This window comes from Neopelma chrysocephalum, unplaced genomic scaffold (genome assembly GCF_003984885.1).
Source record: "Neopelma chrysocephalum unplaced genomic scaffold, ASM398488v2 Primary Assembly neopelma1_65, whole genome shotgun sequence".
Classification (NCBI taxonomy): domain Eukaryota; kingdom Metazoa; phylum Chordata; class Aves; order Passeriformes; family Pipridae; genus Neopelma; species Neopelma chrysocephalum.
This window is the reverse complement of record NW_020897722.1, coordinates 5,579,833-5,651,071: the sequence shown is the minus strand read 5'-3', so window position 1 is coordinate 5,651,071 and position 71,239 is coordinate 5,579,833. Positions and strand designations below refer to the sequence as shown.

General features: G+C 48.9%; 1 protein-coding gene and 1 long non-coding RNA gene across 2 annotated transcripts; both read right to left on the bottom strand.

Annotated features, from left to right (window-relative positions):
• Window positions 1-41,688: 41,688 nt before the first annotated feature.
• On the bottom strand, window positions 41,689-65,873 carry MICALL2 (MICAL like 2). The gene is made up of 17 exons (XM_027683652.1): window positions 65,689-65,873; window positions 59,216-59,264; window positions 55,533-55,674; window positions 53,447-53,607; window positions 52,706-52,827; window positions 51,663-52,334; window positions 51,289-51,458; window positions 50,348-50,423; window positions 49,916-50,031; window positions 49,243-49,392; window positions 46,455-46,510; window positions 45,826-45,949; window positions 45,156-45,246; window positions 44,726-44,799; window positions 44,282-44,396; window positions 43,332-43,378; window positions 41,689-43,240 (listed from the first exon to the last, which is right to left on the bottom strand). The coding sequence occupies exons 1-17, from the start codon at window positions 65,829-65,831 to the stop codon at window positions 43,143-43,145; spliced, it is 2,406 nt and encodes an 801-aa protein (XP_027539453.1). The 5' UTR covers window positions 65,832-65,873; the 3' UTR covers window positions 41,689-43,142.
• Window positions 65,874-66,824: 951 nt separating this feature from the next.
• LOC113967770 lies at window positions 66,825-70,629 on the bottom strand. Its single transcript, XR_003534281.1, has 2 exons — window positions 69,581-70,629; window positions 66,825-67,388 (listed from the first exon to the last, which is right to left on the bottom strand). It is a non-coding gene; the product is annotated as an uncharacterized LOC113967770 (long non-coding RNA).
• Between the last annotated feature and the right edge of the window lie 610 nt (window positions 70,630-71,239).

The window sequence follows — 71,239 nt, the reverse complement described above, 5'->3', positions numbered from 1 at the left end:
CCTGCAAGGCTGTTTCATCCCTTTGAGTCCCACACAATCCTCTAGTCTTGTTGAATTATCACTTTTAACTTTCCCAGAGTGGTGCTGCTTGTGAGTCACCTTTAGTGCTGAAGGAGTAGCCTCCCCTAGCAAGAAGATTAAAATCCCATTACTTGTTATTCATGTGTTATTTAATGATATTTTTTCCATTATGTATTTATTTATTTTTAAGTTGCTTGCTTTGAATCTCGAGTTAGTGTTTTTAATATTAAGTCTAGTTTCAAGTTTGTTTTTCTAATTGGAATAAAATAAAAATAGAATGGAATTTTTTAGTGGTTATTTTTATATTTATTGAAGGAATGACAAAAGCAAACCCCAGTAACTTATGAACAAACCCCAATGCCAGTAGTGCAGCTGCACAAGAGCAACAAGGCAGCTCCTTTACTGTCAGGAACAGAGCAAATGATGTTAAAGGTAGCCCTGCAATGCAACAGAAAGCTCTAAATCTCCAACATGTTCCTCACAGAGGCCCCTTACCTCTGTTGTAATGATTTGGCATCCAAGTCGTGGCCATATGAACTCTGTCTTGAGGACAATCTGCTCTCCACATAGGTATCTCTCCATCCATGGGGAAGGTGGGATGAATGCATGTTCCACAAATTTTTGAGGATGACAGACTCCACTTTGGGGGAGGACATATCACCTTGGTGACTGGACAGCTCTTGAATGCCACAACCTCATCCAATAGGGATCTCACATCAGTGAGGAGATTCCTCTAAGACAACCATTTCAGGGCCTGGAAGGAACCTTGTGAGAAACAGGTCTTACTTGTGAGATGAAGAGCCAGATGGAAAAGGGATGTAAGGGAAATTAAGATGGAAGGAGAAGAGAGGAAAGAAGAAGGCTCCAGAAGGAAAATTAGTCATCAAGATAAGTAGCCATAAATATAGATCCAGGCAGAGCCAGAGAAGTGGAAGGGAATCAAATGGGAGATCAGAAAGGAAACTGCTGCAGAAAAGAGAAGGCATGGTCAGGAAATGAAGGGAAAGAGTGATAAGGAGGCAGTAGCGGGAGACATGAATAGGGTGGAAAGAGGCTTGGAGAGACAAAGGAAGCAAGGATGGGAGAGAGGGGAAGAACAAAACTAGCCCCAGAATGCGGTGCAGCGCTCCTCCTGCATCTTGGATGCTCTTAACAGGGGCCTGGAAGAATCTTCATTTATCAGGAATTCAATTAAGTGGAATAGTCGTTATTAATTTTATAGGAATTATTTGTACAGGAAAGCCTGGAGCGAGGAAAGGCCTCCCGGAGCCATTTCTCCTGTCAACGCCCCGGGTCAGGTAGGCACTGGCAGCGCAGTCTCACCAGTTGAGATATTAATGAGATGCCTCTAGGTGCAAATGATAGTTTAATAGGTGTTACTTAACAGGAGCGCCCCTCGCCTGCGCGCGCTGGCACGCGCGGCTCCCGACGAGGCTGCCTCCTTGTTAGAATAAGTAATTAGAATGTAGGAACACTCACTTTGACACTTTAATAAAGTGTCAGCCATCACCAATTTAGTATTTAATAAAAATAAAATTAAATATTTACCACATTTTTATAACATCGTATTTAAAATACATGTTCCTCAAATTTTGGGGGGGGATTTAAAGTGAGGTCCTTCCAGGACGCTGGTTCCCAAAGATGAGCTTCGTATTTTCTTCTTGGGTTTTGTTTTCCGTGCTGAGGAGGGACTTTGTTATGGACAACAAAATCCAGCAGCACACGGAGGGAAATGTTCTTATATAGGAGAAGGAGTTTCCTCCTCCATCTTCTGAGCCTCCCTGTGCTGCCTGGGGACTAAGGATGAATTATACAAACCTAGCCCAGACTGCCACTGCTGATGGCAGACAGCCACTGTCAAGGAGTGGGGGAAAACACAATTTTGTTCCTATTTCATTGGTAGAACAGCCTTCCAAACCAGTTGTTGGAAAGAAAACAGAAAAATATACTGAAAATGAAAACATGCTTTAAGCCTGGAAGGATTCTGAAAATTAAAACATCTTAAATGAGTTTATTCCCCTCCTGTCTCATCATCTCATATTTGCCCTTCCTCAAGGTGCCCACCTGGTCAAGGTGAACCAAACACTGATCTGCCTTGCTGGGACCTCAGGATGCAGATGACATCCTGGTGACAAAGCTGTATGGACTGATCCACAAGATGCTCAGTGGTCCAGCAAAACAATCTCTTCCCCATCTCTGTTAAAACTAAGAGCAAAAATTCAAGAGTCCAGCTGCCATGGCAGAGTAGAGTTTGGGGTGCAGTCAGCCCTGTGCACATGCACCCTGTCTGTGCCCACAGAGCTGAGATGTTCTGCCAAGCCAGGGCTATTTTGGAAAAAACAAAGGCAAGAGGAAGGAGCAGAAGGAGGTGCAGAAAGTCCCTCTAGTCGAAGTGCCTTGGCAACACGGAGCAGGGTGTGTCCCCAGATAGTTTCCTGCTAACAAGGGAAGACCAATGAGTCACTGCTGAAACCCTGGTAACAATTATTTAAATTGAAGCTGCAACCATCCTTCTCCTGGAGTGGGGAGAGTGGTGCTGGTCCCTCTCTTTTGGGGGGTCCCGGTGGGCTGCCTGAAGCTGTTTGCCCCCAGGATATTGCTCCTGGAGGGCTATGAGTGTTGTTGCACCCACCATAAAGTACCAGGAGACTTGTACAACATCACCAGCCACCTTGGGCCAAGGCCAAGTTCAGCTCCTTGGGTTTTTCTAGGCTGAAAAAGTTCTTTCCTGGCCACAATGCATATTTTACCCCAGGCACCAACAGGGCTTTTTTGGGGGAGAGGTGGCTGGGTGTCTCTTTCCTCTGCATTGGTTTGGTTGCATTTCCATCTCCTGAAGCCTCAGCTGTCACATCTGGATCCTCATTCAGATTAGGGCAACATCCACCATGAAAAAGCAGACTATATCCCCCAACACCAAGTGAAACCAACAGTACCTCCAAGTCACATGCAAACAGTTCTGCTAGGATTAAAAATGAAGATTATACTCCCCTGTAAACTATTTCCTGGCTGGTCTTGCCACAAAACATTCATGATGCACAGGCACACACATCATGCTCTGAGCATCCTCTGAACACAGTCCTGGGGCTGAGCACTGGGGTGGCTCAGGCAGCTGCAGGTCTCTGATTCTGGTGTCCAGCACAGCACCAGCCTCAGGCTTGCGAGTCATCAGCCAGAGTGGCTGGAGTGTCCAGGGGGGCTGGAGTGGGGTATGCACGGGGGCAAGTGGGGCTGGGAAAGCACCGGGGCCGCCTCACTCTGCTGGCGAGGTCAGGGATGGGACCTGGCGCGGGATCAGGCACGGTGCTCTGGAAAAGAGTGCCACGCTGTGTCTGTGCGGGGCCTCACAGCACGGCGCTCCACGGGGAGAACAGCCGCTGGCTCCAGCTGTCCTCTGTGCCTGCGGCTTCCACAGCACCCTCGGTAACCACTTCAGGAACAGCCGGGAGCACCATCCCACTGAGAAACAACCCGTGCTGCAGTCAAAGCAAGAGGAAATCCTTCTTTGCTGCCGGCAAGAGCGAGGCGGCCGGCAGCGATCCCTGCGGCTGTAGCAGAATTCCTGTGCTGCTGCCAGAGGAAAGAGAGGAGACAGAGAGCGGTTTTCCAGACAGCACTACGGGAAAGCCCTGCCAGAGGCAGCTGCTCATGGCAATAGGGCAGCAGAGAGACCTTTGCTTGCATCAAATGCTCTGCCATGAGCCCGGGGTATGGACCAACTGCTCCTGCCTCCAGTACCAAAAGAGAGTCTCCAAGAGAGCCAGAGAAAGACTGTGAGCAAGGGCAGGTAGTGACAAAACATGGGGAAATGGTTTCAAACTGACAGAGGGCAGATTTAGATTGCATATTGAGAATAAATTCTTCCCTGTGAGGGTGGTGAGGCCCTGGCACAGGTTGCCCAGATAAGCTGTGGCTGCCCCAACCCTGGAGGTGTTCAAGAACAGGTTGGATGTGGCTTGGAGCAATCTGGGGTAGTGGAAGGTGTCCCTAACCATAGCAGAGGAGTTGAAACTAGATGATGGTTAAGGTCCCTTCCAACCCAAGCCATTCTATGATTCTATGCCCTTAGGGACATCTGGTTGGGGATAACACACTTGGGCAGTGATTCTCTTGCTTCCTCCTCCTCCTCTGGATCATAGTGATGACTGCCTGCCTCTATCCAAATTAAGAAACAGTCTGTTAGGGACTCAGCAAACCCTGTGCCACCAGCAACATCTGCCCCCCCAGCAGCAGATGAGGCCACTCTGCTGCCCTGCCCTGCAGTGAAGTTCACTGAAAAGTTTGTCTGATATAGGAGAAGCAATCAGAGAACAACTTGGAGCTGAATCTGATCTTATACTCCACCAAAGGCTTCCTGTGAAGCCTCAGAGCAGGTAGCAACACCTAGAGCCTCTAAGGAAATGGGAGCTGCAAACAAGTCCTTACTGGAAACTCTCATTCCCCACTAGCGAAGTGAGACCCACAGCACTCCCATCTTGCAGGATTCAGCCAAAATATAACTCCCTGCACGATCTACAAGGTGTTACTCTGATGCAGAAACAAAGGGAGGTCTAAAGGAGCCCATTGTGATGGCAAGGGAGGGCAGGAAGGCTGTGGGTTCACACCAGCCACGGGCGGATGATGCAGAGCGCTCAGCTCCTGGCCCCACGCAGGGGAGAGGTGTTACCTCGGAGGGGAGCTCTGCGCCAAAACAGCTCAGCAGCTGCACACGCTCGATTCACAAACTAACACCACGTCATTTGTCACCAAGAAAAGCACCAGGTTCTTGAATGGGTAATGCTGGCAGCCTCTCATCAATGTTTTCACAGGCAAATTCATACACTGACCTCCTCGGTGAAACACACAGCAAATGCCTGGAGTCTGGTTTACATCTGCCATGGGATCCTGTTACATTCAGAACAACCCCTGTCAACGCTGAATCTGTAACAATCAATAAAGAGAGAGAGTTTGTTTGTTCATGTTTTGTTGGTTTGGGGTTTTTTTATGTTTTCTCATTCCTAATTGTGTTATTTTGCTACTCCAAGTTTTGCAAGTTTTGCGATATCCTCCCCCTCCCTTTCTTGTTTTCTTTTAGGACAAGCTGTCATCTTTTCACGTCTTTTCACCAGGCCATTGCAAATGTAAAACTGTAAATTGCAGAATTGTGCAAATAGCACTAATAGCATTTGCATAAAAATTGGTTGCAAAGAGCAATTAGCACTTCATTAATAATCAATGAAGGGCCAATTTACACATTGCCCAAAAGCAAATTGTAAATTCAATTTTGTCTATAATTGAGCATTTGGTGCTGGGCAACTATACAATGGTGCCAGAAGAGCCCGGGCGCATCAGTTTTGGAGTCAAATGTGCCGTGAGCTTGTGATCCCAAACGTGATCCCAAACGTTTCAGTGATCCCAAACGTGGCTCTTTCAGAGGCCACGCCAGCACCTCCTTCCCAATGAAAGGGAACTCCAGGAGGTACATTCATTTCAGAGAAAACACAAATGTCTGCGTGCTACCAGCCTTGCCCAGACACAACCCTAGTGCCAAGAACATGGGTACTGCTTACATGGCAGAGTCTTGGTCCTGTACAAACACATCTTTCAGCGGTGCTGGTATCCAACAAACCGGGGCAGCTTAACCACAGCAACAACTTTCCCAGCCCCAAATTCTTTGCTATCTCATCCTCCACTTAAAAGGCACAGCCAGCTCTGTTTCATGAGCAGAGGCTGACTCTAAACCACTTGACATCTGAAATTTTCTTATCACATTTAGCGTGGATCTCATGAATCTGGTGAAAAGCTAGACGATCATTTAGCAGGGGTTGGTCGTTTTATCTATTTTCCATAATAATTTGAATATTATTACAATGGCACCTTTCATCTGGGGATATACATGCACTTTACATATGTTACATTAATTTCACCGATGAGCTGGGGAAGCACTCTTTATCCCTATTGTGCACATGAGGAAATGGAAGCACAGAGATGATATACTGCTTGCCCAGTATCGTATAGGAAGTTTCTGACAGAGCCAGGAATAGAAATCCCATCTCCCATGTCTTATGCAGAAGAATATCTTTATGTTCCTGCCCAGTAACTGAGCCCTTAATCCAGACTAAGACACCCACACAGGACCCACTTTGCTGAGAGCAGCACAGACCCAGCAATGGCAGTGCACTGCTCTGGGAGGAGACCTGACTGACATGAAATTTCCCCCACAGTGAAGGTTGGAAGTGCCCTCTGCAAGGAGCAGCTTTGGGGACTCAAAGGGAGGGAAGCTGGCTCTGAGACTGGTCTCCATCTCAAGTGGATGTTATTAGTTGGTGTAAGCAGATGCTTGACATGGGATGCTCAAGACTTCTCAGTTTTCACCCAGCAACGTCCCTGCTCCCTTTTTCCTGCCTGTTCAATCCACCTTTACCAAGAGATTGAATTTACAATGGACTTGAACACATTTAAATCCATTTATTGCAAAATTACTTTTCAATAATTACATCACTGTGCTGACTGTGTTGCATAATGAAATTAGCATGAGAGATATTAGAAAGAATATAAAATTATAAGACATATTGAAATACCTCTTTCCCTGTCTGCCTTAGCACAGCCCATAGCTTAACTGGAAAACGAGCACTGCTCCTGGATGGGATTTAAATGCATCAAGTGTAATTTTATAATGTCTTTTATATAAATTAATTATAATGGTTATTGCTGCTTTACATTATTAGATTGAAATTTGCCTCCACTTCAGTGCATTAAAAGAAAGCTGCACCCATTTTGCTCTGCAAAGTTCTCATGTCAGGGAGCCATCCTCCCCATGTCAACTTGTCTGAAGTTAAAAGCTTTGGGCTCATGTTGGCCTGGCACTACCCACCGTGGGTCCCAAACCCACAACTAGACCCTCGGGGGCAGGTGCTGGGAGTCCTCACAGAGATCTTTGACTGGGATGGGACATAGCAACCCCTCCAAAACCTGCTTTTCTCCTTCATCTCTGAGCAGCAGTAGGAATGCTCAGACTGGTTTTAGCAATCCCACCCTAACTGTGTGTCTGAAAAGAACTGGGGGTGATAAAATCCATTGCAAAATCCATGCTATGACACAGGTGAGATGTTTAACTTGGAGCAAGTACAGCCCATTAGCTGACTGTGGGCTGTTGGGTGCTGCTGGGTGTTTGTGGGAGCAACTGCAGAAGAGCTGGGGCCGTCCTCATGCAAAGCTCTCCTCTGAAAAAGGAGTTGGGATGCTGTGCAGTGATCCTTTTGTTGTACCTCCACTTTCACATGCACAGTTGCTGTTTTTATCTTCTAGTTTCTGGGCTATTACATGACAAACCAGGAGAGGAAAGGAGGTGGTGAGCTATCGGGTAGTTAACTAACCACTTGCTACGCCGGACAAACCACAGTCGTGCAAAGCAAAATGAAGACACAGTGATATGCTTTTACTGCCGCTTAATCCTCAATAGAAGTCTACTAATATTCAATTTGTGACATTATTTGCACATTGAATTAATCCAGAAACTAAAGGGCTAATGAGTTATGGAAAGTAGCACATGGTTTAATTGCAACAACAAGGGCCTGCCGGCCTCCCTCCGGTCAGGAATGCCTGGGTAAAAATAAAATCCTGCATGCACTGATACACACCAGACGGGCAGGGAACAGCAAACTTAACAATGCCAACTATCTGAAAGACTGTTCTTTTAAATGCCCCAAGTTTTCCTTTTTTTCAGGCATGCTTCCAATGAAACACCACAACATTCATTGAGCATAACACAAAAAAAGTCAGGATGACTAGAGGAAAAAAAAAATTGCTTCCAGAATTGCTTCCATGAAGATAAACACATAATCCTTTAGGTTGGAAAAGATCATTGAATCCAGCTGTTAACCCAGCAATGCCAACTCCACAACTAAACCATTTCCTAAGTGCCACATCTTGCACAATTTCCTTACTGAAAGGCATCAGGTCTCCAAGGGAGATGTTGAAAACAAGAAAAGCCACTTGAAGAACTTAAAGAATGAAAAGGACAGTAGATATTTTCAGTGTATGAGGCCACCAGCCCTTGGCAAGAGCTGCTGCTTCATTCAGTGTGCTCAACCCTCAGCACAGCACTTACCCTGCAGCAGGGCCCCAGCCTTGGTCCATTCCCATACCAGTAAGAATTAGGACTTAAAACTCTAGCCACAAAAAGTAAACAGTACAAAACCTTCTCCCTCCTCAAGCCCTCTTCTCAACCTGCTTTGCAGGAAAGATCTCTCCAGTTTCAGACCTTTCTGGAGCACCTGAATGTCCCGGAGTGGTCCCAGCTTCCAGCCAGCAACACAGCACAGTCACATTCTATGCATACACCTGTTTTGGGGCCAAATGATCTGAAGGGAGGGGCTGCAATCAGTAATGAAGCTGATGGAAAATATGAGGAGGAAAAAGAGCAGGCTCCCTGCCTGGCTGGTTGCCATTTCAAAGGATTGAAAGCTCTTCCTAAAGCCTTTTACTGTGAAGAAAAGCCAGGAAGAGCATCTTCTACATGGTCTTGTAGGTCGTGTCTCCTCCTCAAATCCCTCTGTGGCAGAAACTCAAACATTTCTGTTACACTGATGGTGTGGAAAGCTGGCCCTCTCTAAGGTCTCCTCCAAATCTGATCTAGGGAGGAAAAACAAACATATAAAATGGCATATCCAGCAAACCCAGCCCAAACACCTCCTTTTCCCTGACTGAGCTCTGCTAATGGTCAACCCAAGCCAGCAGATCCTTCATTTCTTTCCCCACTGCTGCTTCCCCCAGCTCCTGAAACAAAAGCAAGATGGAGATGCCAGTGAAGAGGGTTAAAGCCCCTCATCTCAGATACAGCCAGGCCAGAAGCTCAGGAGTTTGCACCATTTAATAGAAAAAGTGAATAAATCTAAACAGCACTTAATTTATTGATGAAGTAAGAAAGACTGTTTAATGTGGAAAACATAAGCAAGATCAATAGCAGAGAGCACAAATAACTAAGGCTATTGACACATAAGTATTTTAAGCCTAATTGCAGGCATATGCACTTTCTAAGGGTATCTCACCTTCTAATAGCACCCTTGAGATTATGGGGTTAATTGATGCAGCTGTTTACTCCTGGTTCACGTGGTCCAGATTGGGATTCCCTGGAGGATGCTATTAAACTAAAGTGTTTAATGAAGTGCTAAAGACTGGAGTTTCTAATATTCTTCCCTTGAATGAAATTGAATAGGAATTTAAGCAAACTTCTCCTCCCCAGGTGGAAACTGCAGCTCAGAATTGGAATAAATCACTCTGTGCCCCTCACAGGGAGCCCTGTGATACAGGGGAGAAAGACTTGTTTGTCTTCATTTGTTAGACCAACACTGGAGATACTTTTGGGGTGGTTTTTTTTCCCAAATCACAGGTAGAAGAAGAAACCTACAAACAGGCTCCATTTTAGCACTGCTAAACAAGGAATCTGAGGAAGCCAATTCGATTCACTCTTGTGCTTTTCAGTGTGATACTGGCCTTCTCTCTTTTAGGGTGGGCTGAAAGGAGGATTTGATCTCCATTTGAGAAAAAGAACAGAAAACAGCACCAGTGGTGGTACCAGCCCAGGTGTTTCAGCTTGATGGCAGTGGGGCAAACCAAGACTCCCAGAAAAGAGGCTCTTAAAACCACTCTCCTCCATTTATGATTTGGCCCCAGTCTGGTTTGGTATCTTTGAAAACCAGGTAGATGCCTACACACGATGTGTGTTTCCAAGGCTGACAACCCTGGTGAGAGTGCAGAGCCTCCCCACGCCCATCCCACCATGCACAACACAGAGCTCAGCCACCTTTACCCTGCAGTGAGAAGCTCTGGGCCCTGTTCCACCTCCATCCACCACCACTGGCTTCTCCCAAGTGAGGTTTGAGCAAAGAAAGTAATGAAGGAGATTTCATCTCTGCAACCCCTCACCATCACCTAGATCCTACCTGGAGGCATCCTGGAGCCTCCTCTCCCAGGGTCCATCCCTCCTGCCTGTGACACCCCCCGGCCTCTCACTCTCAGCAAAGCTTTTAATTGCTGTGAGGCAAAAATTGCTTTCTCCATTTGGCTTTTCCAGCCTGAGAGGGCACATAGACAGTGAATCTGATGAGGACAGGGATGTCCCTGGAGCAGGGGGCACAGGGCTGGTCTGCCTGGGTTCAGTGAACAGGGCAGCGCATTGATCTCAGAGCCCTCAAGGTCCACCCATGGAGTCAGCTGCCATGCACAGACCCTTCAAAATCATTCTCTCCCTCCACAACAGCCTTTGTACTGCAACTTGAGATTTTCTTCTCCTTTAAAATCACTTAGTTTGAAGCCATTTTACAAAAGTCTTTCTGCAGGATAGCTATTCCCAGTGAAAATGCTCCTTCTACTGCCTCCATCCACATTGCATCTCCCTGGAGAGGGGCACGGGAACGGTGGGAAGGAAACATTATGTTTGTAGATATGTTATGTAGTTATGTTACTAACTCCACTGAAAATGCTTCCAGAAACAAGCATGCTGAGTGGAGCATTCAGTATGTGGTTGGAAGTGTGCTGAGTTAACTGGATTGGTGGTTTCAATATGTTTGCCCACAGACTCCAGAGGGAACCATCAGGAGTTGTGGAAGGTAACTGAGAGAAGCTGGTTTGCTGTCAGTCAGCACAAACTGTAAGTGTATGGAGGGGTCTGCACATGCACCATGAAAACCTGTGTGTTCTGTGACTTCAAAAAGGCTAAAACCATGGGTGAAGTTGGTTTTGGGCTGTTTCTACTGTTTCTATCCCACCTGTCTGAGGGAATGTAGAACAGAAAGAGGTTGTGTTTTCTGCAATTTGCAGAAAACTTGTGTCTTGCCTGGGGAAGGCCTTATTTGCCTCCTTGCTACCAACCCTTATTTGCCTCCTTGCTACCAACCCCCCCTTTGCTGGGTTTGCTCACAATTGCCCCCCTGCAGATGATTTCTCAGGCTTCAGTGGTGTCCCAGGCTCCCAGTTCAGTGTCACCTGTGAATGTCAAAAAGGGTGTTTTTACCTTCTTGCACTGCAAGAGTGGCAGGTGGGCTGCCCTGGGTGCCCCACAGCCACCTCTGCTCTGGGGCTCCTTTCCACTTACAAGACCAGCAGCTCCTGGTAAAGTCTTGCTGTGACTTTCTCCCAGTCCCGTGAGCCACAACGGCCCCTCCAAACCCATAGGGCATTTCCCTTTTGCTGCAACCACCGTGAAGGCAGGCTTAAGCTAAGCTGTTTTATTTCACAAATGCAGCTGGGCCACCATACAGCCAGATAGTGAGGCTCTGCTGATATGTGCAAATTCATTTAACCACTGTAATTTAATTGCTCGCAATTGTCCATCCATGGCCTGAACCCCACACTCTCTGCAGCACAGGGCACAGGGGGTCTCCCATCCCTGCAGCCTCCCCCCCATCCCTGGCAGAGCAGGACCCACGGTGGCAGGAGAGGCAATGCACAATCCTCAGCCCAATCGGGCCATCAAAGCCCCCAGCACTGGGAGAACAAAATAATTTGCAGTGTGGAAAAAAAATTGAAAAAAGCCAAAAGGCCGCAATGGAAAACCAGGGAGAGAGGAAAATTAACTAAGAAATATGCAGCCTTGATGTCGATTCACTAAAGAATATTTATTGTCCTCTCACGCGTCTTGCTTGCTCTCCTAACAAATATCATATTTTTGAAGGAACTGGTCTCCCTTTACCACTGCTGTCTCTCTCGTGCCCTTTCTCTGTCTCACCAGCTCTGTCTCTGCCTCTCTGATACCAACTCTGACAAACCGTGCGATTCTGATGGAAAATTCATTAGTCGTCCCTTTTTTTTTTTCTTCCCCATTTTCCCAGTCAGCTTCGCGCCTGATCTGTCAGCCTCTTCCATCCTGATTATCTGGAGACGCCAATTTCAAAGAGACATCTTAATAGTGATGTCAACGAATTAATTAGATGTGTTAATGAGCTAAAAGCAACCCAAATTAAATTAATGCAGTAATAAGCACAGACAGCAAAATTAGCTCCAATTTCTGTAAATGATTCTGAACTGTACACAACATCTCATCCTGCTAGAACATTACCATCCCCCAAAGCTAATCAAGAACTCCAGTGCAATTAACTGCTTAATTACAAAACACACACACAGCTCATAGATCCAGCAGCAGGAGGGGTGCGCTGGGCTGCAGAGCGAGCGGGGAAATTCTCTGCAACAAACCCTGCGCATTGGCCCTGCCAGAGAGGCTGTGCCCCCACCTAAAGCACCCCCCAGGCTCCCAAAATGGGGTGATCCAGAGCAAGGGCAGGCACAGGGGCAGGAGGAGGGTGGCCAGGTGTGCTCCCCAGGAGCACCCTACGTGCTGGATGCCACCACGGGAGCCCCAGCGTGGCCAGGGATGTTTGCCTGGCCATGGCCAGCGTGGTCCCACTGGTGACAGAGATGTGCCCATCGCCCCACGATGGTTATTGTGTTTATCAGACTGGGGGCTGCATGGAAAAGCCTAATTGTCCAGCTTTGCTCACCTCCCCTGGGATGAGCGGGAATCCACTAATAGCTTTGCAGAGCTGCTCAGGTATCTGATTAGCTCTAATTGCAGCTGGGAAGACAGAGGGAAGGAGCGGGATAGTGCTGTGGACAGAGGGAAGGGGTAGAGGATGGTGGAAATGGGGAGAAAGAAAGGGCTGGGGAGGATGGGTGGAAATCCCTGGGAGACAGTGGGGGCACGCACGCAGGAAAGAGAACGGAGAGACCAACAGAGAAATTATGAATGCAAACAACAAAAATAAAAGGGGAAAACCAGGCAAACAAAGAACTGAATGCAGAAACAAAGGGAAGGAAGGCAAGACAAAGAGTGCAGCATGCTGCCAGGCCCTGTGGAGCAGCCGGGGCAGGAGGCTTGGTGGATATAAGAGTGGGTCTTGGACAGGCCCCATCCCAGCCCTGCAGAGCTGGGATATGCTGGTGATGGTGGAAAACACAGCTGCCTCATCATGGGATGACACTACCAATTTGGAGGCTGTGGAGTCATTAGGCCGCCCAGCAAATGAGGAATATTTGCAATCAAGATGAGGGCAGAGATGCGCTGTGACAAATAGCATCTCTGTGTTTCTCCTTTTTTTTTTTTTCACCTTTTATTGCAATTAGTTCAGTCTGTTAATAAGCAAAGGATATTTTTAGTTAATTTCAGTTCCAGTTAATTGATTCAAAAGTGAAACCCAGCAACTGAGTTAATTGATCCATGCGTCTTATGCTGTAGCGGTGAGGTGCTCTCCGGGCAGCTGCCATCGCTGGGGCTCGGAACAGCATGGGAAGGATGGAGGGCAGGGGGACAACAGAGCTCCTGCCCCGAGGATGGGGGGCAAACACCACCCCAGCAGCTGTGCTGCTTGCCCCGTGGTGCAGAAGAAGCTGCAGGGCAATGGCCTTTGCACGCCTGGCGTGGGACGCGTGCCAGCCCCCCGTGCAAGCCGACACGTGCACATGGCAGCAGGAATGCTCGTGCCAGAGGGCTCAGTGAACAGGATGCCCTGGCTGGCTCCATCCAGTGGGATGTCCAGCCTGGCACGCTGTCTCTGATGGGCACAGCAGGAGATGGTGTTTCAGGAAAGGGTGCTACCCCGGCTGCTTTCCACATCCCTCGGGCTGTCTGGCTCGCTGAGCTGCCTTGGCAGAGATGCTGGAAGGTGCATCCCTGACCAGGGATTTTAGCTGCTACTTATGAAGCTGGTTCCATGAGTTTGTCTAATCCCCTTTTCCTCCCGTGGCAGCAAGTTCCCAAAGTCCACTACCTGCCGTGTCCAGAAGAGCTTTCTTTTCTCTATCTCAAACCTAATCTCTTACTGTTTTCAATTGAGTGCCCCTTGTTCTTGTATTACAGGATTTGGTGAATGACCATTCTGCATTCAGATTATCCACTGCCTTCAGGATTTCCTAACCATAAGCCAAATCTTCCCTCAACCTTTTCCACCTCTGCCTGGCAAGCAGCACCATTCCTTACCTGTGTTGTGGGTTTGCATCTTGTCCTGAGGAACCGGTCCCTCTTTTCCACTGGAAGACTGGATCTCCATACCTGTTGATTCAACACAAGGGTCTCCCATCCCTATGCTGCTGTTCAGGGTGCTCACAGCCATGAGTAGCCAACACTTAGCAGCATTTTGCACAGACTGAGCAAGCCATGGGCTGCCCAGCCATGCAGCTCCTGTGGGGATGAGCACACACCTGGGTCATACATAACTTTATCAGCTGGGTTAGAGTCCTGTGGCAATCAAGTTGATAGCTCTACAAGTTGTTTTCTGTAACAATAACTCCCCTAATGCCTTTCTGAAATACCTGTTGATATAGGTCTCCTGAGTTTCCTACAGACCATTAATGTTCCTCTTGCCTATTCCTCCTGATAGCTCCTCAAGTCAAATCACAACCACCTAATCATTTCCAGGGAAAAAAACAAAACTCCTGGGTCATATAAACCAGAACTGTCAAACACTTGAAGAGCACAAGTCGTAAATTGCATCTTGCAGTAATAGGCACAATGCAAACAGAAGAACACCCAGGGTAAAAAAACAGGTTTGAAACAAGATGCAGATTGTGACAGTGATAAACAAAGAAGCTCTTGGCTTTCTCTGCACTGTCTTGGGGACCAAGGAGAAAGGCTACAGGATCAGACCGTATTCATCAGGCAGTTCAACACCTCTCAAAGTGCGTGATGGCCATCCCATATACAGAGGCTTTATAACAACTCACTTTAAGCAGACAAAATGTTTCTGGCAGCTCCATGGCTTCAGAAAGGGATCAAAAGGCTAAACAACCCATCTTGAAGGCTACAGCAGAGGTTTCCTAAACATGAATTGCTTAAGGCACAGAGAAACGTGCTCAGTACATGGTACAACAGGCTACAGGCAGACAGCAAGTGTGTGCTTGAAGCAGCCCTGCTCCTGAGCTGGGCACCAGCCCCCTCCAGCTCACACCATACCTGCTCAGTGGCCCAAAGTGACCATGAACTGAGCCACCACAAAACAGAGACACCTATCTGCTCTTCTCATGTCTCTGCCTCCACATCCTCCTCCCTTCCAAAGCAGCAGTGGGACACACCATCCACGCCATGCTCGGGCACAACTGTCCATTCAGATCTCAACTAAAAAGTTGTTTTTCCTGTTGATGGGGAGAGCTAAAGTTGGGATAAAAATGGTACATCACTGAGCATACTCTGACTATTTTGTACCTGGCCACTTCTTTATTACTCTCATATAGGAGAGTAATTGTCATTTTTAAGACAAATAACGCATTTTCACAGGGACATTAAGGATGTTATTTCAGTCTCTGAGGGCTATATGCCATGGCAATGAGAACTAGTGATAGACAGACAGACAAATTGCTTGGTCTCTGCACCTGCAGTGTAACTAAGGACCTGCCTAACGAAAGAGCCCAATAAAAATAAGATTTTTCAGAAAGTGCATGCTTAAACAATCTTCTGGAATAGGGCCTAATAGCAAGTGCTCTGTGCCAGGAATATGTAGCTCATTGTGATGCAGTTTCCCTTCTTCCCAATTTTTTAAATAGGATATTACAATGCACTATCCACGCGGAGAAATCAATAGATGCAAAGCTGGGCAAGGAGCTGAGCTTCCTCGATGTGATTGGCTCTGAGAGCCCCCAGCGTCTCTCAGGAACAAGGGGCAGGTCCCAGAGTCTTGGCCAGAATTTGAATAAGGGCAATCCTTCCCTTGTCAGAAGCAACAGGGACAGTTTGCTTTTAGTGCTTGTTGGGAAAAGTTGAAGGGAGAGGGTGCTCTTTAATAATGCTGCAAATTACCCACGCTTAAAAATGCTAGTCCATGATTTGTCAGCCTATTTTTGAATAATTTACAGTGGATTTGGCAGGTTGCTGTGATATATAGTGTAATATGCAGGTGGAACACTTTTGAAGCAGAAGTTAATACTTTCTAGGAGAAAAAGGAAATAATTGTGTCAAAACAAGCCTTAACAACTGAGGTTTACCTGTTTCTTAATACACAGGAGTTTACAAACATGACTCCCATTAAAGCAAACGAGACACACACATATGAGTCTGTGTGCCTTGAGAAGAAAATATTCTTCACAAGTGCCTTTCTTGGTGTTGGATGATCAATCCACCATCTGCTTTTATTTATTCATGATTTCTCAGACTACTACAACAATATTGACATTAAATACAGCTTTGGCTTATTAATTTTTTTCATTCATATGTATTTTAAGTCAATTTTATTGACTTCCCCTTGGCTTGCTCTTTTAGCTGTTTGCTTGTTTTCCTGGCCTGCTACTTTTTGCCTACCCGTACATCCCCATGTTTTCTTTCCAGCTCCTTGCTTCTGTTCCAGGTAGCCACCAGAGAGTAATTTCCTGTTCCAGGCGCTGTGGATGAGCGGAATTAAGACCTGTTGACCAGACTGAACATTTTCCCAGCCCAGGCTGCAGGTTTGGGGCAGTCCTGCTGGTCCCAGGGTCACCAGGGCTGCACCAAGGTGCTCCCAGACACTGTAGCTATTCCAAGGTGATGGGGACAGGCCATCCACATCCCAAGCAAACCATCAATTTCCCCCATGCTGGGTATAGGCAGATGTGTCACTTGTTCTCAGTAGCATTTGTGAAACTCAGGACAGACAATTCTTAACTAGATTTGTCCCCCTTCCTATCTGATTGCTCCCAAGATCCAAGGCCTGGCTAGGACTGCACATTTGGCAACTCACCTCTGACTCCAACCTGTCCCTGCTGTCTTAGCACATCTCCACATCCCCTTCCTTTACCCCTTCACTGCCTCATTGCAGTTTCGAGCAACACAGACCACAGCGAACAACTGAGTCACAAAAGGCTCCCAGCTAAGGACCAAGTCTCTGCTCAGATCTGAGCCATTAATTTCAAGGAAGGTTTTGCCTATAAACATTTTCAAGTTTTGGATCTTGCTCTGAAGATGAAAGAGGACAAGTCTCATCCTACCCCACCGCAGCAATTCACAACCCTATACTTTCCCAAAGCTCTGTGTCCATTTTAGGGCATATTGTCACTGTTTTCTGTTTTCCCTGCCTCTCCAGTAATCTTCCTTTTACCTCTGTTTCTGCAGCCTCATCTTCCCACGTCCCTCACGAGTCTGTACTTATTCCTCTTTGTGCTCCACTCTCTGATCACTGCTTCCCCCTCTTGTCATATTCTTCACTTGTGGAGTAACAACCTGTCACATTCATAACCTCTTTGCACCAAAAATGTTCTTTGATCTGTGTAAACTACATTTGATGCTGAAATCCTTGATATTAATATCTTTTGTTTGTGTGTCAATGTTCTCTAGAATCTAATTAAGCAATGTTTTGAGAGCATTGTATATGTTTGAACAATTTGGCAGAGCAGACAATATGAGCTATTGACCTGCAAGGATAAATTGTGCTTGCAGATTCTAGGAATTCACACATGCATGCTTTTTTATGATATTTCTTCTGAAATATGTGCATTCAGAACGAGGCCTTGCTTTGTAATAATCTCTGCAAGGCTTAATCAAGTATCTGCTCGTACTCTTTACTGTAACTGCAGTGGCAGTTACAGCAGGGCACAACAGAAGCAGGTTTAAGCAACCAGCACACACAATAATAAAATAAAACAAAGAGCAAGTTCTACCCATACACTAATAACAGAGATTATTCAATCAATAGCCTCTCCTTATGAATGAACAGGCTAAATTGCCTTTGAATGATGTAAAGATTGACAAGGCAGAGGTCAGCCTAATATAACTACTTACCCTAATTTGGCTTCAGTGATTTGAAAGGTGGCACTGGATGGCAGTGGGGTCATGCATGCGGGGGGTGGGTGGGCGCAGCGGCGATGCCGAGCACGTCCTCAGAGGGTGTGCAGTGGCTCCGCAGGGATGCTCAGGATCCTGGCAGCAAACACTGCAAACCTCCACTGGATTGGACCTTGAGAGGTGTTTCAGAAGTAGGAGGGAGGGAAAAAGAGAATGGCAAACTGTAGGAGCGAGAGGCAGAGAGACGGCACGGCAGCGTGTGGAGCTGTGGTGGGCACTCACTGCTGCCCCTGCTCGCTAGGAAAGGTCTTGTGGCTTAAGGCAAGAAAATTGGGTCGTGTTTCTGAGCTTATCCCACCCTGACACCTGTTCAGATGTATCTGCTGGGTAAGAGCAACTCCCGATTCTGGGTTTGGGACCCAGCTTTCCCCATCCTGGGTACTGTCCAATGGGGGATACAATATCAATACAGGGAGCATATCTCAGGGCTTAGAGCTCAATAGGGAGCTGGAAACAAGAGAGCCCAGCATATCAGTGATGATGGTGATACCCACCAGGTAGGACTGGGAACACTGGGGAATGGCTCCACAGGACCCCATGATATTGGCCTGAAAACAAGTTAGAGATTCAGCTTGGGAAACAGGCACAGTGAGTGGTGGGTATAACTCACCCTAAATCACCTGCACAATGCTGCTACGAGGCACAAACCTATGGCTGGAGCCAGGAACGTGTCTCTGCTCCTGGAGCAGCAAGCACAGACCTGCAGGACTAGTGAAATAGAGGGCACTCTTGCACAGGGGAAGCTTGCTAAAAAGAACAGGCAGGGTTTTACTGCCAGGAACCAAACCCAGCATCACCCCATCCCTCAGCTCTGCTCTGCTGGTGCCGAACAGCAGGAGCCCCTGGGACTAAAGTCAAGCTGCAGATGAAGGCCATCAGCTGACCCAGCTGCACTTCTGGGGAGCCCTGTGCCTCCTGCCAAAATCATCGCCTCCCCTCACCGATTTCCTCAGCTGGGCACCACCACGTCACCGAGGGGTCTGGTCTGCCTGCACCTGCCACAGATGGTGCAGGGAGAAAAATGTTCTTGATGGGAATCTGAACTTTTATAACACTGGCCTGTTTTGCATCCTTCTTCCTGTTAACAGATAATGTCCCAAGGCTGTGTGCAAACTTACCTGCTTTGCATGGTGCTTTGGGCCAAGGGTGGATGAAGTGCCAAGGATCCTTCCCCATGGTGAGACTTTGCTTGTGCCTCTGCATGAGGAAAAACTTCCCTGAAGTGCGAGGCTTTCCCAGCATTCAGGCATCCCATCTCTGGCCTCCAGCAAGGCTGGGCTCCTCCAGAAACAGCACAGTGCCATCTGTTGGCTTCCTCACCCTGCAAAGGAGCAGAATCCTGGAAAGTTCTGAGAAATGGGAGAAAACGGGGGGAAAAAATGTCATGTGCACCCTGGCTTTCCCCAGACTGCTGCTTGCCCTCCTTGCTAACTTCTGCAGGTAGAAATGATGGGTCTGGCAGTGGAAACACTTTGCTTTTTCATCTGATACCTGGCATTGTGTGTGAGCAGGGCTGTGCTGCTGCTCTCCTCGTGGCTCTGCTCCTCCAGCCTTAACGGTGACGGTGACAGCTCAGTCCCTCTGGGATACTGGATAATTAACTACCACCACCACCACGGGCCGTGTCTCCTCCACCACACCTTCCTGGAGTCTTTTTCCAGGTGGAAAAGGGGAATTTATCAGAGATGCACAGATGCAGCGTGACCCTGCTGGAACAGCTGATGTCCAGAAATCCTGGACAAACGGACAGAACAGGCAACATGTGTGTGGGGCTCAGGTACCTGCACAGGAAACCCTACACATCTGACTTTGGCGCAGCAAACCAAGCAGAATTGGACATTTCCTGGAAAGGCTTCTGTCCAACATGTTCCTGGGTGTAGGAATGAGTGTCCTCATCCTGTACCTGGGCTGCCTTGCTGTGTTTCAACTGGAAGCACTTACACTGAGGTGGTGGGTAGATTTATGGCCATGAATTGCTGGCACATCAGCTTCAGTGCTCAGGGATGATTCAGGTTGAATGAGTCTGAACAAATGCAGATTATATTACCACTGTACAGGATTAAGGAACATGTCTCTGCTCTGAACATTTTTCATTGCATTAAAGGAATAAAGAAAAAAACACGAAAAGAAAGCTAAAATTCCTAATGAGTGAGCAGGGGGAAAAGGACTTTTTGCTATTTTTTTTAACCACTTTTCTTACTAGATAAGAATATTTTGTAAGCAAACCCAGAGATGGTGGTCCACAGTGAGACACTGAGGGCTGCTGCCTGGGGCCAGGCAGGAAGCCCAATATCCATTCCTGATCTTGCCCTACCTCCTCTCCTGCCTTGAATTTTCCACCTGCAAATGCAGAAGATAACGCCATACGTCTCAGCCTCATGGGAGAAACCCAGGCCTTCATCCTGTAAATGGAATTTGAAGATGTAAGGTGTTAATAATAAATGCTAAATATTATTATTCTTGTTACAAAGCAAGAAGTGGAAAGATACAGGGATAGAGTTCAGCTAAAGAAGCTCTCTTGTTACTGATAAAATACTCTCTTTAGTGAGGTATGGCGAAAAAATTACACCATTTCCACACAAGAGTGCAATTATCACCTGGAGTAGTTCCACTCTCTAAATTAAGTCTTGTGTCCAAACCAACCATGTTTAGTTTGCAGGTGGCCTAAGCAGCAGAGAGGACAATAGAGAGTGATGTTGAAGTGTCTCCATCCACATCTGTCCACCCCGGGAGCTGAGCTGGGGGTTCTCCCCACGTCCCCAGTGCCTGGTGTGTTTGCAGCAGCAGCTCTTTGCTGCTCTCTACCCAGAAATGGCATTTTTCCACTCTGGAAAGTGAGATTGAGGAGATCCCTGTGAAGTGTCACCACGTTATTTAATAAGCCAGGCTGGTGAGCTTGGCAGCACGGAGTGAAGGATGGGCATCCCACAGATCTCAGCCCTGGCACTGCTGTGGTGAGGATGGGTCCTGCATTTCACATCCAGGCAGATGTCCTTGTGCTCGAGACGACAGTGTTGGGGCTTCACTGGCCACAAGCCAGTCACCAGGGAGCCAGCCTGGGGGAAATCAAAGGCTTCTAACGTTTTCTACGTTAAAACTAAATGGAGGGAATGTTTGAGTCACTATTTCCAAGCTGAGATGTTGCACTTGTTTCTGCACTCTCCCAGGGAATGAGCTCTAGCCACTAGGGCATGGCAAGGGCTATTTCTTTCTGGACTTTTCTTAATAATTTTTTGAACCTAAGTAGACACAAATTTTAAAGAAAATAATTCCCTGATTTCCTTCATCACTTAACCCTCAAACATTTTTGAAATACACAAAGGGCATACGGTGGTCCAAGCTGCATTTTGGGAGTAGGATGCTGCACACCAGGGTGAGCCTGAGTGAGGCCAAATCTGTGCCTCAGTTTCCCTTCCTGTGAGATGCAGCTAACGCCTTCTGACCCATGTGCAAAATGCTTTCTAAACCACGCATGAAAGGCCTTACACAAGTAGTTATTAATATTAATAATAATAATTGTTGTTGTTACTAAGCCAACTATAAAAATAATTTTTCAGAGAAACAAAGTGCCCTGTCTCCCGGTGATAGATTACACGATGCTAGAAATTACTCACAGTATGAAGCTGGTTTCCAGTCTGGTTCTTTTCAATAAATTATAGACTGAGCCCTGAGTGCGTACAGTTTACCAAAGTAAATTCAAAATAGGCAGAAAGTATATTCTCCCATCAATTTTGCTCACGATCGTTTGGGGTTTGCTCCTGAGAAGAAGTTAAACATTCCCCAGCAGTTTCCCAGAACCTTTTCCTGGGTTTGGTGGGGACGTGGCGGGGCAGCTGGCCCAGAGCTGTGCACAGGGAAACGGGGATCCTGATGGAAATGGAGGTCTGCGTGAAAGGGAACATATCCCAGCCACTCCGTGATTACACACCGCCACCCCTGGGAGCTGCTCAGCCCTCGCCCGGTGCTCCCAAGGTCCTCACCACCACGGCTGCCTCTCCCCCATGCACCACCATCTCTTTATTCTTTTTTTTTTTTTTTCCCCCCCCCCCCCCCCCCATTTTTGGGTTTCGCCGGCCCTTATTTATCCACTAAATTCCTTCCAGATGGGGCTGCCTCTTCTCCTGCCTCCTCCGCGCCGGTGCCACGCGCGGAGGCTGCCCATCGGCAGGTGTAGGGCAGAGCACAGCATATGCCGCGGGTTTGGCAGCGCCGGCTGCGGCGGCAGCTTCTGCGCGTCTCTCCGGGCAGCGCTCAGCTGGGACCTGGCGCCGCTCGCAAACACCATCTGGCCTTGGCAGGCCCGAGCCCGAGGAGCCCTTCCCCGAGCCGCCAGCCCGGGCGGACGCGCGGTGCCAGCCGCGCTCGGCACGGCCAAGGTGCCACCGCGCCGCTGGGGATAGCGCTCGGGAGAAGGGACTGTGGAATAAGGGGGGGGTTCCCACCAGGAGGCTGACCCCATGCGAAGAGGAGCCCTTGGCAACCCTCAGCTGCATTAAAGCAGCTCAGGCGTCATCTCCATAGCCCCCAAGCCCCTCCAGCATCAGACGATGGGGAGGTGGCACCACGAGGCTCCTCGGCATGGCTGGGAGCCCTCCCTGGGGCTCCAACACATCCTGGCGAGGCAGCAGCCTCTGCTTCCAGCACCTGAACCTGCTCAGTGCAGGCAGGAGAAAAGCCACGAATGGGAATTATTTACGGCAAAATGAATCTCTCTGCCTGGTGAGACTTTCCTGGAAAGCTGCCCTGTGCCTCTGACCGGCACGGCGCACCTGGGAGAGGTGGGGATGAGTGCAGCACCCCATCACCTCTTCTCACAGTAAGTACCGGCACTAAAACCATTTCTGGATGTCTGGAGTAAGGTCAAAGTGAATAAAAAAAATAAAAAAAAATAAAAAAGGGCACCTGAAGCCTGCATGGCAGCCTGACAAACTCCCTCACTCAGATTCTATGACTACAACAGACCTGGGCAGAATATGTCCTGCTCTGGACTTCAGGATGGACATGAACCCATTTGGTTTGCTCTTTGTGATGCTCACACATTTTGCCTAAACCTTGATTGCAGGCCCCCATCTCCCCTACACCCCCCAGGAAAGCCCTGCTCCTGCCGTTGCTCCCAAAACCCTTCCCACTGAGGAAGAGATTGCCAGGAAAAGGCTGGCATGACCTCACCTGTGGAATGCCAAACGCTGGGACCAGCTCTGGCCTGGAAATCCCTGAGCTGTGACAAGTGCTTTTGCTCTTGCTGAGCTGTCCGGAGCTCCCACTCTTTGCCAAAATGTGGTTACATCTTATAAACATGTTTGCAAAGGGGCACGGGAAGCCTGCAGGCAGAAGTGCTTCACTCCCTTCCATGCGCAGTGAGGGGCCATTCCCACATGCTGGGACAGCCTCTGCAAAGCCTGACCATCATGGGGGGGGGGAGAGAAAAGTTTCTAGAACGAGCTGTGCTTGCAAACATCCTGTCTTCCTGTGGGAAAAAGGGTTTTCCCCATCACCTCAGCTATAGCATCACCAGGAGCAGCAGCAGTTGACTCAGCAGAGCAATGTGTATTTTGGCTCCCAGTGGGACTGTTTCCAACTTACCCATGTGAATGGTCTCGCTTCACCAGGACCTCTCTGGCTTGGCAGCTGCCAGTCTGCTTGTCCAGGGTGGGCACCCTGCGCTGCAAGGCTTTATCCCATGTGCCCTGTGTTACATCTTCTGGGCTGCAGTGCTCGCCACGGGGGTCTGAAGCTCAATTCAACTGCAGCAAAGCAGTCACTGAGCTCTGGTGCTCTGGAGAGCAGGCAATGAGTGCTGGCCATAAAGGCAATCCTCACCTACCTCTGCCCTGGCACTTCTCCCAGCTCACAAAAAAACTCCCATTTCTTCCTAAGCAGGTCCACTAGAAAACAGCTCACCTAGAAGAGCAACTTGCACCCACAGAGAGAGACAATGTTACATCAGCACCTGCAAGTGACTTTTTTTGTGTGTGTTCAAAGCCAGGTAACACAAAGTGGCTCAGACCTCGGGACTCTCGGTCCTGGGCTAAGCCATGCACCATTTGTGCAGCTGCACAAGAAACAAGCACACAAAGTCCTGGCTACAAGGGAGAGAGCATCTCACAGGGTCCATTTGCTGCTATTTGCCAGCAAATTCCGATTGCAGTTGCACTGACACAAACCCACTGCAAGACAAGTGTCAGCGACACTACACCAAACCTCACCAGTGCATCTGCCGGGATCAGTCAGTGTAACAAACCCAAAGCTGATCTCTCTTTCCTTTATTCTTGAAGAGAAAATCGTTTGTTTTCTTCCATGCCAGATCCTGCTCTCCAAACTCAAACAAAAATCAAATTTTGCCAGACCCTTGTGTGCCAGAGGCTGTGAACCCACAACAGCAAGGCACTGCCTGTCCTGCAGACTACTTTGTGTAGTGCAGATATATCTCTATATATTTATATAATCTATGTATCTATCTATATATGTACTACATAAGGGGCTATTTTGCATGTAGTGCAGCTTAAAGACAGGCTGACCTCAAACTTACTTGAAGCCCTTTAGCTCACAGGCCTCTGTAACAGCGTGGCCACCTCTCTGGGGTCCATCTAGCCTGGGAGGATGCTGACAAAGGAGAAAGAAGAATGACAGATGCTCCCCGTGCACGGAGGCAAATAAAGATGGGATGAGGGGAGAATGGGAGCCTAAAGGGAAAGAAAATGAGTGTGCACGCACACACACACATGCATACAACAACAGGCAAGACAAAGGAAAGAGGGGACAAGCAAAAGGAGGGGAGCTGGAGTGCTTGGCGAAGGCTGTTTGCAGCAGCATCTCATGCTGCTTCGTGAGATCCATCCGGGACATATCTGCATCAGTGAACCAGAATCCTGACACCGGTCCCTTTGATAAATATTTATCGTGCCTGGCTCTCTATCACTTCAGTTTCCACCAGATTAACCTCGATTCTTCCAACAAAAAATGCCCTGGTGTTCTGCCTGACACACACACGCCACACTGACCTTCCTTCTCTGGATTCCCCAAGGCCCTTGCTCCCGTTCAGCTAAGGGGAGAATTTGCTCTCATCAATCAGGACCGGATTTCTCCCATGCCATGTAAATAATTTAGAGGCACAAGCATCCATGGCACTGCTTATGTGCAGCCCAAACCCAGTGCCAGGAATCTTGGGAAAAGGGCCCAATAATATTGTACCAGTCCAAAGTAATTAAAGTGCATCATTACATATAAATTTGTAATTAAACACTTTAACGTAATCATCCCGCACAGCACGATTCCTGATGAATTAATTAAAAGAACTCCAGAAATTAATGTTTTACTTGTCACCATTGTTGTGGTAGCTGTAGCAGTCTCCCTGACTATTCCTGCAGCATGTTGTGAAGTAATTATATAATTACTGGGGAACGGGAAGGCCCAAAGTCCCAACAGAGGAGAAACCTGAAACAAAGTGGAAACAGCAACCACAAAAGGCAGAAGCAGGGCCAGTCTCCCCCCATTCAACCCCAGCAGTGGGGAGGTTGTGAGAGGAGGAGAAGGATGAGGTTTCCACCAGCTCCACAACACAGATGTGTTCTCCCAGGTGGGAACGCCTTGCTTGCACCCATGTGTGTGCATGTGTAGGGGTGGCTCCTGTGCTCTCCTGCTGCCTCAGTTTCCCCCACCTTCCACACCCTCCTCCTAAAGTTCAGGGTTGGTGTGTGAAAGGGAGGTCCTTCCAGCCCCACTCTCTATCCGACCCTCCTTCCACCCAGACTTCCTAAATTCCCTCCTTTGTGTCCTACATTACACTGGGGTTCAGTTTCCTTTCTCCACCCCCTACCTCAGACACAGCTGAACAATCTGGTCCCCTCAGGGTCAGCCACATCCTTCCCATCTCAACGGCTCCATCGAAGTGCCACCAGCAACATGTCCCCCACTCCTGACAGCACTGAGCCCCAGGACATGCCTCCTGCAGTGGTGAAGGGGTTAAGGCTGGACTCAAATTGAATCCTTGGATGCAGCGGGTGTTTGTGCCAGTCCATCCCTCTGTGTGTGTGTGTGTGCGCATGAATATATTTACACACAGCATGAGGCTCGCCGGCCGAAAAACTCCCCCGGGGCTGTGCACAGTGAGGCACACGAGGTATTCCTACAACACCAGAGCCTGGGCTCTACCTGCTGTTACAAGGAAAACACCTAGATAGGTGACTGCAGGAGCCCAAAGGTGCCCCTGCCCCGCACTGGAGCTGGATGTCCATCAACATTCATGCGAGGAAAGGCTGCCCAGCCAGTCACTGAACCCGGATGAGCCCCAGCGAGACCCAGCCAAGGTGATGGGTGGCACACAGCAACGTTCAGCATCCCTCAGCAGGGTGCCCTTGTTTTAACAGGATTTCCAGCACTGTCCAGACACGTGGTTTCACATCCCTCTTTGCTGCTGGGGCTGCTGACAGCTCCAGCCACAGGGACTGTTGGATGGGGTCCACACAAGAGGGAATCCTGAAGTAACCATCCCTCTTCTGCCACCACAAAAGCTGGGTGGGGAGCAGCAGGGGTGTCAGGGTGACCATGGGAGGTGCTGGCCCATGTGCTCTGTAACAGCAGTGACTTTCCTTAAAAAAGCTTAATTTATGGCTGCAGCACTTGATTCACACAAGGAGCTCCCAGTAAGACAAAGGCTCTCCTGTAGTGCATTTTCCATGAATGATATTCCCAATACTGGTTCCTACTACTTCCTTGTGCTGCAGGAATATCCTTTATTATCCTGGGCACCATCCCTGGTCTCACCTGGATGCACCAATGCTGCCACATGGTGACAAGTCTCTGCTTCCAGCCTGTGCCTTGGCTTTGGGTTTTTCCTTCGTTATTTTCTGCACAGCCAAAAACTATGAAATACAGCTTGGTTTTACAGTGGCAAGGCCAGGGGATCAGACAGAGTGGGGAAGGCTTGGAAGAGACAACAGTACCTTCTGGATGGGGACCCAGCAACTGCCCTGTCCAGGCTAAGGGACTCATGTAGCATGACTCTGTTTCCCCCATATAGAGATTATGCTTAACTGGGGCTGTATTAGTTAACATTTGTACAGCTCTTTGAAAAAGTAAAGTGTTTCAGGCTTTAAATCCTGCCAGTGGGAACAGATCAACAAGATTTCTAACCCTTCTGAAAAATTAAAGCTTTTGCCAATTAAGCTGGCAAACGCATGGATGTGAATCTAAAAACCTCTTGAGTTCGAGACCGAGATTGAAACCTCCTGAGAACAGCCTCTCGTGGCTGCTCCCTGCTCTCCTCCTGCACACCCATGTCAGAAATGTATCAAGTAACCAAACTCTAAGCCCTTTCAGCAGATACATACTTGAAACATAACCAGGCTACAGACAGAACTGCAGCGGAGCCACCACTCCGGACATTTAAATGGACACTACGAATGAGCAGATAATGTCTTTTCCTAGATTGCCTGGTCTGGTATTGCAAAAATGTCATAGCAAAGCATAATTTACTTTAATTTTGCAATTAGCCCTGTAAGTTGAGTTGCAGGTTTGATGCCACAAGCTATGGATGATCTCCATACATACATCTGTACCAGCATTACCTGTGCCTGGGGGATGTCCTCTGCTTTGGGAGTTAACTCTGGGAGGTTATGCTGTCCTGGATGACTCTGGGATTTAAGTATAAAATTTTACGCAACATAAAGCAATCTGCACACCTCATCTGTACATCCTTTTTGGGGCAGATTTGCACCTTTGCAGGCTGAGCTGATGAGCAGCAGCAGCACCAAGACAAAGACCTGGGCAATAACTATGGCTCGGCAAAGGGAAGAGCACTACCTGTCATCATACACACACTTGGAGAGGGACATGGACTTATCTGGAGTCTTGCAAGCCAAAGGAAAACGATGTGGAACCGTGGCAAGGCAGTCCAACACCACAGTGAGGGATGGTGAAGCAAATCACTCAATAGCTGAATGCCTTCTAGCATAACTTCCAGTCTGGGATGTCCCCACTGTCAGTAGTTCAGCCACACACAGCCCTTGGTAGTTCACCTGCAAAAAACAAACACCCTGTACCTGCTGTACCTGCCTGGTGTGTCTCCGTGAGGATAGATGAATATAGCAGGCACATGTGTCACAATGGACATATGCCCAAGTAGGGGCACCCGAAATAAAGTCACGGGGCACTTGGGCAGCAGTTTCTGCTGAAGCCATTTATCCCACAGGCTCAGACCTCAGTGCTCACCCAGCACTGTGCCACAGAGAGACATGCCAAAATGCCTGTCAGAGCCCAGTGGAGGGTGGTACTGTGTCCACAGGAGTTTAGAGACACCAGCTCAAACCTCTGCTCTCTTACCACCCCACGCAACCTGAAATAAGTCACTTGGTGTCCCCATGGGGGTGGGAATAACTCCGACATCACCCCCACAGTGCAGCTGAGTCAGGGCTGGGGTGCAGCCTGGAGGGGCTGCCCCATTCCCCCACACCCACTAACCCTGGGAAGTGTCCGGCTCACCGAGTCAGGGGCCCCTTCTTTACCCTTCCCCAGTTCCCAGTGGAACAATTTACCTTTCGGAGCAAGTCCAAGATATTAATTAAGATAAATCTACCTCAATTTTGAGATTCTCTTATCATGTAATTTATCAAAATTATGTTAATTATTTCTGTAGGGCAGCAAAATTATTACCTCTTCCGTGTCTGATTTGTATTAATATTCATAATTTAATAATTCAGCATCCAAGCCATCTGGTTTGGGGAGCCACGCTCCTTCCCCTCCCTCTGCCAGAGCCAAAATGCTCCTGCCTTCCTGCTCCTGCACCCATCCGGGCAGCCCCCTCCAGCTCCCAACCAAACCCATGCCACTAGCTCCTGTCGGCATCGCTGTCGGTGTTCCCTGTGGTCCCGTCGAGGCTGCCGTGGCAGGATCCCGATCCCCCGGGGAGGGGGAGCAGCCCTTCCTCTGCGCCAGGCTGAGCCTCTGTCACCGGCACTGTCTCAGCCCGGCAGGTGAGCACAGCTGAATTGACATTTTCCACACTTTGTGATTTTTACACTGTAATTTGACATAATTAATGCCTACATTACTGCTGATAATTTAGCTAGTTAATTAAACTCGGAGGAGATAATTAAGGAGAGGCTACTGCTTGGACTGCTAATTGTTTTTGTCATTATTTTAGGGGCCCGACAGCTGCCGGCTGAGTCATCCTCCCCATCAGCTGATGGCCGCACGTGACGGCGGTGCCGTGGGCTCCGTGTGCCCGGTGGAGCGGCCGAGAGCTGCCGGCGGCTCGACCCGCCGCGGCCTGGCCGGGAGCCAGAGTCCGCCGGCGCAGATGGCGAGCGGGGCTCCGCGAATGCACGGCCCCAGCGCTGCTCTGGCCGAGGGTGAGAGCCCCCCCAGACTGGGGCTGGAAGAGGTGTGGAGAGATGGCAAGAGGCGTTTGCCGAAGAAGAACTGGGTGGTGGACAGGAGAGCAGCATCCGGGGTGCTGGGGAGGGCAGAGAGCAAGGATGCTCGGGGCATCGGTCCATGAAGGGCTCCAGGTGGTGTCACCTCGTGCAGCAAAAGGGATCTCAGGACGCTTTGGAGCTCACGTAGAAGCAGAAACACCGGCCACCCAGAGAGCTGGAGAGCAGAGTTGAGTCCTGCAATTCCCGGCACAGCAGTGCCAAGTGCTTGCCCTGGCACAGGGGAAAGCCCATCTGCCTGCAATCCCCAGGGCAGGAGGGGGTCCCTCATCCCCATGAGAGTGACTTCCCCCTTAACCTCACAGCATACAACCCATCCCTGGCTGCCCTGTGCTGTGCTGCCACAGCACATGCCTTCTCCTTCTCAGGTGCTCTGGCTTTATCTTTAGCTATGACTATATCCAAACACTTACTGAGGGCAAAAGCAGATGGGTGACAAACCAAGCTGGTCCCTGAAGAGAAAAGCTCATCATAGGAGCCAAGTCCCTGCTCCCCCTTGTGTTTCTCATCTCCTGGAACCCTCTGCCATCATTGTCAGCATTGTCCCACACCAACCACCCTAAACCACCTAAATAAGACTCCAACCAAAGCCCCAGCTCCTCTAAGCAACTGACACTGCCACCAAGTTCAAAATTAATCAGTTGGTGCCTCTGTCTCTTCTGTCCCAGGCTACTTGTTCCTCCACCGTACTCAGTAACAACCTAGAATGAGGTGGGAGCAGAGGAGCTCTCACCCTGTGGCCAGTCGGGAGCTACAGGAGTGCAGCATATCCCAACCTTTCCCCCTTCCTCTCCACAGCCTGGTGGGAGGAAGGCAGCTTGAGGCTCAACTATCAGGTTATTCCTGCTCCATGACAGCTAGGGAAGCTCTGTCTGGCCTTCCTGATGTGCAAAGCACCCCCAGCCTCCCCCAGCCCACTGAGCAGCACCATCCCATGGCCTCTGATGGACATCATCCGTCCCCATCCTGGGAACATCCCTCTCCACCACGGGCAGCACTGCCAGGCTGTTTGCTGCCGGAGATTTCTTTCCACCCTCTGCCTCCTGGCTAGCTCAGTGCTCCAAGCTGGAGGCCGGCTTGACATCTCAATCCAGAGATTAGGATGGAGACTGGTCACTACCCAGTTCTGGCGAACACCCTTCAAATAATTTGATTAATCATCTTAGCCCCACTCGGCGCAGTTGGCATCCTCCAGAATCAAAGCTTTTCCTGAAATGCTGTGTCAAAAACACATAAAGCTGCTGTAAAGGTTCAACCAAGCATGGACCAAAGCAGAATCCGGTACTCCAGAGGCTGTGCACTGGGTTGGCTAAATACTCCCTCTAAATATCTCAACAGCTCACAGTCAGAGACATATGAGATGTGTAACAAATTGCACAGGGACTGCTTTCCTTCTCTCACTGTTAGGAAGAGATTTTTTTTTCCCCTCTTGCATTTCTATTTATCACAACGCAAAAGAGAAACGTGCCAAAAGGATTTTATATTTTCACTTGGAACAACATTTGGACAGCCCCAAGGATAGCAATTGCAGCAATCATGAAAAAGTAATACTTTGCGCTTCTGTAGTCCCTTTCATCCAAGCATCTCACAGCACTTCGTGAACATTGGCCCTGATCCCGTGGAGGCCAATACACATGGATCATCCAATACAGGAATTCATTTCACTGGGTTCAGCAAATCAGGACTGTGGGGCTCTGTGGGGCTCTGGAGTTGCTCACCTCCACACTCGCCGAGTCAGCTGCTCCATCAGCACTCACATTGCATCCTGAGGTATTTGTTGATATTTAAGTCTGAGCTCCTGGAGTCAAGGGATTGTGTTTCCATTTTTCAAACCTCTCTAGTTTGTCATCTTGGTGCAATCCCTACAACAGGAATCCTAAAATCCCAGAAAGCAAAAGAAAAATAAGACAAACTAAACATACTCCCTTTCCAGGGTGGTGCTGTTTTGCAGGCTCATCTCTCTTTGGAGTCGTGCTTCAGGATTTCTGTATTTATTTTCACCAGAAGACAGCAATTCCTGCACTACAATACTCATAAAAGAATAAACCCAGCTGATCTCAAACTGCTCAGGGAAAACTATGGCAGAGAGAGCAATTTGCCAAAATCTACAGCAGTGAAAAGAATAAACCTCAAATGTCCTTGTTCCCAGTGCCTCCCCCTGCCAGACAGACAAACACAGTCCAAACAGTTGAACATTTAGTTGGAGTTTCTACTGTCATTGTTTTCTTGAATAAAATAAAAAAAAGTTTTCTTTTTTGCTATATCAATGCCACAAAGCCCCACCAGTTTTGGGAGGCCAAGAGCACCTGTGGGCAGAGTCCTTCCTTCTCCCACTCATGCTCCAGTGCCAAAGACTGGCCAACATTCATGACAAAGCTTGAGCTACAGCCCTCAGGGCTCCTGAGGATCATCCCCCCTCAAATGGAGAGCTTTCATATCACCCTTTTGGCCTTGGGCTTGACACCTCCATGGAGGATGACCCCACATCCCATCCCTAGTGAAGCTGCCAAAGTGAAGCTGTGGGAGATAATCAGCTATTGCTATGAGAGCAGTTTCCTTTAAGCATGAAGGGGTGGCACCTTCCTCTCCTTACCCCAATCCTGGCTTTATTGGGTCACCAGATTCCTCCTGAGCGTAGGGACAACTATGTTTTTGCAAAGATCCCTGGAGAAGCCATTGGCAGTGCATCAGTGGGGCAGCTCATCTGAGCAGGAAGCGTTCACCCACAGAGGTGCTGGGATATCGTCCAGTGCTTTGCTGGGCAACTTGAAGGTGTTTATGGCTACCCTGGGAAGTGTGGCCTGAAGTGACCAGCTACCAGCCAGGGCTGATGGCCCTTCAGGGCTGTTTTGTGCTCCTGGGGGCATTTCCAGCAAATGATACAGCCTCTTTGTGGCCCATCTCCTTCCTCTTATGAGGAAGGACATGTTTGATGCACTCGGAGATGTACAGCTGAGCAGTGCTGCAGCCTGCGGTTAAAATCCAGCAGAACTTCAAGCCACCCTTTAACTTCACTTACCTCTGTGCTATCTTCCAGTGAAATGAACCTCTCCTATCTGCCCACTCCAGCACCACAGTCCCAGCAGAGGCAGCCTCAGCCTTGCCTTCCCTGACCCCCTTTCCCTCCAACGTGCTCCTGCAGACACACGCGCACAGGAAGAGCGCCCTTAGCAGTGGACAGGAGTGAGACGCCGAGGAAGAGCATTAGGTGGAATGAGAGATAGCAAAAGCACAGGCATATCAGACGTCTCCAGGCAAGATAACATGATAAATAATCAATCAATCCCTACAAAATCCTTAAGTGCTTGATGTATCCTCCCGCAAATTGAATCACTTCTCCTAGCAGGAAGTTCTCTCTTGTAAATAAATGAGAGCAGAAATGGCCCATATTGAAAAATAATGTTGTTAAAACCACTGATTAAGTTTTACACAAGCATATGAGAGCAAACTAAAAGGTTTTAGCTTTTTAATTTAAGAAATGAGGAATATGATATAATTTCAATTTGTGATGAGATAAGATGTTCTCGATATTGTGGCTTCAATTGGATTATATCCTAATGTACTTTTATAAAGTGTCAGGCTAGCTGCAGATTAAGGTATGTGTGTAATATTCTTTATTAACAATTTAATGGACTTGCTTTCACTCTATCCATCTTAATCAGTGTTTCCAGTCCACCTGGGAGATCTAGTTAGAGCAGAACCTGAAACTCCAACCTGATGAAAGAGGGAACTCAGTGATCCGTCAGTGTCAAAAACAAGAGGGAAGCACTGATAAAAGACTGTTGAGGATCATCTTTAACCTCCTGTCATCAGCACCACTCCAAAAGCTCTCAACAACTGCTCTTGGAGTCACTCAATGAGACATATGCCCTCCTTAGATCTGCATCCTTCCCCTGCCAGAATAATAAAGGGGCTTTTGGCAACAAGCAGAACTTCCCAGATCACAAAACGTAGTTGCCTGATCTCAAGAGACCTGCTCCTATAATCCTATTTTACAGTCAAATGCCAGTGTAAGAGCAGCCTGGTTATGTGGACCCTCCAGCGCTCGACCACAGTCTCTGCTCTGGTGCTTAGACACTTCCATCCCATTTCCCTCTGAAATTTATTCATGACTAGTTTGTATCTGCATGTTCTGGTATCAACACTGGCCTTTAGCTTAACCAGCTCCTCTCCCTCCCTTGTGTTTATCTGCCTGTACAATCACATCTCTCAGCCTTCCTTTCGTTAGGCTAAATAGGCTGTGCTCATTTGGTCACCTCTCATAAAGGGGCTTCCTGACACTTCCCCCACTCTAATGACCTGGCTCTGCACCTCTTTCAGTTTTCCAGACTGCACACACCATCCAAAGTCCCACTGTGCTTCTAGTGCAAATGGTTTCCCACCTCTCTAGGAGATGCCATCTCACCAGATAGCTCCAAGAACCAAGGTGGTACCCCAGCCAGCTCCTGCTCTCCAAGCACTCACCTCTCCCACCCTTAGGCACCTCACGAGGGGTAAGTCCTCCACCCTAATAAAGACCTTTCATACTGCAGCTCCTGGTGAGAAATTGCTATTTCACACACACATCAGCCCACCACAGGGTGACCAGGATGGCTCGAGATAACGCTGCACGAGATCTCACCGCTGGTCGGTTCCTGGCCTCCCCTTCCCCGACGTTGGACTGCCATGTGCATGCACAAACAGGGACTTGGTGCACAGAACCAGGAGCAGCAGCCTTGTAAATAATGGCCAATCAGGGGGGCAAAAAAAAAAAGTATATACATCTCATCTCCTTTAATTCCCTTGCAACGCGATGATTCTGCAAGGGTGGGTCGGTCGTAGCTGCAGGTGCTCCCGGACGGGGGAGGAGCACAAAAATGAAGTTGTTTGCGGCTTTTGATTCCATCCCTGGAATTATTTACAGCTGCAGGCAATATTAAACTATGTAGAGCAAGTGTCCTCATTTACATGCTAATTCATTTATACCCTCTGGATTGATTTCTCCAATTCATTTTCAGCCCACTAACTCTTCTGATATGAATTATATTATCACCTCCAGAACAGCAGCAGGGAAATGTGACGAAGCCACCCCAGCTCTTCTGATCTCTAATTGCCCTGGCTGCTCAGAGCCGGCATGGCCAGCTGCAGCTTTGCCTCCCGGCTACCAGCACCCAGCTTCCTTCCACCTCCTGGAGAAAAACCAGCGGTGTGGCTCGGAGTGTGAATCATCCCACCTCCATTGCTCGCCTTATTCTGGGGAAGACCCAAGCGAGAGGACCTTGGGCTTGCTGCCTCTGGAAATCATTCCCTCTTTCTGCCCAGGAGGAGGAATCACTTCATTTCAGAGAGCAAAACTGAAGTCCATCTGTGTTCTGCAGTGGGAAGTCCTGGAGCCGTAAAGAAATTGAATTAATCCTCAATTTCCCAAGGGACTTTCTGAGGCTTCTCGGCTTTTTACAGCAGCCTCACACCGTACTGGACAGACAAGATACATTCCCAGTCCTCCCTGCCTTGGGAATGAGGTACTCACCATTGGGAAGGACATGTGCCCAGAGGATGGAGGAGAGCAGGGAAGTCTGTCCATAGGTAACAGGATCTGGAAGTAGTAGGGCTTTGCTCCCATCACTGTCACTGATGGATGACGAGGTTTAGGCATCCTTTTCCAGGAGGCATGTCCAAATGCATGGATGCCTCTCTGGAATCCCTGGTTAAGGTCTGCCAGGATAACAGCAGAGAAAAGACCCAACTCCTTCACTACACCTAAGCAGAAGGGCGAGTCTCCAGGACAACAGATGGATTTGAGAGAGTGGAGAGGAGCCATCAGCAAACAGAGGAGGGCACATGCAATGCTGGGGGGCAGTGAAGGCTGCCTGAACCCCATCTCCTTCAAAATAGCTGTGAAGTTGGGCAGGTTAAACCTCAGATTCCATAATGGGGAGGATTTATCAGCCAAATCTCTCATTAACTAGCCCTGACACCTGTTTTAGTCCTGGACCAAATGCACAGGATAGATTTTGCTCATTAAAATCCTACCCCTCTGCAGAACAGGCATTTCACTCTCCTTCCTCATGATGGTTCAGCATTTAATTTCTTGTTTTTCAATTTATTTTTTTTTTTTACAAACATTGACAAAATAAAGAAACACTGAACTTAATATAACTCTATGCTCAGGGATCATTTTTGCCTTGATCCGTGACATGGGTTGATGACCCTTTAGCAGAAGACATCCACTCTTTGACACCAACATTTCAGCATGGACTTCATTACTGGTTATGACAGAATTTAGCATAAGAGACTGCAGAGCACTTGTGCATCCGCCTTCCCTGCAGCCAGACTTGGGTGCATCAGTCCTCTAGTGGGGCAAATCCGCCTCCTTGAGTGAGTTGTGGCAGGACCCCTCTGTGTATATCCCCCAGATGTCACAACAATGCTTTATAGGCACTGGTTAATCAAGGTGCAAACCCAGCTCCAGTACCTGTGTGAGTCAGCAGCTGAGGAACTCATCCCAAAGGAGATGTTCAGCTGGACAAGACATCCAAGTCTGGACCACTGTGGTTCATGCTGGCCACACGCTTCCCTCTCCCTTTGGCCCAAAGAGTTGTTCAGCACAGAAACCCAACTTGTGGGATAGATAACAAGGCTGTGTTACATATAGACACATCCAAATTGGATAAACACACACAGAATTGGTATTTTGAAGACTTTCAGAAGCCTTTCTACAGCCTGACTCCTTCCTTGTTCATACCCAGCATCTTGTTTGAACAGCACGATCTGCTAGGGGGACCAAATGGTCCAGGACTGCTAGAAGTTCAATGGGACCACTTCCTTTCCAAAATCCTAAGCAAAATGAAAGCTATAGGGAAATAAAGAATTTTTTTTCTGGCTGGCAGGGAAAGGAAAGTGCTTTGTTCCTGATTTACATCATCTGAAACAATTAACTTGTGAAAGCCACGATCCCATTCCCCTTGGCATCCAGTGTTTATTATGCTTCAGACCATTTCAAATGAGCACTTGAAAAGGAGAGGGAGCCCCTCTTCCTCCTGATCACTGAAGGGAGGGAGAAAGTTGTCCTAAACAGAACAATAGGGTGTCCCTTCTTAATGCCACTTCAAAGCTCCTCGGACAGGAAAATTGATAATTGCGTCAAGTACAGTTTTTCTAAACTTCATCATTTAGCGCTGAAAACTGGGCTATTGAATTCATACAGTTCTTTGATCAAGACCAGTTAATTAAGTTATTCCCTTGATATGACTCTTATCACTTTAGTGCCAGACCTACATCACACTTACGCAATTCACATCCTGGCTTTGATATGCATCGTATAAGCTTCCCAGACCACAATCACTGGGTTTCTACAGATTCACTGCTACCTTACCAGTTACATCTATAGAGTAGACTACAGGTCAGTTATTAATAGAGAGATAATGCATCCCAGAAGGCTCCTGGGTTTCTCTGCTCCATGCAGCTTCAGTGACTCCTGTCATTCCTTCCCACCTGATACCCCCTGACCTTTCATCTTCACAGCCATCCTCCATTCACCCTCCGTTTCTGACCAACCATCCAGGGCCTCTCCAGCAAATCGTCCTCCTCCTCCACAGTTCTGCTTTCCACGGGAGAGTGACAAGCTCCAATTTAGGTCTCCACAGTTTTTCTTGGGCTTATCCCCTTAAACCGGATTAGCTAACGTCTTAATGCCAGCGACACCAGTCACAGCTCACCATCTGATCCTGCCTTTCAGGATTTGCTGCATCTATGCACTTTCCATTGCTAAATGAGATCCTCTGATCTTTCCTTCCAAGCCCCCCAACTCCCCATCACCACCACCCTGCCACTGTGGCCTGCTTGTTATACTCCTCATATCTAGGAGATGCCCAGATCTCCTCCTCCTTTCCTCATCCAACACCTCCAGGCTCTGAACTCGCTGACAGCCTTTGCGCTTTCTCTGTTTTTACCTACAGCTTTCTCTTCCAGACTGTCTCCTTCACTTTGAGATACAGCTGCCCCTGGAAAACTCACAGCACCCCTTCCTTAGGCCTCCTTTTTCTTTGGTATCAGATACAAAATCTTGAGGCTTCCTTCCCCACCGTCTTCTACACACAAACCAGCCATGTGGTGGCCTCTCTTAAACCCCCTTTACAGACCCACGTCTTTCCCAAGCAGTCCTTCACTCTCCATCCATCACCATTACAGGGTGGAGATGCCACTGCTGTAGCATTCCCCATGCAGCAGTGCTGAGCAGTTGCATCAGGAAGTCCTTTTCCTCCCACATCCACCCCTTTGCCCCAAACCAGCTCAAAAACATCTTAGGGTCAAACCAAGTACTTCATCAAACTGTCTGTCCCGACCACCTCAGTGTTCCTGAATTTTAGCTGATCCCCTGCTCTCTGGGTGGAGGTGAGGGACTCTTTTTAGCCCAGGAAAACAAGTATGACAGGTCAATGACCAATCTGCAGCTCCTCAGGAGGTTCTGCACCTGGCAGCCAAGAGAAGGGATGGTGTGATGAGCAACTGTCTGTCATGGCCCTTCCTTGCTGGGATGTGATGGAGGAACCACTGAGAGCAGTGTGAAGACAAGAGAGGCACTGGCAGACATGGCACTTGGCCTGCTCACTCCCACCACACCTCTGGGTGCTCTCCAGCATCCCACCACAGCTCACTCTGGTTCCCAGCTCATTGCATGATGTAAAAACCAGTCACGTTCTCTGTATCGATCAGGCTGTCCCTCCCTGCACATGTTCCCTTTGTCCCCCCATAAAATAAAACCCCAACTGAGAAGAGTCACCAGCTGGAGTTTAATTTCAGACTCCAAGGCGTATCTGGAGCCAATTTGCAATGCGCTTACTCCGAAAATCGCCCTCCCCTGTGACGCTTGACAGCTCCAGACCACAGTCCTGCTCTCAGCTCCGAAGGAAAAATGTTTTAATTTGTCACAAACCAATTATAGCGTCTCATCTATCCCTGAATTACTCATCTTGGCTACAGTCTAGGACAAAGGGCCCCTCTGAGAGGAGATTAGACATGGATATTAACAAGAGAAAAAGTGTCCACTGTCTCACCTTGCTGGGGACGCAGCTTCCAACGAGACAGGAAAAGGAAACCCCTCCTGACTGACAGCCAGAGGGAGGGCTCCCATCCCACAGCAAATCCCTCGTTTCACGCGGAAGAATAGTCACGACAAACTCCGTATTCAAATAATATTCATGCATGGCAGATAACAGAGTCACGGCTGGCAGAGCTGCAACATGAATATAAATAACCTTCGCTCCCTCGGTTGCTGCTGCAGATGCTTTGCCACTGTGCTGGCGCGTGGGCGAAGGGGCTGCCAGTGGTGCACGGGGCAGGGATGCTCTGGTGGGCGCACTGCCTTGTCCGAGCTCCACGTGCCACCCCTCTAATGATGCCCCTTTCCCTCAAGCCCTGCACTAGGTTGGAATGCCCTCCCATGGAGTGCCAGCAAAACAGTGCTCTCCAGCCACCTCCTCCAACCCCAGCTGCCAGGTGTATTTGTGGCTCTCACAGGGCGCACCGGCACCTCTATGAGTTCTTGCTTTGGACCAGACCTAATTTCCCAGGCTCCAAGTCCCTCCATATCAGTCCTCCTTCCTTCCCTTCTCAATGCTGCGCTCTCCCTCCCCAAACCCACGCTGGTCTCAGACATCAACAGCCAAGACTAGACCTTCCAAGCTGAGACACAGCCTTGAGGATGCTTTTGGACTGTCCCATCTCCTGAGCAGCTTGGATCCATTCAGCTGGAAATGGGAAGTGAACACTCAAAAGCAGCACCCAAAGCTCTTATGGGCAAGAGAAACTTTGAAGGTAGTTGCAATGGTGACGAGTCCCAGCCACTAGGCTCAGCAGTGGAGACAAAAATCTGTGGGCAGAGTTGGCCTCTCAGTCAGCTGGATAAGCTGGGTGGGTTGCTGCTGCATCTCAAGTTGACTCAAAGCATCTGAGGGCAGCCACAACACTCCCTTCCTCCCCATGCCTACTGCAGATCAGCTTCTTCCCTGGATGAAGAGGGAGACGATGAAAGCCGATTTCCCTTTGTGCTCATGGCGAATAATTTGGAGAATTCCCCTTGTTTACTCAGAACTGTTAATGATGCGTCAGAAATTACCTCGGAGATTGTAATTAAAGAAAACGGCAGAAGAGAGAGACATACACACACACACACACACAGAGCCTAATCACAGCTTCATTTGTAAGTCTGAAAGTGCCAGAGCAGACAGCAGCTTTCTTGTCACCCCAAGCCTGCAGAAGGACCCCCAGGAGCCTCCTAAGTGGCAGAGGCTTGGGGTGCAGCCCCCAGACCCTGTACAGCCCCCGTGCTCCTCTTCAGCTACAAAGAAAGCAGTGGCAGCACCCCAGGTATCCAGGAGCTGGCAAGGCCTAGAACCCAACTGGAGGCCATCAGGAAATGAGCAGGAAGCTCAGCCCCCTTTAAACCATTTTGGAAGTGGAGCAGCTGACCTAGAAGAGTAATTAAGCTCTCAGTCATCACCGAAATGCAGACACCCACGTGAACACAGCAATGTATCTGTCAACCCCCTGCTAGCCTGACCTCGGGGCTTGGTGTCTGATGGGGCTGGAGCAGAGCACAAACAGTCCTTTCTCATGGAGAAGGGAGAGGAATTTGATTCCTGTTCAGTTACAGGAGGGTGCCTGGATTGCCTAATTACTCAGGGGTGACCGCTATGGAGAGGCAGCCGAGAGCTGGTTTCCCAACACCCCCCTCCCTGCTCAGACCCAAGACCAAATCCTCTTGCTTAGCCCTCTGAAGCACTTCCACAGGGTGAGCAAAGCTGCTTGTGCCAGGAGAGCAAACGCCGGTCAGGTGGGGGAATCGGCTCAGCTGAAAGCGGCCAGCTGGAGAAAAGCCATTCCTTTCTCCACCTTAGCCAGCGGCTTAGTTCTAGGGCTCGTTTCAAGCACTGAATTAAGAGAATGCTGGAATTACAAATCCTGTGAGTCCCAAATTCAAGGTAGAGGAAGGAGGAACAAGCTGTGTTGTCCTCATGCTCACAACCAGCAGTTGTCAGGGTGTGCAGGAGCTGGGGGGCTGTGCCAGGCTGTACAGGGCTTGGTACTGGTAGACCCTGGCCATGACCAGGGAGAGTTCCACCAATACAGACAGAGGTCTGGGACTCCAGGCAGAGTGTGTTTGGATCATTACTCCACTATTTATCCACTTATCTTTGGAGTAGAAATAATTGAGGTCAGTCTTGCAGTCAGCCTCACAGCAGCCCATCACCTCCTGTTCCTCCTGGTGTGGTGAGGCACGTTGGGGTCCTGTCTTCACTCCTGTTCTCAGTATTTCTCTACCTAGAGACCACTTACACCTTTCAAATATTCCCTAGACCACGGTTACCATCTCCAACAGACTCCAGATGGGATAGGCAGCAAAGTTTTCCCTTCAAAACCTCTTCTTGGAGGCAGGTAAGCACACAGCTAGCAGGTAAATGAGTGCCTGCTGTCTGCCCTTCTCACAAAAGCAAACCCTACAGCAGGTCCAACGGTGCACTATTGCCAGCACAGGCCCCTGGGATTATTGTTTAAGTACCTTGTTGATCACATTCCTGCTTAGGCCCATTTCCTGCCTGCCTTCAAGATGGGTGAAGGGTTAACTGCCCCTTATCTCCTTGAGAGGGAAGGATTGGATGAGTTTGGCCGATGCTACCACCCGCCAAATCCACGCAGACTAAACTTCTCAAGCCTGGGGAATCTGAGCCTGAAAAGATGAAAGCCCAGCAATAATGACAGCCTGGGACAGCTGTAGGAAGGCACCCACTCATCAGGAGAGGTATTTCTCTCCTTCAGCAGAGGTGGTTTCAGCTCCCTCCCTCTCAGCTGGCAGCCCACAAAGGCAGGTTTAGTTCTGGGGATTTGCTGCTACTGCCCAGGTCTGAAAGAAGGGCTCTCCTCCCTCCCCTCATGTTTACACACAGAAAGAGTGAGCTTCACAACAAGCAACCCAGGGTGACAAGGCACAGCATGCCAGCCCCTGTGGTCAGCATGTACCCCCAAACCACCCTCTGGGTGAGCACAGGATAACATTGAGCAGAGTGTGGTGACAGAGCCTCCACCAGCGTTTTACCTGATGACACCACAGTTCTGCCATTTGTGTCACCGGTGCCACAGTACAGCTCTGGCAGAACAAAGCTCAGTCCCTCGTCTCTCCCACATCCTGCTGGCCAGAGTGGGACCCCACAGGCTTTGGGATGTGCATGATGCTAAAGCAGCAAGGGAGGAAATGAACTTACCTGAGAGCTGGGGGTAGTTTGACACCTAAACAAAATCAGTGACAAACCCCTGGGTGCTGCTGCTCTCTCAGGACGTGCAGGTGGCCTGCAGGCTCTAGGCAGGGGAGCTGCTCCATCACAGCTATGCCAAGCCCCGGAGAGGGATTGTTAGTGCTCACAGCAACCAGAGCAGTCCATACCCGGTATCCCAAAATCACACTGGGATGCTAAGATTTGCTCCAGCAATTCTTTATTGGGCAAAAGCATATGCAGGTACGGGGTGTCCCACCACTTGTACATACATGGCACACACTGTGGGCTCCAGGAACCCCCTCGGGCACCGAGTCCCACCCCGAGCACATCCCTGCCCGGGACGGAGAGTCCCACTGCCACCTCGTGGGAAAGGGACGCATCGCCTCTGCTCTGCCAGCGGCACAGCGGGAGCAAACCTCCTCCATGCAAAATCCCCGGCCCTGCTGGGGAACGCAACCCGCAGAAACCTCAAAATCCCTGGCTGGGAGGGAGGAGGGAAGTCCACACATACCAGAGCTAGAGGCATCATGAATTAATCTGATCTTTCCATGACTGTCTCCATCTTTGCTCCCCAGGTTGACTGGGAAGAGAGGGTGCTACCACACAGGGCAGGTGCCTGGCTGCAGGCACTGGACTGAGGGAAGAGTAGAAAGACTCACTGCCAGGAGGCCAGGACCTGCTCCTACACTCCTGGTCTCACCCAGGTGAGCCACAGCACCCCTTGAGGGCGCTGGCTGTCCAGGGACAGAGCCTCAGGCATTGAAATATTGGTCCCATGCAGAAGATTCACAGCTGAGGCAAACCTGTTAATTCCATTCTGCTCCCAGTTAGCACCAGGTTATTAAAAGAAGAGTTCTGTTCATTTTCATCAGGATGGGCCACAGACAATGAAAATCCTGCTTCAATGTGCAGTCAGAGAAATAAGGTACCTACAAACCTCCCCCACAGAGGGAATGAAGCAGTGAGCAACCCCTCACGGCTTTGAGAAATCAGCCTGCAGCAACTCCCAAAAGGAGGTCTGGAAACAAATCACTATTGCTGAAATTGCTGTGGGTCAAGGACATCCCACCCCACAGACACAGAGGTGGTTCTGCTCTCTGCTCCCCCCCAGGCTGAGGGGGCTGCAGCTCCAGTCTGCACTGGTGTGGTAATGGGGAGACCCTCAATCCTTCTTGCCCCACGGCATCTCCCTCTCTGCATCTCTGATGCTGGCCAAAGAGCCACAGCACAGGCAGGGAGGGAGGGACAATTGCCCTTTCACAGACCAGCAAAGCATCCTGGGTGAAACCCTGGGTGACAGGAGTGGGGCACTGTGGGGTGCCAGGCAGGGCCACACTCCTGCATTCAGGACTATAATGACCCAAGCACTGGATGGGCAAACTGAGCTCTGCCCTCCTGAGCTCCCAACAGGGCTGAAGCCAGCTCTGAGCTAGAGGCAAAGAAGGAAAACAGTCTTAAAAGTCCATCTTCTGGGAAAGGTGTCCTTGGGCCCCATACCAGGGTCAACGGGGATTCACACCATCCCTTTGGTCCTCAAACCTGCAGTCTCCATGTCAGGGAGCAGAGGAGCCTCAGCACAGTCCTGCACAGCTCCAGGAAAGCAGGACTGAAGGAAGGACTACACCTTTGATGGGCCTCTCTGGGCTGCTGGGCAAAGGAACATCACTCCTGAGCTTTACTCTTATTTTTCTGCTTCCATATTTTGGACAAGCGGAACTTGTTCTCCTTCCTCTTTGGCTCCTGGCTTTCAAAAGATCCATCTGCAGGAGAGGGAGTAGACACAGAGCAGGTTGATACCCACAGCTCCAGTGCCCCCCAGTGCTGCTCTGTAGGAGTACAAAGGGCCCTTACCCAACTTCTGGATCATGTCTGCCAACATCTGGTCCTCCTCTAGCTCCCTGAAATGGAACAGCATGGTATTAGAAAACTTCGCTGTGTTCATGACAAGGTGTTAGACACCAAAAACCACACAAAGACTGCTGTTATTCCCCCAGTGAGAAATGACCAAGCTCCACAGCATAGCCTGAGAAGGGTGCAGGAAAAAATCCCAACAGTTAGTCCTGGACATTAGCAAATTGCATCTGCTTCCCTTGAAAGCAAGAGCCTGTGTGGGGATTTCCAGGCCTTCTCCCAGCTGGCCTGTGAATCATCCGAGTTCATGGAGAGATGAGGCACCACCACACCCGAGGAGATGAATGAAGGCTGAGACACTAGTAGCCCAGGGTGCTATGGAGGTGCTCATTGCAATGGGGACAAGCACACTGCTATCACCTCATTGGGCCTGGGCATTACTAGAATCCAGAAGCTGGAGTTGGTGCCCTGAGGTCAGGAAATGGAGGCTGCTCTCAGCATCAGGAGGCACAAATCCAGCTACTTGACACAGCAGTCTTCCTCTGAACTTGGGAAGGATCCAGCTCTTGGCTACAGTTGTTCCTTCAGTTGCTGCAGCAGATGAACACATTCCTGGCTTCATGTTCCCAGAGTCTTCCTGCAGCTCCCATACTGCCTTCAGCCTACTCATCTCCAGCCTCTCCCTCTCTTCTCCCACTTTCTAACAGCAGCTTTAGCTTGAGAGAACACTGAGCAGGGCTGCAGTCCTGATCTCTTTCCAACAGCTGCCAAAGATGCAAAGGCAGCAGCATTTAGGGCAAGATGGTTGGTGACAGGTGACCACCCAACTCTCATGGAGCAGAAGTCTGGACTACAGCCATTCATCCATCCCTGCAGCCTGGGCAGCAGCAGAAATATAATGAAAATCATCCCTAGTGTTGGCTCATTTCCCACCATCCGAGGGCCCTCACCTGAGTCTGTCCTCATCCAGGCACTCCACAATATTATTCCGATCATTGACCGTGTTTAGGTATGACTCCAGAAGCTCCTTCTCTCGCTCCTTCTCCCTGGTTGTCTTCAGTTCATCTGTACAAGACAAGGAAAGCCCATCTCACAGCTACAGCTAGTACCTCCCCACTGTGCCTCCTGCCTCCACCCTGCTCCAGCAAGTCTAATTTTATTATCCTCACACTCAGGGGCACATCCTACATTCCCTTGGAAAGCAGAGGTGGGTTGGATGTTACAGGGAGTCTGCACCTGACAGCTCGACAGCACAGTCAGGGGACACCCCACAGAGCAAGTGCAATCCCAGGCAGTGCCATTCAGATATGAAGAACATCCCAGGACTGGCACACGAAGTGGAGGGATCCACACAGCCTGGGGCCAGCAGGACTCCCAGTGTGGCTGGTCCTTACCTGGCTTGCTCATGAGGCGTCGCAATTCCGTCTCAATATTCCACTGCTGCTCTTCCAGCTCCTGCTGCTTCATCCTGGAAGGAATGACAGAAGTGATGAGCTCCTGCCCTGCCATGCCCCAGGGCTGGACCCTTCTCTTACCATGCTAAAGTCCCAACCTGCATTGCCCACAACTTGGGCAGGGGCTGGTGGGTCAGAGGAAATCTTCCTCCATCACATTTGTGAAGTTTCTCTCCACACAAGCTCTTCACAGACCCTAGGTGCTCAAAGGCCCATCAGCTAATCCTGCTGGCAGTTCTCCCAGGGACATCCTCAACCCTCCTCATCCCACCAATTGGCACATTATTTTTTTGGGCTGCCACACTCCCTCCCGTTCACTGCTCACAGGTGAAGTGCACAAGCAGACAGGTGAATTTCTGGTTGTACTCACTTGTACATCAGTTCTGATTCCTGTCTGAGCAACAGCTGTTTCTCATGGATCAGTTTGAACCAATCCACCATAAGGGCATCCTCAGACTCATCTGCAAAGGAGACAAAGGGCAAGACTCCAGAAGCTGCTGTTCAGCTCCCCTGGCTCAAACACACTATCCCTTGAGGGAGAGCTCACATGAGTTATATGAGCCACAGGCAACCTCAAGTGAAAACAGGTAAACTCCTGGGTACAAGGGATGCAGGTCACTCCCTGGGGATTCAAGGAAGCTGCTCACAGATACTCTGCTACAGGACACCCAGCTCATCTTCCACATGGCTGCCTCAACTCTGCCCTTCTGCATGAACCCACCAAGCCCTGTGAAATCAGAGCCAGCCATGACAGCCAGCCTGGCTTGGGATCCAAAAGCCAGATCAACAGTGGCCTTCCACTCCCAAAACTCTCTGGTCCTCAACCAAATTAACACAAGACCTTGCTCAAAGCTCAGGTTATGAAACAGCCAGAGAAGGTTTAAAATTCCCAGGGCTTTTTCTTTCTACACCAGGTACCTCTGGCAATCTGTTGTCTCACATGTAGCATGAGCTCTTAAATGGAGCCAAGAGCGCCCAGGAGTAGGACATGAGCCTCACACCTCCCCACCATGACAGAGCTGGCTCATGGTCTCCTTTACCTCCCTCGCAGGCACGCAGCTGCTTCTCCAGATCCACTCCTTTCAACTCCAGCTCATCCAGCTGCTTCTCAATGTCACACACCTTCTCCTGGATTTTATCCTCGGGGATGTAGTCTGGGTGCAGCTAGGAAAGTAAATGTAGGACTGAATACAGCTCAGTGCCCTCAGAACCCCCTCTGAGGTCACAGCCCCAACAGAGATGGGAAAAGGCATAAGGAGCCTAAGTGCAGAACCACATCCTGCAAGAGCCAAGCCAGCAGAGGTGCAGAGCTGGCTGCTCACAACAGAGTGGTGGCCACTGCAACACTACAGCACTGCAATAGGTTTGCTGTGAGTGATAACTCTACCCACACCTGTCAGTCCACAGAATTCTCCCTCTTTTGTTGGGGGACACAATGTCTGCCATAATTTTGTTTGGCTCTGTCTCATTCCAGCTTCTATTGTCTCCCTGCATAGGAGATAACTGGCAGCTTCTCCATCTGGTTTCTGCCCCAGAGCCTTTCACCCTTTTCCTGGGAATCCAAATAAACCCTCCCAGTAAGACAAACTTAGATATATCTGGGTAAGCACTCCAGAAGGATACCAAACAACCCCAGCCTGCTCCCCTCACACCTGGTTTACAGCCATACCTTGGTTGGGGACACCACTTGAGGCTCATATTTGCTTTTTGGAGCAGGGAGTTTAACTAGAAGGGAGAAAAAAAAAATCAAACAAAGAACGTCAAAACAACCTTTAAATAATTTTATGGTGTGGGGCAGTGCCTACACCAGCAGAGCACAACAGGTCCCAGCCATCCAACAGAGGTCAGAGATGACACACATGCATCTGCACGCCTGACCAAGGTGAGAGGTGTGTCCTCACAGCCTGATTTACTCCTTGTGGCTTGTCACTCAGATACCCCCTACTCACAGGGTGGTGCTTTCAACCCCAGGGTACAGGCAGTCACCTAATTCAGGTGTGACTTTGGAACTTCCACCCAAGAATATTGACTTCCACATTCAGTCACTACCTCGTTAAAACCCAAAGATATTTATTGTGGCAAAACCCATCCCTTATTAAGCTTCCAGAGGATAGCACAGAAAGGCTGGGTTACTGCCACAGGAAACACCAAGATATACTTTAAAATGTCCCTCTAGTGCTCTTTCGCAAGGAAGTATCAGTAAATACTGATGAAACAAAGATGGTCTAGGGTACTTCAGCATGGGTCTCAGGAAACTAAGGTTCAATTCCTCCCACAAAACACTTCCTAGGTGAGAAGTCCCTTAGGCCCCACTACACAGCATTATTTAGGCCCTGGACACCTATTAAAATCAATCCTTAAGCAATATGTATTTGTTCCACTGTGCCTCAGCTTCCTCTGCCCAACTGTGCTGCAAGGATAACTACAGAAGAGTGTGAGGTATTTGGATACCCAAGGGGCTGGGCTGGATAATTACCACAGAGAGAGAACAGAGGCGTACGTGGATGATGTGATAACGAAGGAAAACTCTAATTTTCAAAAGAGCACAGCTGTAAGAAAGGCAGCAGCAGTGCAGGCTCTGCACACACAAGGAGAAAGACAGGATAGACAGACTAGGGGAGCCTCATGAGAGTCTCTGGCAACTGAGGAAGAGCTCAAGGACAGCTTTCCAATTGCTCAGCCCTTGCTCTATCGCACTTTCTTAGGAAGAATGCAAAAGGAGAAGATGCTGGACGTGGCTGTGTTGTCCCTGCACTGTTGGCCTCCATCAGAGATCTCTTCCCTCTGGATGCTGCTGGTTTGCTGCCCCATAAACTACCTGCGACTCACACTTCTCCTAAAGATTCCTCCAAGAGGGACCTGGCCTGCCACGAGCTGTTTGCCTGAGCAACAATTCCCTCTCCCAGCTCAGCCCTGCATCTCCAGGCTCCTTCCAAGTGACCTCTGCAGCACCTCCAACCAAGGCAGAAAGCTGCACCAGTGATCATGAGAAGACCAAGGTCATTGGAGGGGAAGAACCAGTAAAATGACACTCTCTGACCATCTCAGGGTCTGATATCCCCTGATATCCTCAAGTTCTGGCTCGACAGACACAGGATGGGTTGGCTGCTTGCCAGCAAACTGGAACTAGGACAGCTGGCAAGAAAACCGTGGGGCCTCCTTTCTCAACAGAAAACACCACCTACAACGAAGAAAATGAATGATCTGCAGAAATGCTCATCATCCACAGCCCCACACAACCACCAGGACTAAGGGCAGGAACAGCAGCTGACTGTTCATGGATCTCTCTGAGTGCTGAGGCATAACACCTACACAGAGGAGCAACAGTCTGCCCTTAGTCCACAGTGTGCTCAGTGACCAGCCTTTCAGATGGCAGACTTGGATACACATGAAGAGGGGCGGGAGACTGCTGGGAAAGTTTCCCAGAGTGGCACTCCCCAGTGGAAACATTAAGCTTCAGAAAGATTGATATAAACCCTGGCCTCCCTTATCTTAACAGCTCACTTCCTGGGAGAGACTAATGCTGAACTTTGTGGCTGAGCCTAAGAAAAAAAAAGATGGAAAGTTTTAGGAAAATCATGGCAAAGGAGGCACACTAAATTTTTAAAAAAAGACAACTGGAGTTTGAATGCTTTGTAGCTGTCAGAGGTCCTGGCTAAAGGACAATGCTGGAATCAGCTAACAAACCAAAGCATGAGGCCACCAAGCCATCGGGACCCATCCTGCTTGCTCCAAGACAAACATCAGGGGCAGGGCTGAGCTATGGCGTGAGGATCTTCTACTCCAGATAGATAAGACAGAGCTAGATGGGGTAAGGAAAGGGGAGGGAAAGAGGCTGAGCAAGCAGGACAGCAGCAAACATCAGATTAGTTCCAGAAAATTTCATTAGCATAGTGAGGGATATGATGGAGCAAGGACAACTGGGCAATGGAGGAGAGGTGCACAGTGAAGCTGTGGTTGAGCACTCAGGGGTAAGAAACTGGATTAAGAGTAGGGACAAACTGGTCAGAACTGGTCAGGACATCTTTGAAAGTCTAAGATACAGCAGCCTTGGCTCCTGCTGCTGTGGGTCCTGCCAGCTGAAGTCTCTGGCTGACAGTTCTCTGCATTCCTTTTATTTCCCAAAGCCACTCAACTGAAGAGGAACAGAGACATCAAGTAGATCTCAGTTCCCCAAATTAGGAGATGGTCCTCTTCATAGCATTGAGTCTAAAGAATGACAGGGCAGTGACCTTGACAAATCCCTATTTTAATTTCTTCCTTTCCCACTGAATTCTCTGGCCTTGCTGCTTCCTGCTTTTAGGCCAAGCTGGCTAATAAGAATTAATTGCACAGATTTTCCCCTCATGACAACAGCCACAGAAAACTCAGGGACACATCTCCCATAAGGACCAGTCAGGCTGTTCCCTCACAGTGCAAAGGACAGAGGGCTGTTCAGTAGGCAGAAGAGATCTTACATGTAGCAGTGCTTGTCTTCAACTCGTTGCCATCTTCCTCCTTCTTGGCAGAGCCCCCAGGATCTTTCCAGTCTTCTTTTGAATTCTGACAGCTCCTGATAAGATCTGAGCTGGGGATCAACAACTTCTTTACGAATCCACCAGAGGAAGCTGGATTAAGAAGCAGAGAGGTTTTGGGTAAAAAATTTCAACTCTCATCTCATTAAAAAATCCCTCTATTGCTCAATGCCTCTGGCACTCACCACTAGCCAACTCCATTTCTAGTCCTAGTTCTCCTCACTTGGTGATAATGAAGGGCATAAGCCCAAAGTAAACAGGGAAAAAGCACTGATTACAAGACCAGAGTAAGAGAAGAGGAGAATAAACAGTTGGGAGAAGAACAGACAGTTGGGAAACATCACCAAGATTTCCCACCATTACATAATCATGCAAGAGAAACTGAAATCTTGCTGACTGTCTCACAGAATGGCACCCTGTGAAGACTGAGACCCTCTCCTTGGGGAAAGATGGCTCTCCAAACAAAGGCACCAGGGCCAAAGCAGGTGCAGAGAGCAAAGATCCCTGAAAACAAAGCACAATCTCCACCAACATGTTCTTCACATGTGCCTTGCAGCACTAATGCCTGTCCCCTGCCTGATTAGCAAAATGAAGGCAAAGCTTTTATCCTTCATACCAGAGTCCTGCTTTGCTGGTGGAACAACTAATGGATTTGGCTTTGTCTCCTTGTGTGCTGGGCTCCCTGTTCCCACCTGGGAGTTATCAGTAGGTTTCTTAGAGCCACCTTGGTCTCTGCAAAGAAGAAAGACAAAGGTAGGAAACCATCCCCCTTGCAGAATGGTTCACAGGAAGAGTTCTAGACATCCTGGGCTGGATCTCCATCTGGGATGGTCACACTTTTCTAATCAGAGTCCAGCAATTTGAAATATGCTTTCCCTCCCCAGAAATGAAAGCCTTTTGTTTTTCATTAATTACTGAAAACAGAAGCACTAAAACACAGAAGCTCTTCCCTTCTCTGTGCACACAGACTTGCAGCAGCAAATACAGATGCAGGCATGGACATCCCCATTCACTTGTCACGGAGACCCTTCATCTCCAAGACACTCACTTGTTGGTTACAGGTTTCAGCCGAGATCTCCAATCTGCTGGGCTCTCAGACTTGTCTTCACCAACATTTGTGCTTCCTGAAGAAAGGAACACAGCAACATAATATCAGATCCAATAAAAAGAAACAAGCCGGATTTGAGTCTCAGGAGAATCTCAGGAGATACACCACGCACTGGGGCAGATATTATGATGTTACTGCAGCAAACCAGCACCAGCTGAACAAGTTTAACATGGACGGATTCAGATACAGTATGTAGTAAATAATCTTGGTGGCATTTTGTTCCTTTCAGTTCAAATGCCTTAAAAACTGTGCATCTACAGAAACACAGACACAGAGTAAACGAACAGGCATGTTCAACAGCAATACAACACAAACAGCTCAGATCTCAGAGAACAAAGGCTGGGGCAGGGAGACAGACAAAAAAACCCCATAGAGGCACAGCAAACTGCAGAGAGATAGAGCTTCTGGCCCAAAAAAAGACAGTCACCTGGAGGTGCTTGAGACACTGGTAATCCCCAGAATATCATCCCTTGGCCCACTGCTCAGTCACCATGGTGGAAGCTTGGTTCAATACAGACAAGGAGGCTCAGTGAGCCCCAACTGCAATCAAAAAATTATCACAAAGTTCTGGCAAGGTCTCCCATCTGGGAAAGTCTACCTGAACCTCTGAAAGCCACCATGATCCCAGTGTTTGATAACAGCAAGTACAACTTCAAATACCTGGAGATCCTCAGAGCAGTAAAATTTACCAGTGCTAGAAGGAGAAACTGCACAGGGACAAATGGAGGTGTGTTGAGCCCCACAACTCTGGAGCCCTACAACCCTTATGTGGTGGTACAGACAGAAAGTACAGGAGTCACGGACACATTTGCTGTGCTGGTCCAAGAGGAAGGCATAACGTTGGCATGTTATGTCCAGGCAGAGCTGTGTACCATCCTCACCTTTATTGCTTTTTGACTCTGGCTTGTGCAGAGAGTCAACAGGTTTGCTGGCAGCCTGGTTCTTGGGCAGAGGGTCTGTAATCTTGTCCTGCTTTGGTGCTGTGTACCCTGTTTTGCTGGACTGTGCTTTTGGAGCTGGACTCTGAGAACTGGCGGGAGAAAACTTGCCACTGCAAAAAAGAACAGCCTAGTGAGTCTTTTTGAAGGGATAGACCTTTTTAGGTCTTTCCAAAGATTTGTATGTGTCCCTCTACATGTCTTTAAATCTGAGCCACAACAGCAGTCAGGACAAAGGGAAGAAAGATGTAAGGACTTCTCCAAATTATCCCAAGGAACATCTTAGCAGTAAAAAGAGAAAGATAAACAGTGCTTACCTGCTGGATGCTGAGGAGCCAGTGGAACTGAGTCCTCCTGGCCTGCTTGGAGAAGTGTTTGATCCAGCCAGAGCCTGCATAATGTTGTTACGTGCCTGATCCTTCCCAGCATTCACTCGACTGACCTCTGCAGTGGTTTTGGCAGGGACAGTTTTGTCAGGGCCATGAGGAGACTGGGCTTGTTTTTGAGTGTCAGAACTTTTATTGCTGGAGGACTCCAACGACCGAAAAAAATTTTCCCGGGCTTGCTGTGTTTTTGTTGTAGAGGTTGTCCAAGGAGGCCCTGCTGGGGTACCTCCACGGGGATCTGTTTTGTTCCCCAACGAGGTACCTTTGCATTCATCTGATTTATTTACAGCTGAAGAGGACCATGGAGTATTTACACTTCTGAAGCCAGAGCTTCCAGAAGATGAAACAGATGGCTTGGTTGAATTAGTGAGGCCTTCCTGGCTGGGTTTCTTCAACACCTGCTCTGGTTTCTTGGGTTCTGCTGCTTTCTGGAATGCCCTGGCAGCAGTAGGGGCTGGGGTACTCTCAGGTTTGTTCCCAGTGCTGTGGAGACCAAAGATCTGGACATTGTCTGGCTGCTGGTGGCTGGTACAGATGAACGTACCGGGCTCAGGCCCAGCTTTGTAGCTTCCAGGAAGAAGCAAGTTCCAACATTGCCTGCACCTGTGGATACAAAAGTATCAGAAAACATCCTCCAGAGCACTGGGAGGCCACTGACACACAGCTCAGAGTGCAGGCACAACGCCCCATCAGCATGCGGAGGGTGAAGGTACCACACCAGCAAGGAGAAGACCCTGTGTGCACGTTCCTCAGGCACCAGAGCAGGAGCTGTTCATAGCACAGCCTCAAGTAGGAAAGGTGCGGATGAAAACAGACCTGTGCAGAGAGTTTCCCTTATGCACAGGTCAAGAGCAAGCCCAGGTTGCCTCCACTTCGTAAAAAATGTCCCACACCGCTCTCCCCAGTCCCAAAAGATCCAGGCTGCCCCTCTGCGACCCACAGGGCTGTGCCCCAGCTTTGATGAGCTGCTGTACCTGAAGCAGTTCCTGTGATAGAGCTTCCCATCGACCAAGTAGCGCTGCACCAGGTGCACATGTTTCCCACAGATCCCACAGCTGCTGCTGGGGACATTCCCGCTCTCTGCCAGGACCCTTTTCTGTGGGGAGAGGCAGTGGGTGAGCAAGCAGCACCATGGCCCCACGTACAGCTACAAATCTCCCAGGCAGGTAAGCGTTTGGCATGCACAGAGGGCAGAGAAGAGATGTCCAGGAAATCCCTGCTCCCTACAGCCAGTGGAACGGCCCTCAGAAGGACAGAGTATGGGGAATATGTTCCCACAAAGTCAGAGGACCACGGTGTCCTATCTGCCTGTAGGAAAATGAAATGCAAAGGTCTCTGATCTAAATTAGTTGGGAAAAGCCTTCCCTTCTTCTGCCCTGTTTTCATCCCTACTCTGCTTTGAAACTGTTTCCAAGAATTGAATCAATGTTTTCTAGCAAAAATAACACATCCCGTTAAAAATCTCCATCCCCAATATCTAGGAACAGCATATCCACATCCTAAGACAACCATGTCCTGTTCACCACTAGATGAACCCCAGGTGGCTGATGGTTTTCCAATGACTCCCACCTCAACCTGTGCAGTAACCAGACCTCTGATTAAATCCCTCATAGCGAGCAGAAAATTTACCACTTGGAGTCTTGAACTAGCCTAATACTCTACATCTCACTGAACAGATTTAAGCTATAAACAACACCCAAAGCCACATTTCTTACTGTGGTAACTGGAGAGGTTTCCTTTGGCTTAGCTCTGGCTGGTGGGTGGGCAGGAGCCAGTTTTGGTGGCACTGGCTTAGGAGGCTCTGGAACAGTTTTCTTCCCAGGATGCTGCTCCGGAGGGTCAGAGGAAGGACGCTTGATTCCAGCCATGCCTCCAACTGGAAGAATAGGAGAAGGGAAGATTTTAAAGGAACATAAGGAAAACTCATGGGTTTAGGAGTAATTCTATAAAGAGTGCCATAGTGGTGCTGACTTGCCACAAGCAGCCTGAAAACACTCAATTCTCTTTGCAGATGAAATAAAACCCCTCAAAATTCACTACAGGTGGAGAAAAGAGAATCTCTAACACACTTCAGTCAAGCAAGGAATGATGCCCTGTCCCCTCGGAAGTGCAGGGAGACTTCCCTGGGAAATGAGGCTTCATGCCAAGTTTTTACAGACAGGACCCCCCCGACTGTCTCATGGGGATGTTATTTTTGCACCAATTCCTATTCTGAATGAGATGTCTCTGTGCTCCTTGTGGGATATTTGAGCCACAGCTTCATTTCAAGAGCGACCAATTAAGTGGGCACCCATCTGAAAAGAGATTATACCCTTCTCAGTAAACACAGAGAGAGTCTGGGCAGGGAGCAGAGAGGGAGCCCAGTTCCCAGCAGTCTTCCCTCAAGAAAGCCAGCTATCCAAATAAACACCCAGGGCTCCCACCACAGTGACCAGGGGACTGGTGACAGCTGACCCAGTAAACAGTTCAGGCTTGGGTTGCCCCCTCACTTCCCACTTGTGCCATGTATTGAATTCCCAAAGCCCAGCACAACGATGGGTGGCTTCAGCTCTGTTCTTCCATAAATGCACGACCTCAATAAAATGTTGCCTGCTCCCCCTCTCTGTCCTCCTGCGTCCCGCTCATTTCATGGTCCTGCCGGAACCCAGTCGAAGGGCCCGGCTGTGATTCTGTGACTCTTCTTGGTGTCAGAGGGCACATTCCAGGCTGGGCTCACTTTCAGACACACACATTCACCCCAGCAGCAGGAATGCAGCCAAAGTGTTTTGTGGGACACGAGAGAGTATAAAAATGTGCTGTGCTTGATGATGTGGTAGGCAAGATGCTGAGGGGGAGGGAGCAAAGACCCCAACCTGACCCAGATTCTCACCACTTGGCACAAACACGATGGAATGTGTTTGACTTCGATCAGAATGCTTTTCAAACAAGAAATAAAAAATGGAGAGGGAAGAGGGAAGAAGTTGTGGAGGGAGACAAACCCCATACTTAAATGTGTAAAGAAATAGAAGAGGGGGAAGAGTTTAGACATTAAGGTCAACTCTGAGTGAACTGTGCTTTCTTTTACTACATATATCTCCATTTAGATTCACCTTAACAAGTTAAGCAATTCATGTCCCACTTTCTAAAGTTTCCTCTGGAGGAACCTGTGAAATTGGTTTATCATATTATTTCATTTTGGATGAGCTTAAAGCCAAATATAAACCAAGACTACAATAATGCTCCTGCGAGCCCGGATAAACTCTCCAGTACGTGAATATAATGCCTTGGCAGCTCTGTGGCCTGTTTTATGTTTGACAGAATTGCTACCACAATTATGCCAGTTAAGGTGATAATTTTCTTCTTCCTTCCATCATTAATGCTGTGCTGTACAAGCACTACCATTGACGTTGTTACATTGGCACAGCCCCACAGACAAGCTCAGCCTTGTTTGATTCCATGTTCTCATCAGCCCTCCAGTGTGGCAAGGACTGGAACAGGGGTGGAGGTGCTCGAGAAAGGAAAGCTGAAGTAGGGACCATGGAGAAGAACCTCCAGTGCTCCTGTCTGGCTGGACCATATGAATTTTTAGACTGTGTTTTAAATTTTAAGGCAGCAGTTTTAAAGACAAGACATGGCCCTGTACCCTTCCAAAAGCACTGGTACAACTGTGTGCAAAGAGTTCAGATCCCCCACTGAAATAGTTCTGGAACCAAAAAGGCCTCTGTGCAGTCTATTTTGCTTTTCCAAGCTCGTTAGGAGTCAAGGGAAAGCACGAAATGAAGCCCTGATCCTTCCCATCCCTCCAGGGAATATGGTACTTACTAGGAGACCGTCCATGGAAGTAGTTATAATACTGGGAAACATAGGTGAGGATGCTCAGCCTGTCTGGTACCTTCAGAGCAACCATATCCTCTGCATCCAGTAAGGCTGGGATCCCCAGCTCCTCCTCCGCCACTCGAAATGCCTGGAGAAGGAAGGGGAAAAAAAAAAGGGTCTTGTCCAGCCCAGACAGCAGAGCTGCTTCTCATCAGAAGTAAGAAACTGCACTGCAAACAGCCCCACTCAAATAATAACTGTACAGGGGAACAGCTGCACCAGTTTAACTCCTACATCGTACAGTGTTACCGGAACCAAACGGAGTCGTGGCTTCCAGCCACTGCCTTGAGAAATCCAGGCAGGGAGCCAAAAATCTGGTCTGGCAAGCTGGCCATAGCTCACTGCACAGGAACTCACCTGGGCTTCCCCTGCTCTTCCTCCAGCCTGCCTCTGTCTGGAAGTGCACAGCTGCAGAGAGCCAGGCCTGGCAGAAGGGAATGAGCCAGTCCAGGCTGGCAGACTCGTTTCCAGGCTTCCAGCCCAACCTGGAGCGCTCCCCAATTAACGGTGGGCTGGTAGGTGCTTGCAGGCAGCTTTCATCTCCAAGTGCTGTGCAAATGTTAAAGCTTCCTCTCTACTACTGTCTGCTCTCACCCATCTGAAAATGGGAAATCTTAGGCTGCAGGAGGGACCCCTCTCTCCCAGACCAGAAAGGGGGAAGAGAAGAATTCCTGATACCTAGCTCCCTTCCAGCTTAACTGTTTCCAAGCTGCCTAACATGTATTTAGGGCAAATATTCCTCTTTGAGGTGCTCTCTGCTTTGAAACTGCAGGATCAAAGTCAGGTAAAGGAGGCAAAAGCCATTTTCTTTTGCCTCTGAACAAGAGACTTTATTAGAGGACCAAAAAGAAATTCCAACATCCATGAAGCAACTTTGCCCTCACTCAACTCAGTGTAACGCTTTTACTGAGAACTTTCTCCAGCCTTGTTCCTTCCCAGCTTATAGGAAAAATCCTTTCCCTCCCTCTTTGGAGCATGCCCTTTGAAATGCTAACACAGCAAAGCAAAACAGCACTTGCAGGACCAGAAGCACAAAGAAGGCTACTGTTGAAGCCCACAGTGAAAGGGTTAACAAAAGACTTGAATATATTAAAACCCTCCGAATCTGACCTCTGGCACGGACACACACAGTGTTGGTGTACAAGCCAACCACTCCTGCTTAGAAGAAACAAACAGCCACTATTTTTCAGCAAGATAATTACCATTTTTTTCCATTGGGTATCCCAGTAAAAATGTAACAGAGCTGACATTAAAAATGCTTTCAGCCAGTTACCTCCGTCTGTGTCATCCCAGCTGCCAGCCCAGTCTGGCACTTGCCTGTCTTGTAAACTGATATTTAATATATTCTTTGGAGTGTTCCCCATTCACTGGCTGCACAACTGGTCTGACCAGTGGAGTTTTCTTGCTGGACATTCCTGGTGTGCAGAAAAGTGGGAACATAGGTCATGCCACCTCCTGCCACACTGTGCCACAGGTCAGACCAATGCAACAGGCACAGAACAAGGGCAAGGGCTGCCTGGACCACGAAGAGGAGGGTGTTCTGTGCACACGACAGGTTTGGCCAGAACCAGGTGAGCAATGCAGAGAGCAGCACTAGGATGTGGTGTCCCATGTGCCTACAGCATCCTCATATTCCTGGGAACTGCTCTTGGCTGGAGATCCAACAGAATCACCACCTAACAGGGTCCAGCTGCCCTTCTCCTCTACCTACCTGCCCAGGTAGAGGAGCAAAAAGAAAGAAGCAACACATTATTTCTGCATTATGCTTTTCATCAGTGCAGCTCCAAGTGCTTTCCAAGGGAGGGAAGTGCCACTGCTGCCTCATCTATGCAAAGTGGGAAAGTGATACACTCGAGGCCACTTGAGCCAGCCTGGCACAGCCTCCTTCTGACACAGGCTCTATCTGCTGCACCACACCACCATCCACCAGCACTGAAAGAGCTGGATCCAAAGCCTCTAGAAACCTTTCTCCTCTTTATGTATTTTTTAAATCTTTAACAAAAATTGCCACCAACTGAAATTTTTCTAGGGCTTGGGATTGTTTTTTTGGCACTTGAGAAGTGACACATTCTTCCTTGGCAGAAGACCTTATATGGTAAACTGCAGCTCAGACAAGCATTTTTCACTTGCATAATACAGCCCCTGAAAAGAAGTTTTTGAATGGTGAGGCATCAAGGAGAGTCTGAACAACAGCAGAGAAACGGTGCTGGGAGAAATCAGACCCACTCGTATCCCAAGGGCAGTCAGAGCAAGAAAGTATAGGAGCAAGGATGGAGAGTAGTCTGATGGGGGAGGCCAGCCCAGGAGACAACAGGGTCAATCCCACTGATGGAAGAACCAAAGCAGCAGGATACCAACAGTTAAAAGGCAACTTAGTCAAGTCATCCTACAGCAGGTGGAAAAAAGGAGAGAGAGCAAAATAAAGGACATAAAAGAAACCAAGAAAGGGGGGGGGGACACACACAGACTGTGACAAAGGAGGGGAGCAAGTCTTTATGAGAGGCACAAAGAAGCTTTTCATTAATAAAAGCAGTGGAGGCAGCTCGTACAGCTCATTTCCCAGAGACAGGCAGAGCCAAGACCATCAGCCCAGCCAGGGAAGGAGCAACACTCAGGGCTCCAGAGAACCCCAGCAGGATGCCCGTCCATGGCAAAGGGGCCTTGATGTCTTCCTAATTCCAAAACTCCAGGGCAAAACACATGGTCTGAATCTCACCTCGAGGAGAAGAACAGGCAGGGCTGAACCCCAGAGTGGGACTAACTGCTCACACACTGCAGCACCAGCTCGGGAGAGGGGCTCCATCACAGGCACTGTGGGCAAGGCCAGGGATGAAGGGGAGCAGAAGCAAAGGAGCCAGGGAGGGACAAGTTTAGCTCTCCCAGCAGCAAGAACCACTTCACCTCAGCTCACTGTGTCAGAGGATGTCAATCCTCCAGCCCAGACAAGAGTAAACTGCCATGGTTCGTTCACATCTCAAGCTCCTGCCAAGCAGCCATGAAGCTGAGTGGAGTGATGCCAAGGGAAGAGAAGCATTATAATCCACCACCTCTCTTTTTGTGGTGGAGAAGGGGAGGGGAAAATCCTTCCTTGGGTTACTAAGCCCATGCTTGAATCCAGTGCAGGAGGAGGTTGGCCTTTGTAACTTCTACTTTCTCCATGAAAAGAACATGAGAAACTCCAATGCCTTGCTGCAGTGAAGTGTCCAGGCAGGATCAGGTTTTAGGATGTCTCCACCTTGATCTCCTGTACCAGGAAGGAACCAAAGTGGAGGGATACTCCTTGTGCTTCCTCTCTCACACCAGCAACCTCCCAGCTCCTGCTCCATCCCTCAGGAGCATCACACACTCAACATGTCTATGTTTTGACCTCTAGCATCTCTGTCTGAGTTCCTGCTGCCACTGGAAACAGGCCAGCAAAGAAGTGTGAACAGTCTGACGGTGATTTCAAGCAGCCAACCAGTCTGGACATTGCTGTTCAAACGAGAAGGTTAGGAGGTGCAGAATAAGGCAAAGGGTTTGAATACAGCACACTTGGCACACAGTGTCTGCAGGGTTTCTGTTGCTAAATCACACGAGCAAGGTGTCAGGTTACAGACTAAACCAAAAGTGAAACACTAGAAGTTACTTACCAGCTTGTTGTTCTCATACACATTTTCTTTACTGAGAGAGTCGAAGTTTCTAAAATACAGAAAGAAGAGAAAAATCTCAGGCTGGTGTTGCAGAGCAAACTGCTTCACTTCCAGCTTCTCAAACCTCCTGGAGCCTCACTGGGACAGAGCAGCCCCATACCCTCAGACAGCTCCAGAGAGAGCAGCGTGGCAGATCCCACCCTAGACAGTCACAGACCTGCTGTACCTCCCAGGGCAGAGATGTGCAGCAGGCACAGCCATCTGCCCACAGGCAGCACAAGACAATTTGGCACATCTACCCTTGCAGGGCTGACTCCCACAGCTGCCAGTGGACAGGACATGCTGATGCCAAAACATCCCAGTCAGACTGAGGGGTTCTGCTGAGATAGCCAGGAGCAACCTCTAACTTATGGGGTGGTTTCTGTTCCCCAGAAAAGCCTTGCTTCTCTCCTATCTCATAAAGATACACCAATGCCTGCCAGCCAGGTTTTAACATTCTCTCCCTGAAAGTACTTTCCAGTCACATCGATGTTCTTCTCCTGTTTTGAAAGTTGTCTCCACACAGAGAGACCTCAGCTCCAAGGAGGTCTCTCATGGATCCCTCATATGCTGCACGAATCACATGTTACTCCAACACACCCATATCCTCTGATCTCAGAAGATCCTGGGCCCAGCAGCACCCAAGTTTTGGTTTCAAATCCTCTCTTCTCCTCTGTAAGAGCTCCATAAAACCAGCACCAGGAATCTGCCTGGGAACTACCTCTGCCCACAATACCATCCTGCGGCTGATAACACCAAAGTTGCCAGTAGGAATCTTACTCTGCTTTTCCTGGGGCTGTCCCTTTTGATCTGTAATCATAACCAATAACTGAAAAGGAAGCAAGAATTACTGTTCACAAGTTACAAGCCAAAACCAACAATTCCTTTCCGCTGTCCCCAGATATCATCTCCCTCTTCCCCTCTCCCCATGTTTGCTCTCCCCATCTCTGGTCCAGCCCAGATGCCATTCTCTCTGCACTGTGCTGCAAACTCAGAACCTGGGACCTGGCAGGACAGGGATGAAAGCACAGAGAAGAATGAGTTTGTGCTACTGAAAGTAGAGCCACAGTGTGCTTCCCTCACTATAGCAGAGTGTGTCCCTGGCTTAGGAAACAGCCACAATCAGCCTTGTTTTAAACTGACAGCCACTTGCTAAATTGTGAATACAAAACTGGCTGTTGGCTGGCAGCCCTGCTCTCCAACACTGCTCCCTCCTGCCCAGGCAAGCAGGCAGGGTCAATTCCCTGCCGATAACCCCGTTTCACTTTACAATCCTTGTGTCTGCCGGCACAGAGCTAAGCGAGAGGCTGATATCCGAGAGGAAACTCTCCTCACTGATAAACAGAAAAGGCTACAGCACCAACTTTGCATGTTCTGCATTTCTGCACTTTCTATCCGGTGTGGACCTACCCCGTGAGCCAGTCCCTCACCTGCGAGAGGAGCCAGGGTAACAGTGTGACAGCCAGGGCAAAGCCGGCTCATGGAGACCTATTCATGAGACAAACACATGATCTGTGTCGCAGCAGGGGAACTTTTTCCACCACTTGCAACAGCAAGGAGCAAGCCAGGTCCTTTATCTGCTTAGTACAGAAAGCGGAACATTACATCATAAATAAGAGAGGCACCTTCAACAGGTTTGCTCGTCATGCCACAGCTTATGCCTCCTCCCTGCTTCCCACATCCGGTACTGCTACGTGGGATAAGGAGGGAAAGAATGACAGATAAGACCCAAAGGTCTAACTCCCCCAAAGAGCACATCAAGAAAAGGCACATCCCACTCTAAATCACAGACTCTTTCCTGTGGAAAATCAAAGCAAATTGAGGAGGTTTTTCTTCAAGCAGTGCTCCTGCCCAGAGATTTCCCTTCCCTGAGACAATGGATTAAAAAGAGCAACAAAAATAATCAGAAGCCAAAAAAGTTTCAGTGAAACAATAGATATGATCGTCCTGGTTGAGTCAAGCGAGAAAAATGTCTTTTTCTAAGAACCAGCTGAAGGAAGTGATTGCAGTGCTCTGCCTCACTCCCAGTTCTGTTCCCACATAGTCTCTGTAGCAGGAAAATGAATGAAAACACCTGCAAGAGCAAAGGGGAGCTCTTGCTTCCTTGGTCATGCTGGCACTTAAAACATAACACGCTGGAATTACTATTTACTGTCATTTAATGTCCTTCAACCACGCTGAATGCTGTTTGCTGGGATGGTGTGTGCACTGCCTGGCATGGAGCAGAGACCTAAAAACCCCAATCTTTTCAATGTGAATGTCTCAAATCCCCTTCTATTCCTCGAAAGAGACTGCAAACAATCAGGTGATTTGGTCATTTCAAGAGTCTCCTGATGTCTCAGCATCATTCCTTCCCTGGATATTCAGGTGAACTGCTTACATATAATATTTCTTTTGGAAATTGATCTTGCTGGTGCATCTCCTACCTCGGAGTATCAAAGCTCTCTGGACCAATGTAATCCTAAGACAGTAAAGCTAATACAAACAGAGAAGTAGGAGTTCTCCACTGAGAAAACACAGGCAACTGAATTAACTGGAAGAGGTGAAAAATATAAATGTGACCCAAGAGAAGGCCTCCAGTGCTGGAAACAAATCAGAGTGGATTTCACTAGCATAGGAATACAGGCGAAGTTTTTAGCTCCCAAAAAAAATCCTTCCCTTAGCAAAAGAGTGGCTGAGCATTTCTCAGGCCCACAAATCTCTGTGACCACTCACTGCTCCAGCTGCAAACATGCCACAGTCCTCTGCAAGCACATGTGCTTCCATAGGAGGAATCTCTGCTGCTGCTACTGCAAGCACTAACTTGATTGGAAACTTGACCTTGGAGCAGACTGAGAAAAAAAAAGTAAAACCCAGAGCCATGATGGCACCAAAAAAGTTTCTGCTTCTTGGCTCTTTTGTGCTGTTTTCTCTGTAGACAAAGAGATATGAGCAGTCAAAAGGATCACTGAGAAAGAGTGAGGTGCCCTTTGCCAGCTCACAGTCCTTCGACAGGGGGCTCAAATCCAGTGTGCCCTGCTGGGAACAGGACCTTCCAGCTGTGCTCTTTCTGGAGGTGCAAACACCTGGGGAAAAGAGACAGGCTGGGAATCCCATGTGGAAGATGGCCCCCTTCCACACTCCTGCTCATCCTCCTCTCAGGAACGCTGTTCCACACCCCTGTGCTCTTGCTGGCAGCTGCAGTGTGCTGCCAGGGTGACCGACAACAGACAAGGCCCCCTGACCCCCAAACCATCCTCCCCACACCTGCACCTCTCACACATCCACAAACCCACAAAGCCAAGCAGGAGGCTCTGCTTCACCCCAGCCTCTTGCTAAGGAGATGGAAACTGCAGGTAACCCGTCCTCAGCAGGGTCAGGACCCTCCCTGCCTGCACTGGTGACCTCAGCCTCATCCTGCCCCACTGAGCTGACAGTGACCTGGGAAATGCTGCTGAAGGAAAGGGCACCCGCTGCTGCTCAGCTGCCAAGAGGGATTTCACAACCAGCCCATTCACCAGCTTGCAGTCTGTGAAAGAGCAAGATCCCAGACGAAGAGAAGGTTCTTAATCAAAACCTTTCCTTGACATCTGGCATTAATATCTGAGCGAGCGTGCACAGCTCCCCTGCCTCTTCTAACTCACTTATCAGGCCAAGGTCACTAAAACTGTGGCTGGAGCTTGCACAACCATCACCACCACACATGGCAGCTGCTGTGCTCAGCCACGCTGCCACGAGGCCTCATGTCCCTCTGAATAGAGGAGCCTCAGGACTCCACAATCATCCCAGAAAACGGGCTGGGACCTGCCTGACACAGCGTGTGTGCCTGGCTGGGGCTGGCTATGAAGTCCTCCTCAGCTAGGACAAAAAAAATGAATTTCCATGGTAAATCAGCATGAATCTTCCCTCCCCCTGAGCATCCTTGTATGAGTGGGAAGTGAGTGGGAAATGTATTTCTAATTTTACACAGCCTGCCCTGTTCACTGATAACACACAAGCCAACATCAGCTAAGTTCTGGAGAAGTTACCATATTTTTTTGTTTTCCATCAAGAAAACAGGAAGGGAGGAGAGACCCCCACCAGCCTGTCATCTGAGCCACATATCCCACAAGAGAAGCCTGTGATTATGTCCATGTTTTGCAATTGCTTGAAGTTTTCCTGGTAATTTCTCAGGCTCCTGCAAGGAGAAATTCCCTGCACTCAGCCCAAGAATGTCATTTATGTAAACCAAGGCAGAAAACACACTGTTGCAAAACTCTGATGCTGTGACTGAATTGTTCCACAAGCAATTTATACAGCAGAGCTGCTACAAGAACACCAAGAGCTCCAAACACCAATTACCCTTTCCCAGTTTTATATTCAGTCTAACAGTCTTAATCTTTAACAGGGATCTTTGCTAGAAGCAAGGGCAGGAGCCCAGGATGAGCCCCTGGGAAGCAGGAGTGACCAGCCACATGTGCACCCAGCTGTATTTCTCTGCTGGTGTCTCCTGCACCAAGAACAGTCAGAAAAGCTGTTACAGACACAAGGACAGTCTGCACAAGTATTCTGCTCCAGGATCCAACACATGACACCTGGCAGCCCTGGCCAACAGCCACTTGAAAGTGTAATTTCTTTCCAGCAGGACTTTGCCCAGCAAGGATACACCTGGTGCTTTCCTGTATTACAGCACTGACACTGAGGAGGGAGGTCACAGATAAAAGCTACTTTAACCTCCAGGCAGTCTTTGCTGAGCTGGTCCAAGTCAGAAAGAGCTTCTGTAAGGTCCTGAATAAAGTCAGGCAGAGTGTCCATCATAAAAGAAAATGAATGGGAACAGAGATATGCCACAAGGAACATCTTCCCTCTTCAGCACAGAAGAATTTATTTAAGATATGTCTATCCACAACCCTTGTTGCACAGTTCAAGGATTATAAACAATTATAAACAATTATAAACAATTATAAAAAACTGGGCAACGGGATTGTTCCAGTTCTCAAGTGGCTGAGCCCCTGAGTACAGCCATGCTCCAGATGGGCCAGCGACAGAGCCTGCCAGGAAGCAGCCACAGCTCCTCTACGAGCCCCTCCTGGCCACCTCAACCTTTCTGCCCCGGCATTTTGTATTTTTGGGACTGTGAATCAAAGGAAGGAAAGGAAATATCTGGAGTCACATGGACATGACAGCATGTCAGGAAGTCACACACAGCAACACCCTGGTGACTTGCCCAATCACTGGGGACAACACAGAAAGGGTGTCTGAGGCTCCTGCACTAACCTCCTGCTGCCCAGGCCTGCTCCAGCCTCTTTTCAAGTTTCAACAGAGGAGAGAAAACAGGAGAAGACCTCTTGGGTTCCACCAAAAATGAGATACCTGTAAGAGGGATCTCTGCACACAAACCCATGTGGCAGGCTGTCCTGGGAGCATGAGGAAAAAGGCAGAATACATGGGACAGGAGGAAAACTGCAGTAAAGACCATCCAACCTGTTCCTCTACCAGCTGGACACATCTGACCAGGAGAGACCTAATGCTTCAAACAATACTCCTGGGCACACTTTGAGCTGCTCCCTGGCCTTTATCTCCCCTCTCAATTCCCCCATCTAAAAGTCCAAAGAACCCAGGAGCAAAAACAAAACCAAAAGAAAAACCAACTATGAAGCAGGATCTGTGACCCCTTTTGGCAATTCACCTTTCCAGATGTTAACATTTCGGCAGGGACAGTTCAAAACCCTCAGGACATGGAAAACACTTTAACCTCCCACAGGCAGAGCTCTAGATGGGAAAAACAAGGATGTGCAGAAATACAGTGGCTGTTGGGCCCTGCCCTTTTACTGCATTTTGTTTAAATAGCCCTCGCCTCCCGACTCCTGAGCACTGCTGTCGGGCTGAGCAAGGAGAGCCCAGCCAGAGCAAACACGACAGCAAAGAAGGAAACGCTCCCTCAAAGATCAGTGCCTGAACTTGTTTTGCAATGGAAAGGACACATTTAAAACATTTATAACTCAGCCACAGATGGAAGAAAAAGGAAAAAGGGAAAATAAAGGTGGGGGGGAAAAAGCGCATGTAGGCAGAGGGAGAGCAGAGCTTTTCTCCTGGAGATTTTGAGCGTGGGTGTGAGCAGATCGCTGCTGGTGGGTGATGTGCCTACAGGGAAGGCAAGAGCCCAGGGCCCGGGGTCCACAGCTCGATGGACGGCGGGATGACCACAGCCTGGTGAGGGGTCCTGGGCAGATGGAGGACGTGGGGCCGCAGCCCAATGGAAGGTGGGATGGCCACAGCCCATCTGCAGCCCGATGGATGGTGGGATGGCCACAGCTCAGCAAGGGTTCTGGGCAGATGGAGGATGCGGGGATAGCAGCCCGATGGACGGCGGGATGGCCGCAGCCCGGCGAGGGTCCCCGGCCACGAGCGGGGGGTCCCAGCCCCGCCGAGCCGGCAGCCCCAGCGCGGACCTCGACGCCCAGCCAGGTACTCACATGAGGTCGGGGCGGTGTCGGTGCAGGATGGCGCAGAAGGCGAGGCCGTCGCGGAACGAGGTGGTCATGTTGGTGATGCTGACATCGCGGTAGCCCTCGCACTGCTGCCGGCACCAGAGCTGCAGGTTCTGGATGGCGGCCATGGCCCCGGCGGGCGCCGCGGGGCTCGGCAGGGCCGGGCAGGGCTGCGGACCCTCGGCCCCAGCCGTGCCCAGCCCGGCCAGAGCTGCCGGCGGGGGGCGGCCGGACCGGCCGGGAGGAGGCGGGGAAAGGGGCGGGCGAGGGGCGGGGGCGGCCCCGCGGGGCCTCCTCCCGTTCGGATCTCCCTGCCAGGAGCGCGGGGCAGCGGCGAACGCGGGGATGCGGCTGCGGGGCGGCCTCGCCCCACGGACACCGGGGCAGCAGCACCCCCGGGACCTCCCTGTCGCGACACGGGACCCCACACAGCGCGCTTCAAGGGCTTTTCTTTTTTTTTTTTTTTTTCAAGTGTCCTCCTTCTCGAAGGGGGAGCCGCAGTGGGGGAGTCGTGAATCATTTTTAGTCGCTGGGAAGGGTGTTTCCCCCGCCATTTGGAGGAAAAAAAGTTAAAAATCGCAATAAATCACCTAAATTTAACTGTCCTCTGGGTAATCCCGCGCTGGGAAGGCGGATTTATGCCCAGCATCACCACTCTCTCTGTTGGTGTGAACCCAAGTACAAGTGCTGCGGGGGAGCCACCACGAGCCCCTTTCCCACCTTCCTGAGATACCACCGGCCAAAGAACGAGGAGGAGGAGGAGGGAGGACGAAGCAGGGCTGCCCAGAGGTCTCATGGTGGCCGGGGAGGGAGGGAGGCCAGCTGGGGCCATCCAGAGGGTCTGTCCGTTTGGGGCAGCACATCAGACATTGGCAGCTGTCAGGGAATCATGGAGTTGTTTAGGTTGGAAAAGACCCACAGCCGCGTACCTCTGCACCCCATCCCCACAGAGAAGCTCAGGGTGGTGGGTGAGGGAGCAGGAAGGTGCTGTCCTGCCCTGCTGGGCTCGCTCCAGCCAGCACTGTGGTGGCCAGTTCATCACAGCTGCCCCACAACACACACATCCCATAAAATAACTCACCAGACCTCATGCAGCTGCCAAAACAGCAGAAGAGACAAGGTAACACTTAAAGAGCTGCCTATAAATTAGGTAAAAATAATTAATAATACATATAATATATTAACAGCATTTCTGTGACATGATATGGATAATATACATTAATATATAAATACCTCACGAATAATTCAGAGTGTTTCCATTTCATCAACAATCACTGGCCAATGTATTTACTTTATGGTAAGGATTATACATTTCATTATAAATGGCTTGCTGGGCATGTCAGCAACTTTTACATCTCCATTCACTTTATTATTAATGGTTTCCTGAACAGTAATGGCATAATAATGCACACAATGCAGCATGAATATTTGATGTGGCATCTATAGTCTCCCATTTATCATTTATAACAGGCTACAAAAACATTATAAAACATTTATTACAAATTTATAGATCACTTTATACTAAAACAAAGTTGTGTTATAAATACATTATTAATCCTTTATGCCTTTTATAGGAATCCCTTGTAATAAGGCCTTAGCATATGTTGCTGCACGACCATAGCAAGAGTGGTGTGGTGAGGGGGAAACACGGCACGGTGAGCCTGCTCCCAAGTCCTGGGCGTGTTCTGTGAAGGAAAACAGAAACATCTGCACTCAAAATTAATCAGACTACCAAGGGACCAATCACAAGAAATGCTGGATTAACTCAAAGTTGAGGTTTTTTACCCCTCCCTCAAAAAAGACGCTTGCCTTTGCGGCACCGGAGCCCTGAAAGCTGAGCTGTCCCACAATTCCACACCACCTTTTCATTAGATTAATAAAATTTGCATAATTTATGAAAAGCCATCCTCAGGTAACATAAGGCTTGGTGAGAAATAAAGAGGGTGTGCTGGGTTCAGGAAATGTATTTGTGGGGTTTCTTTCTGTAAATCCCAAAGACTGTTTAGCAGTGTGCATCCCCTGCCACGTTTGCAATAGATGTAGTACAGCACTGGGAAACGAGGAGAAGGAAATGATGTTTGAAAACGGAGTGGTTGCCAGTTGCTGTTCATACAAACAGTGAAAATCTGCTTCTGAGCACAGCTTTGACACAGCTGTACTTACCCCTTTCAGATTTAATGGCCCAGATGGGGCATGGTGCAGGGAATGAGACTTAGTTTTTTAAAAATATATTTGTTTAACATGACAATCTGTCTTCTGACGAACCCGGTTAATGAGTCGATGCAGTTAGTCCCTTCTCATGACCTCTGCTTTTGGAAGGGCAGCTGGGGCTGGGTGGCAGGGGATGCAGACCCATGGAGCAGAAAGCCAGGCTGGACTTGGAGAGCAGTTGTGATTTCCTGTGTATCACAGGCCACTATGTTCCACCTTGTCCCTCCCTCCCACTGAGCCCTGTTTTTGACCGAGTCGGTTGTACCACAAAGGGATCCAGGATTGCAGACACCAGAAGAAGAAACTTGGAGTTGCTGGCTCCAAGCTGTGCATCCCAGGAGAGGGTTAGGCTGGAGGTAGAGCCCTTGCTGCACCAGAAGAAGCAGGTCCACATTATACACTGAGGTGATTAAAATGACATCACTGAAGGAGTTTGCTAATGCAGTAAGAGTGTTACTGCTGGGCCAGTAATGCTTTCCAAAGTACAGGTATCAGAGCCTTGTGCAGTGTTCTTAGTTGGTGATTAAGGAGAGCTCTGTAGGAGTTTACAGTTATGATGAGTCTTTAATGCACCAACAGGTAAACTAACCAGCACTAGAGAGAGGAACAGGGCAGGAAGGGAGCAGAGCTGTCTACACAGCTGCCTACATATTACCCACAGCTGCTGTGCTGCCAGGATGTTCCTCACGGGATGATGGTTACAAATCCTGACTCTGGATTGTATTTTTCCTTTCTACAACTTTTCCTTTGAGGAGCCTTACATGTCCTTATCCTGTTTCGCAGACCTTGCCCCTGCTCACTGAGCTTTTCCCAGTGCTGCTGGGTGAGGTTTCCCACCTGCAGTGCACAGCTGGCTCATGGAGCAAAGCGCATCCTGGGAGCACAGTGCCTGCTCCCCTAGATCCCTTCCCAAGGCGTGTTTGGAAGCTTGTTGGAGCAGCATACCACAGACATGGACTGATTTATTCTTCTCTACTTACAGACACTTTTCTTTCTCTTTCTCAGTCCTTCCCAGTTCTCTTCCTAGATGCCAAACTGCAATGGAGAAATGCTGAGTGCTTCCTGACAGTTGTTATGACTGTGATTAGTGGGGATCACTCTCTGCCATCACCTCTAAAATTTATCCTGGATCCCATATGCAGCAGCGTGGAGTTTACCATTAGTAGAGAAAAAACCTTAAATACGTGACTAGGACCACCCTAAAGCCCAAAGAAAAACAACCAACATTTGTTAGCTTGAGGACTGGAAGACAGGAAGGGTCGATTCCTTGTATCAGACAATGCTGAGGCCTCATGAAGCTGAAAATCAAGTGAGGCTTTTTTTTTCATAAGAGAGAGTAACATCATAGAAAAATCACATCTTTTAACTATTGTGAGAAATTAGCTGATCAAACTGAGCTACTTCCTAATTTTGCCGCAGGCTGTGTGCAGGGCTGTTCACTCCCAACAATAGGAAGTGTGTATTGTAGCCAAGAGCTCTCATACATTCCCGTGCCAATGGCTTGTATTAAATTGAGGGATTCAAAACAAGAAGGAAAAAGTATGCATCTCATCAGTAACATGCCTCATCAGCTCTCTCTTCCCAGAAGGCAGCCAGGCTGACTCCACAGAGACAGAAAAGCCCAAAACAGGGAAAAGAAAGCCCCAACAATTTCACAGCTACTCACACAGAAATGCTTCTGCCTGATAACCCGCCTCTCCTCTGAGTCTGACTAGTTTGACCTGCAAAGGAGCAGAAAAAAAGTTATTACGAAATTCAAGTCTGAACAAGAATTTCCACTGAAAAAAGATGAAAGCGAAACGTGAAGTTACAGCAAAAGGCACTTTGGGAAAGTTCTCTGCGACACATGCCCCTGAGAAGCTCATAAATATAAATCCTTTATCCTAAAACCTCAAAGAAAAAAAACAGTGAGCATCAGAGCAAAGTGTGTCCTGTCTGTCAATCGAGTATAACACAATGTCACATCAAAACAGAAAAAAGTCTCTCTCCTTTGTCCCTCCTGCCTGCCATCCAGATGATTTGCTGGCTTTCCTGTCCCCTGAAACAGTGAGGTGAGGGACAGGCTCAGAAAGTTATTTCCAGAGGCTGATCACATCCTGCATCCTAGTCACCAGGTGAGAGGAAAAATAAAAAGGCCATAAACAGCAGCTTGGTGGGTCACCAGTCCCAGGGAGCTAAAAGCAGGTCTCCAGTAGTATTGGGGATGGTACTTATTTCAGAAGGAGATCTCCCCTTCTGTTCCGAGGAAGGGGAAACAGGTGGTGGTGATCCCCAGTCCTTGCACTGCCATGGCAGAGCGCTCCCTCCATCCCCTGGGAGCTGCAAATGTCACCATTCTGATCATAAAGCAAAAGCAAAGGTGTTTTGCTGATCAAAATTTGTTTGGATCACACGATTGGGAGAGGTGACCCCATGTTTATCAAGACATCACCACAGGAACAGGACCCACCCCGGAGCAGGAGCTGGCTTGGGCACTTGGAAATGCGTGTCTTATCAGTGGAGCAGAGTTTAAAACCTGTAAAGCCAATACAATTTGTTAGTCATTAACAGCGTGAACGTGCTGAAGCAAAAAAGCACTCTGCCTTTTCCAGGCCCTTTGTGGACATGAATAAGTGAAGCTTCTTTTTCCTGGTGGTGGGGGTAAATGAGGTCTTGTTTCACAGGAACATAAAGACACTTGCTCATCATTCAGCTTACTGTTGAACCCTGAAATCCAGCTGGAGCCTCATCTGGAAAAGAAGCTTGCTCTTACCTCAGGTTACTAACTTAATAGCAATAAAATCCTTGAGACAGAGTAATTCTAAAGGCCAGAACTTTCCACTTTTGCACTGAATTGATCTGACAAAGTACAAATTGCCTTGTTTTCACCCAGACCAAACCTGAAGCACTATGTGATTTATTTGGGGGAGAACAGGGACTCCCATAGAATATCTATGATAGTACAAAATCTGGACTCTCTCCAATCCTGTCCTAGCAGCCACTGGTGTCCTCCAAAGCCATCAGCACCTGCTTTTCCCTGTATTGCTGCCTGGTGTGGGGGGCACTACAAGCTCTGTGAGACAACTCGTGATAGATGTGGTTTGGGATGTCCCCTTCACCCTGTGCTGAGTGCCCTTAGAGGTCTCACTCCTCTCCAAAGACACTCCCAATAAAACTGTAAGCATCACTTTAGATTTTGAATCTCATTATTGGTTTGAAAAAAACCCAACAAAACAGAGAGAGTGAAAGGGAGGTAATATTATTACTCTTCTGGTATGTTTTCCATTATTTGCATAATTGTTTAATGCTAATAAGACAATTAGTGATTCTTACAGCTTAATAATTA

Coding starts and splice junctions, on each gene's coding strand:
- MICALL2 (XM_027683652.1), bottom strand. CDS start 65,831: ATGGCCGCCATCCAGAACCTGCAGCTCTGGTGCCGGCAGCAGTGCGAG. Junction 50,032..50,347: donor CTGAAACCTGTAACCAACAA/GTGAGTGTCTTG, acceptor TCTTCTTTGCAG/AGACCAAGGTGGCTCTAAGA. Junction 43,379..44,281: donor CTGGATGAGGACAGACTCAG/GTGAGGGCCCTC, acceptor GTTCCATTTCAG/GGAGCTAGAGGAGGACCAGA.